The 63,173-nt window shown below is 32.8% G+C and overlaps 3 protein-coding genes and 1 long non-coding RNA gene across 8 annotated transcripts in view; 3 read left to right on the forward strand and 1 right to left on the reverse strand.

Moving 5' to 3' along the window:
• The first annotated feature begins 1,861 nt into the window (after positions 1-1,861).
• LOC128184662 (E3 ubiquitin-protein ligase MIB1-like) lies at positions 1,862-37,212 on the forward strand. 5 transcript variants are annotated; one of them, XM_052854227.1, is made up of 5 exons: positions 1,862-1,931; positions 8,411-8,559; positions 31,599-31,668; positions 33,947-34,139; positions 37,191-37,212. In XM_052854227.1, the coding sequence occupies exons 1-5, from the start codon at positions 1,862-1,864 to the stop codon at positions 37,210-37,212; spliced, it is 504 nt and encodes a 167-aa protein (XP_052710187.1). The 5 variants fall into 5 exon arrangements, 1 of the variants encoding a protein (XP_052710187.1); XR_008243762.1 differs by lacking the exons at positions 1,862-1,931; positions 8,411-8,559; positions 37,191-37,212 and adding exons at positions 10,277-10,366; positions 15,086-15,196; positions 18,187-18,292 and having other exon boundaries at positions 33,947-35,416; XR_008243761.1 differs by lacking the exons at positions 1,862-1,931; positions 8,411-8,559; positions 37,191-37,212 and adding exons at positions 10,294-10,366; positions 15,086-15,196; positions 18,198-18,292 and having other exon boundaries at positions 33,947-35,416.
• An 8,986-nt stretch (positions 37,213-46,198) lies between these two features.
• LOC128183719 (uncharacterized) lies at positions 46,199-46,795 on the reverse strand. Its single transcript, XM_052852837.1, has one exon. It carries the CDS (start codon positions 46,793-46,795, stop codon positions 46,199-46,201), a length of 597 nt encoding a protein of 198 aa, XP_052708797.1.
• Positions 46,796-58,304: 11,509 nt separating this feature from the next.
• Positions 58,305-58,904, forward strand: LOC128185763 (uncharacterized). The gene is made up of 2 exons (XR_008243838.1): positions 58,305-58,419; positions 58,503-58,904. It is a non-coding gene; the product is annotated as an uncharacterized LOC128185763 (long non-coding RNA).
• A 3,604-nt stretch (positions 58,905-62,508) lies between these two features.
• The window catches only part of LOC128185818 (uncharacterized), a 14,144-nt gene continuing 13,479 nt past the window's right edge, over positions 62,509-63,173 (forward strand). The window contains exon 1 of the mRNA XM_052855486.1: positions 62,509-62,559. The gene's annotated coding sequence lies outside the window, so the exon portion shown is untranslated. The remainder of the gene's footprint in view (positions 62,560-63,173) is intronic.

Here is a 63,173-nt window from a genome sequence, read left to right on the forward strand (position 1 = left end):
AAAAATTAATTACAAGTTTTATAATTTACTATATACTTTATACTATAATAAAGGTTGAACATATCTGTGATATTCTCATGATTGAATCAAGAACATCAATGTTTACTCATAGAAATGCTTTTTAATTAACCAACCTGAGCTTAACGCTCGTCAGCTTTTCTGATCACTTTCTGTCCGGCGTCTGTCTGTCTGTCCCTAAACTTTTTACATTTTCGACTTCTTCTCCAGAACGACTGGGGCGTTTTCAACCAAAGTTGGCAAAAAGAAACCTTATGTAAAGGAGATTCAAGTTTGTTAGAATAAAGGGCCACGCCCTCTTTCAAGAGGAGATAATTAAAAAATATTGAAAATTTAATTGTTGGTATTTTCAAAAATCTTTCTCTCAAAAACCATTTGGCCAGAAAAGCTGAAACTTGTGTGGAAGCATCCTCAGGTAGTGTAAATTCAAGTTTGTTCATTCATGGTCTGCGGGGGTAAGGTTGGTCCACAATGGGGGTCGAAGTTTTACATAGAGGTATATATAGTTAATCTATAGAAATCTGCCAATGGGGGGGGGGGTCTAAATTTTACATCGGAGTATATAGAGTTAAACTTTTAAAATTAACTTTTCAAAAATCATTTGGCCAGAAAAGCTGAAACTTATGTGGAAGCATCTTCAGATAGTGTAGATTTAAGTTTGTTCAAATCATGGTCCCTGGGGGTAAGGTGGGGCCACAATGGGGGGGGGGGGTCGAATTTTTACATAGAAATATATTGAGTTAATCTTCTATACTCAAAAACCGTTAGGCCAGAAAAGCTGAAACTTGCGTGGAAGCATCCTCAAATAGTGCAGATTTAAGTTTGCTCAAATCATGTTCCCTGGGGGTAAGGTGGGGCCACAATGGGGGGTCGAATTTTTATATTATATAGAGAGAAATTTTATTTCAAATCTTCAACTCAGAACACGACTGGCCAGAAAAGCTGTAACTTGTGTGAAGTATCATCAAGTAGAGTAGATTCAAGTTTGGTCAAATTATGATCCCCGGGGGTAGGGTAGGGCACAATGGGGACCGGTTAAATATTTACAAAGAAATATATTGAGAAAAAAAATTTCTTAAAAAACATTTCATAAGAAAAAGTGATCATTAGTGAAGGCAACCTTAGATAGTGTAGATTCAAATTCGTCAAAATCATATTTTTCAGGAGTATGATGAAGCCACATGGGGAGGGTGGGTTCCAATTTTACAAAGGTCATAATTTTCAAATGTTATAAGATATGGTTTTACTTATATGCAAGCATTTTGACATATTTTTGATTCTTTAAAATTGTTTAGACTTTGGCCTCAGGACAATTCTTGGGCTTCACAAGTTTGACGTAGGTTTATATCCCGTTTGATTTAGATCTTCTTGAGAACTGTAATGCTTAAAATGTGAAATGAGTATACTGTAACAAAAAACGATCAATAATAAACAGAATATCCAGAGAAAAAATTGATTTTTTTAAATACAGGTCTGGATCTGTTAGACTACATTATCCATATTTTTTGTTATATTTCTCCGGAAAGCTGATTTTATGATGTCCATCTGCTCAGATGAGCAATGTTGCCCATGGGCCTCTTGTTTCAAATTTAAGTGTGTTATATTGGTACATCAACACTTGTTTTTATGGATACAGTCACTTTTAACCATTTAAAACCTTTGAATTTCTATCGATATAAGCCGTTACATGTATATGTATTGGAAGAGAGATATATACCCTATCTATATATTAATACACAGTCATTCATATATATAATTTAAGATATAGAACACTGTGCCAGATAATCATGCGAAGGTGGCATTTTTGCACCCGTTTAAGCTGTGTATATCGAAAAATTCAAATATGCCATATGATAGACCATTGCTTAAAGAGTTAACAACTACCTTTGTTATCATTGTATCTCACCTGTCAGGTGAGATATATATCTTTCAAAAATAAATTCCTACAGGAATTTCAATTCCGATAGGATTTGATAAAATCCGATAAGAAAACTTAATATCCTATATAGGAAAAATACATGTCTGAATCAAATTCCTACAGGAAATATCATTCTCCTATAGGAAATATATTTCCTATAGGATTGTCAATATTTCCTGTAGGAGATTCAATTCTCTTATGGGAATTATCATTTTCCGATGGGATATCAATTGTTAAAGGCAAATTCCTCACCTGTCAGGTGAAATGCACTTAAAACAAAAGTGGTTTTATACTCTCTAGACAATGGTTTATCATTTGGTATATATATGGATTTTTCGAAACTACATCTTAAGCGGGTGCAAAAAAGTCACGTTGGCACTGGCATAATTATCCGGCACAGTGTAATAGATAGGGTTTATATCTCTCTCTTCCCATACATTTAACGGATTATAAATAAAAATTCAGAGACCTTTGCAATCTAAACTCGTGGGTCAGATGATAATTGTGAAAAAATATCAAAGATGTTGAGACTATGCATTTCCTCATTACTCCGGAAACGGTAACCGCTGGATTCTCTGGTACCACATGAACTGTATAATAATGCACTTATATAACTGCGTCCTCTCTCGCCCCGTTGGGTAGAATCTTAAATTTGTTGTAATATTTCATTTTGAATTTAATAAAATGGAAAACAAAATGATATAGAAGAAGTTTAGTTTCATTTATGGGTTTACATGTTTAATGAACAATTGCATGTCTTATGATTGCTTTAGACAAAGTTATTATAATATATTTCTTTAAGTGTTAGTTTATTAAAGTATGTCGAATGCAATAATTTCTAGCTGTAGGACCTGTAAACGAGATTTGTAAATTTTTATATTGACCTGGTGTGATTCGACGGATATACGGGCATGTTGATTTCCTATATTAATTAAACATGCTCATCGTATTGAATGTGTAAACATATTGGTAGCATTTCCAAAGAAGCATCACTTGATTAGTGTTGTTATTTCTTTTTCCTATAATACATCTGTTGTCTAAGTTCTGGACCCCTTCCCCCCCCCCCCCCCCCCCCCCCCCCCCGGCAATTTTCCTATCACAGCATTGTACTTATTTTTGTTCATCTTTGCAAAGCCGATTGACGAAAAGAAAGAAAACATGTTTATTAAAAGTACTACACTATATACTTGAAAAGTAATCAATAGTTTAATTTTCTGCATTTTCTGCGGCTAAGTCCTGTATGAAGGCCAAAAGACATATCATTTTACGCGCATTTTTTACGAACGCGGCAAACGCCAATCAGTCTTTATAAAAATACATTTATATGCTGAAATTTTTTACAAGGGGGTTCTGAGGAATAGTTTTGTTTTCCGAGTAGGGGGCATGAGGCCTTTCTTTTTGGTAATTTTAATTTGTAGAATTTTCAGACCCCCTCCATCTCTTTATGACTTTTTCTTAAAACGCACTTTTAATTGATTATATCAAATTTTCAAATGTCCATCCACTTTCCCAATCAGATGAATAACGAATCACTATAAATGCGATTGGTCACCATCTTCTGTTTCAGTTTAGTTCTGACCTCGTTTATAACTTCAAAGACCGTTTTCGCAAACAGCTGCTGTAAATTAAAAAATAATCATAAATGAAAAAAAAAAATGAATATAGAATTGCATTTATTTTATATTATAAAAATAATAATACAGAAAAAATCCTCAATATATTACGATTTTTAAAAATGCAATACATTTTTGTGTTTATTAAATTTAGTTTTCAATCCAACATCTGTATATACTTTCTATAATTTTCACAATAGTGGATAAATATGCCTCATGTCAAATTCAGCTAATATTTTGGTAGCATATTTGTTACATATTGTTCAGAGAAGTAAATTGAGGGGAGTCCGATGATGGCCATCTCACCTTGAACCTGTACATAGTACTTATGCGATTTTTTCAATGTAGGGCCCAATTCACCAACAACGAGACAAAACTGTTTTGAGTTCATTGACATAATATCTGATAATCCCAACAATGTTACATTTTGTCCCGAGATGGAGAAGGAACATTTAATTTTTAGCAGTCCAGTGCTTTCATTATCAACCACTCTCCCATCACTGAAAGCCCCTATATAGAAAAGAATGTGTTGAACATTAAGTAAGACCTTGTACATCAGTTTTCATTTGAATCTCCTGATCTGTAGATAGTCTTCCTTAGCATCCATCTCTAGTCAACTCCCCATTGGAATGCCAGAGTTAGCTTAGAGTACCTAATTAAAATTATACAAATTAGTTTCTAATATCAACATTCACTAAGTGTTTTTGTTCTATTTTTGAAATAGATAATGTCAGTATTGGGATGCATTGTGCTACTTGGACAGAGAGGAAAATTTAATTATTTTTCTAGATTCGATCCGTATAAAATCTGTTGGATAAGGGATGTGGGTTTGTCTCCCGATCGAAGAACATCACCAAATATGGAACAAGTAATCCGTCCGAGATGAAGCCTTTTCCAGAGGTCACTAAGTCTCGGTGCTCTTGTGTGTTTCTCTATATAGCTCAATAACTGATCTATCATATGGTGGCAGCACTGACAAATTACACAAAAATGTCCTTATCAGGCTACTTGAATTCATGCATTAAATGCGGTTTTTTTAAAATACACACAAATTATATTGTAGTGTTTATATCTTACATGTACCATTGCTTTTAGAGAATACCATTTTTTCCATATTCAGGTGAAGTGGATTGACAGAAGATTCTACCTCCATTTCATTGTCCACAGTAGTTGGTGCTCCTAAGTCAGGAACATTCCATAGATGTGCCATACCTAATTATTTAAAACACTTTTCATGATAATTGTTGTTTTTGCATTTTTCACCAAGGTCAAAATTTAATCATTTTTTAACCTGTTAAGATCACTTTAAAGTTTTATGTCTCATGTTATATATGTTCATCCCAATATGGCCATATGTCTACATAAATTATGAAATTATTGAATTTGATCAGTAATATGATTGCAATTCATATTGATTTTAATAAACATAAACTTGCAATATTTAAATGAAAAGGCTAAGAACATTATAAGTATGCTTATTTAAATACAAGAAAAGTTGTGTCTCAATACCTGTTTGAGGGGAAATGGCATTCAATTCTGCAAGCTCTTGCAAGGACCAGTCAATGTCATTTTCCTATCTTCTGAATGACGAGGATCGAAATTGGCCATTGAAGATCCATGTGGAAGAGGGGAAGTTGCTATAACATTATCCTTCAATATCTTTTCTAAATGAGGCTTTGATAGGTTTAGGTTGCTAAGTTGTGTTGGTTTTTGATTGACTGACCTTGGCATCTTCCATGCACATAATGTTGATGTACAGCTCTGATCATTTCCTTGGGATGGTGTAAAGACACCATTGCATATTGCAAAAAGCAACCCACCAATATGGCTACATGCTTGAGCTAACCTACAATAATACGATAAGATGAGCATGATTGTTGAATTATCTTGAAATGCATACAAATTCAACAACTTGAATTGCTGTATGACAGGATATCAAAGGATTGATGTCGGATATAAAACAAAATTAATAGATGGGGGGGGGGGGGGGGGGTTGAATCAAGTGTCCCAAAAGTTGTTGTCCACAAATGATAGCTATCCAAAATATCTCAAATATTTTAATTTTATTTACTATTTGACAAAAAAGAACTAATGAAAATAATATAGGCCTAGGAGACTGTCAGACGTGCTCGAGTTTGAACATCAGCAGGGGAGTGTCTGTACAAGAAAACTGCCTTTAATTTGCTTTCAAATTTTCATATAAAAGTTTTAAGATATTATTTTATAATTATCACCCATACTAGTATATAATAAAAATCTGTAAAGGAACATCTGCATACTTACATTATTCCTGCAGGCAGCCATGACGATAACATCAGATAGATCTAGAGTTACTCTGATGGATTTGTAAACTTCTAATTAATTCATATTTTTTTAAAGACACGCCAATTTTAAAATCATATTTTTATATACTTTGTTCATCTCTAAAATAACCACTTAATTACTTATTCATAACACCCATTTTAGTCCATCGGCCCGATATCTGTACTGTGTATTCGCGCCAACCGATATCAATTTGATATTGGCCCAACATTGATACAATGCCCATGTACCAACGTTGGTCCAATATTGGAACGATGCCAATGCACCAACAGTGATAAATACAATGTTGGTCCAACGTTGTTCTACCAACAGCGATATGTAGCCAACCTTACAACCATAAGCCAACGTTGGGCAACGAAAGCTTGCTATTTGGGGACGCTCTGCACCCTCCCTTTAAATAGTACAACCTGAAGATTTATTAAATCTGGACATTTCATAATATAGTGATATTCGTTGCCATTTTTACATAGCTAGATTACAAAATTGTTGATTTCTAGGTACATCTGCCTGTCTCAATTGGTAGTTTATAATTGTTTGTTCTTAATCTAAGTAAGGTAGTAAAGTTATTCATATAAGCACCAGAGTTTTTGAAATTTCTAAGTACAAAAATAATATTGGTAAACAAATTATAGATCAATCCTTTACCATAGTCTGTCCCAAGTTATTGCTTCCATCAATTGTTGATGATTTTCAATAAAAATACACATACCTGTGAAAGAAATACAATTGAAATCGATGAAAGGGCATATATCCAAGATATCTTCATTGAACAATTATCCCTTTTCACTCATAAAATTTCACAGGAACGAAAATAAGTTTCTTACGGAGATTTGTAATGGGAAATATTTACATCTTTTCTCCATTCGGAATACACTCGGAAAACATCGCGCAATTTTTTAACATTATCATCCGGGCTTAATAATGGCTGATGCAATGCAAAATCTCCGTAGACTTTCAATTTTTGGATGTGTATTGAAACCTGAAGCGGTAGAGGGGGCGTTTTAAAACAGACAATCTGGAAATTTTTCATATTAGTGGATGAACGTAGTTTGAGCACAAAGGTATTTACTATTATTGAAATGTCAAGCAAAAAGTGGTGGAAGCAAAAACTCGGGACAGAGTATAGATGCGTTACAATCTGAGACCCATTTTTGTTGAAATTGGTCAATTAAAGTTTGCTTAACAACATTTAAAATCCAGTTTTCATTTTCTACATTTTGCATCAACCAGACATAGCTTTGACCACATTCATGTAAAATATTCTGTATACATTCAACCCATTTGAAATTATAATTGTTGTGTTGTGTTAGGCTATGTAAAAAATTATACAATACATATGACAATTTTGATTTTTTACCTTTCAAGACTCTTATCCAAAAACTCAACATTCTAATTTTTACTTTCACATACGATGCGTATCTAGCAAGTTCACCGTAGATCATAAAATTTGGTGTGGACGTCTTAAGACTAAGAACAAATTTACAAAATTTAAGATGCAATTTTTCAATGATACATAAATATTCAAAACCCCACAATTCAGAACCATACAGTAAAATTGGAACAATCATTTTATCGAACATACCAAGTTAACAATCAATCGATAGATTTAATTCTCTTGACTTTTTAATTATTGCATACATAGCTCTGGTAGCTCTCGTCACTACATATTTCCTAGTACTGTAGGAAGAGCCTGTTCTTGAAAATTTAACTCCTAAATATTTAACTTCCTTGACGATTTCTATTTCGTTACCATTGTATTGAAATGATACATTTGAAGTTTGTCTACTTTAACCAAAAATTATAATTTTAGTTTGATCAACATTCACTTGTAATTTTCAAGCCAGTTCAATAATAATTACCCAACAATGCACGTGTTCTCTTTCAATTATTGATTTATGGTAAAAGAATTACCGTGATAATAATAAAAATGGTAGTATATATAAGGACTGCCTTGGTTTTAATTTAAGTGGTCGATGTGTCAACCAAGCGTGTTTAAGATTTATTTTTTATCTGTAGCTCCAAATAAATGTACATATTGCATAAAAAAAACATTTTTTTTTCACAAAGTACATTATAAATTTACTCTATTAAATAATGGAAAACCCCGTGTTTATTTTTAGATATGGGTTCTTTCATTTATATTTAGATCATAAAGAAACCTAAGGTTATTTCAATTCTGAGTCTCGGACAATAATTATCATGAACATGGGGTTTAATACCATCGTATATACTGGTAAGTACATCATTTAATTTAAATGCATATTCTTTACACCAATTATGACCAGTGTAATGTTTTTATTCGTTCCTGAAGATAAACAAGGTTCTTATATTTTGTGTTACGCTATATTTTGACCAGAACTCGTATAATTTAATAAAATAATTTCAAATCTGGTAATCATATAATTTGAGGTTTAAGGAAGGGTTCATAAATAGTATTTTATTTTTTAGATGCAGAGGGTCGCGTAGCATAACTATTCAATGGCTTTATGCTAGAATATCATATATTAAATTACAAATGAATAATGTTTTTGCCTTTTAGGTACCACTCACCGAAGGGAGGAGTTAGAAAAGCGCTACGATCATTTGATGTGCAAAACCTGTATAATACACTATGTAACCTCAGTATTTACTCCTTGTGGACACTTCGTCTGCTGCTCAGAGTGTGCACCTAACCACATTGAATGTCCGGTGTGTCGGAAAAAAATAGAGAAAATCATTCAAGCGAACTTGAAATAACATTCTTGCGATATAAGCGCAATTTTGGAAACTGTTACTTTTCAATAAATTGCTAACATTATAGTTGATATTTGTAATCAATATTGTATGCCATAATACTATGAGTGTTTTTGTTCTCTTTTTGTGTAATTATTGTTTTTATTAGCTAAAATGAAAAATATTGGGTTCTTTATCTATAACGCTTCTGACTAAGATTTTTGATATTCAATGAATAGTTATAAGTTATTTGTACATGTGAGTATGTAGATGAAAGGGAAAAAATGGAAGTGCATCAATTATGAATAATGTATAAAAGAGTCAGTATCATACTTGGATTACAGTAAATGCTTTCTTTTCTATATTTCAAGGAATATAAATCTTTGTACATTAAGCAAAATATGCAATAAACAATTCCTTTTAACCGATTCTTATGATATAAAAATGAAGAAGTGTTAATTTGCTTATTACAATATGTATGAACAAGTGTTTTTACAATATGTATAAACAAGAGAATTTAAATGAAAAAGGTAACTGTACAACATGAGAAAACAAGAATGTAAATATACAACTCAGAAGGAAAGAACCAAGTTCTTGCAGTGTCATGCCTTGTAGTATTAAGTGCACAATAAAATATTTTTAACAGCTTTAAAACAAAATGAATGTAAAAATAATATATATCCGAAGCAGCAGTTTTGGTAATCTAACGTAGTGTTAAATTGATTCTCAAAATGACAGCAGGATTTATCATCAAAACTGGAATATGTTGAAATTAAAACTGGAAAACAGTGAAAGATATTGATATAGTTAACATTTCATTTCTTCGTATATCTTCGGCTGAATTTTACATCCAAAACAAAGAACAAAAACATAAAATAACGCAACTACCTTACATCCTTTTTCCTTCTGTTCCTTAATGTCTAGTACAATATATTTTCCGTTTGTTCGTAGACTCAATCCACTCTATTCAACGTGGTTAACGATGATATTATGAAAGTGCTACGCAAGTATTATTAGTAGTAAATATCTTGAAAATTCATTGCTATAATATATTGTATTATGTCCAAGACACGATGTTGTATTGATATCAATGATATTTACGCTATCGTATGAATATCACTTCACAATCCTTAAACACCAATAATTAAGATACAGAGTTGTCCTACATTGGTTTTAATATCAATGACATCGTATCGATATCGATTTGCGAATGTCAACTTTTAATTTTTGGAAAAAAAAATATTGTTCTTAGGACATTCTACATTTAATGTGTCTTCATTTACGTGTATATAGACAATATCCTATCAATATTGATTTAGAAACATTGCACACATTTACATTTTGTGTCGATATCGACAATATATTAGCACATAACTATACATTCTGTTGATTTCAACTCAGTCCAAAAATTGATCACCATTAAACATACATGAATACAATAATGTATAGCAATGTCTGGAACACCATTTTATACGCTATATTCTTATCATTATTAGTTAAACCTTTCTGGTATTTAGAGAAAGAACCAGGAATTTGTTTAATTGGAGAGGAGAATTAAATTTTATAAGCTATGTATACTCAATACCATTTATTTACATCCGCCTTTACATTACCAAAAATAGAATAAAAACATTTATGAGCAATAATCATAAGGTTTCGCTATTACAAGGATTTATTTAAAGGGAACTATTTATAAACAGTAAATTCCATTTTTATTTTTATGCATGGATGGTGTGCGAAATAAATCTCCGTGTCATTCTTGTACTGGTAATACAAGGAGAAGGTATGTACATTGGGAGAGAAATATTTTTTAAAGTAATATAAAATTAATGCAAACGGAAAATCACATCAATAGTAGATATTAATTGATATTTTATGAATATATTTTTATAAATTTATACATGTAAATTATTTTGTTTATGCATAAATACGTTTCTACTAGAAATTAAAGGTGTTGCCACACCATACATTTAATATATATTTTTCTCATTTAAAAGTCTTTAATGCTCTCAGGTTTTATTTTGTTGTAATGCTTGTTTTTATATTAGGATATGCATATTGCGTGTTATGGTGAGCTGAACCCAACTGTATAGCAGCTTTCTATTTACTTTATAATAAAAAAATATAGAAATTAAACTGAATCGAGATACTTTTATGTTTGACTTTCACGTTTGGAGAATACAAAACTAGAGAAAATATAATACAAAGCAATGTTATATTTATATTAATTAAGCGATGCATATACAGAAGCAGATGTTTAAAAAATAACTTATCAGTCCTTGGAGTACTACATGAGATAGAATCATATATTAAGGCAACAAAATACACTGCAGGTGTGAAAAACAAAATGAATGAATTTAATAACACATGGGAAAGATTTGTTTACATACCCCTCTCTCTCTCTCTCTCTCTCTCTCTCTCTCTCTCTCTCTCTCTCTCTCTCCAGATAAGTTTTTCAATTTATGTCATTTATCTAACACTTTCATGTTTTGTCATTATACATGTTGTTCTTGTAGGAAATAAATAAATTCATAAAAAAATTCTTTTTCTTAAGAACCACTGTACCAAAAATGCCAATATTTACACTAAAGCTTGTATATATAGTGACGATTCTAAATTGTTAAAATTAATACCCCATGGCCAATACTGGGACCCTAGAGGATATTAGAGTTTGACATAGAAATATGTAGAGATGTTTAATAATCGTCTTCTAAAGAACTACAATGCTTCAACTTGTGATATAACTATGCAAGCATCCTCATACAATGTAGATTATCAATTGCGATAATCGTGATGGCTAGACCAATACTGGGGCCCCTAGAGGGGTTTAATTTTTAACATAGAAAAATAGAAAAACTATCCAACTTTTTCAATTTCTAGAACTACACTGCTACAATCTGTGACATTACTTATAATGCAGGTATCCTCAAATAATGCGATTCTTAATAGTTAAAATTGTTACCTCCGGATTAATATTGAGGCCCTAGAGGGGTTCAAGTTTAACATAGAAAGATATAGGAAAGATGTTTAATAATCTTCTTCTAAAGGACTACCATGCTCTAATTTGTGATTTTACTATGCAAGCATCCTCAGATAATGTAGATTATAAATTGGAAAAAATCGTGTCGACCGGACCAATACTAGGGCCCAAAGAGGTGTGCAAGTTTGAACATGGGTAAAATGTTTAAAAAATCTTTTTCTCAAGAACTACAATGCTTTAATTTGTAAAAATAAAAATTACAATGCAAGCATCATAAGATGATGTAGATTCTAAATTGTTAAAATTGTGGCCCTGGACTAATGCCGGGGCTCCATGAGATGTTTAAAGTTTAAAGGGGCATGGTCACGATTTTGGTCAATTTTTATTTTTCTGTTTTTATTATGTACATGCTTTAGGAATGCATTTCTAATAATCAAATGAAATTTGGGTGCCAGTCGACGAGTTTTAAGCAAGATACAGGGCTCACAATTCTTCGTCTTGTTAACAAGGCTCGTGCCCTGTTTTTGTTTACATAGGTTCAATATGCTAGTAAAAATCTTTTTCAAGCTGATTTTTCTTTCTTCTTATTCCTTTTTAGCATAAATAAACTGTTACTAACGAATAACACATTCATTTGAGGTCTCAAACTGGAATTTTCACTTCAACATTCAAAATGTAAACAAAGGCTTTGTATACATAGCGAAGAATTGTAAGCTCTCTAACTCGGTTATAACTCAACAAATGACAATCAAATTTCGGTTGCCTATTAAAAATGCCCTACTGAAGCATTGTAAACATCAAATTCAAAAAAATAATTGTTGACCAAAATCGTGACCATGCCCCTTTAGCGTAGAAGTATATTGGTAAAATGTTTAGAAATGTTTTAAAAACTAATAAAATATGATACAAGGAACTGTATTTCAGGTGAGCGATGTGGCCCATTGGGCTCTTGTTTTACATGTTTTTCATGAAAGAAAATTGATGCTTATACTAATAGAGCTGGTTTCTTCTTTATTTCTTGTTTTATTATCGTAACGCCATTGGACAATATTGATTGTCTCCGGAATTAAGGCTTTGCTCGCCTCGTTTTCAATGAACTTTCACAGCTTGAAATATATCTGTTGACAGTTTAATAACACCGAGCCTAATTTACAGTTAATTGTATTTATGAGGTAACAATTATAACAAAATGACTCGAGACCTGGTCATGAGATGACCTGACCTGACCTGACCCGACCGAGTCCAAAGGCAGAAATCAGGTCAGGTTACCGTGTGAGTCAGGTCGAAGGGCATTATTTCACCAAAGTGTGAGTCCCAAGAATAGTTCAGGGGCGTAAGTCTAAACAATTTTAAAGAATCAGTAATATGCAAAAATGCTTACAAATAAATAAAACCACATTTTATAACATTTGAGTTTTTGTGAATTAAAATGGTTTTTTTAAATGTAAAATTGGATCCCCAAAGTGGCCTACCCTATTCCTCAATATATAAATATCTTACCTCCTGCTAAATTGTAAGGAGACCATTGGTTAACATCATGTGTAGATTACATATATTCCAGACATAGTAAGTTAGTCAGGACGAAATTTGGTTTATATATGGTCAGTTAATTTCATAACTCTTGAAATAACTGACCATGTATAAAGCATAATAGGTTAAAAAAAAATATAACGTTATATAGCTACAAATCATGTAACTTATACTATTATAACATTTCAGATTTTTGAAATAATGAAACATTTTTTCTTTGTAAAATAAGATCCGCAATACTCTACTCCCCAAAAGTTTGATTTCAAAGAAAGAATTTGAATCTACATTATCTGAGGTTGCTTTCAGTAAAAATACAGCTTTTCTAAGCAAATGGTTTTTAAAAAAGGTTTTATAAGATTTTTCTCTATATGAATTCTTAAGTACATATGTAAATTTTTGCCCCCCCCCCAACACTTTGATCCTCATCCTACCCCCAGGGGTCATGGTTTAAACAAAGTCTTCCTGAGGATGCTTCACACACGTTTCAGCTTTGCTGACTGATTAGTTCTGAGAAGATTTTTAAGTACTTCTTCATATATTCCTTTATAAAACTTCGACCCCCCCCCCCCCATTGTGGCCCACCCTACCCCACTGGGGATCATGATTTGAACAAACTTGAATCTATCCTACCTGAGGATGCGTTCACACAAGTTTCAGCTTCCCTGGCTAATTAGTATCTTGAAGAACATTTTTAAAAAAAGATTTCCACTATATAATTCTTTGTAAATGTTCGACACCTCCCCCTCCCATTTTGTCCCCACCCTGACCTGGGGGGGGGGGCATTATTTTCACAACATTGAATCTACAATACATGGTGATGCTTCCTCACAAGTTTCAGCTTTCCTGGCTGATTAGTCACTGATATATAGATTTTTAAATATTTACACCATGTATTCCTACATGTATTTTAAAAATTTGCATACCCCCCCCCCCCCCCATTGTGGCCCACCCTAATGTGGGGGTCGTGATTGTCATAAATTTATATCCAAATTATGTAAGTATGCTTCCACACAAGTTTTAGATTTCCTGGGTGATAAGTTTCTTAGAATAAGATTTTTAAAATTTTACTCTATATGTTCCAATGTAAAAATTCGACCTCCATTGTGGCCCCAACTTAAACCCGGGGGTCGTGGTTTTCACAGTTTTGAATTTACACTACCTGGGGATGTTTTAACTCAAGTTTCAGTTTCCCCAGCTGGTTAGTGTCTTGGAGGAAGATTTTTAAAGGTTAACTCTATATATTCCTATGTTAAATTTCGACCCCCCCCCCCCCCCCCCAAAAAAAGTTTCAGCTTTCCTGGCCTAATGGTTCTTGAGAAAAAATTTGAGAAATTTTCAAAAATTTGCTGGTAAAAAATTCCTTATTATCTCCCCTTGAAGAAAGGCGTGATCCTTAAATTTTACAACTTTGAATTCCCTTTGCCTCAGGATGCTTTGTGTCAAGTGTGGTTGAAATTGGTCCACTGGTTCTGGAGAAGATGTCGAAAATGTGAAAAGTTTACAGACAGACGGATGGACAGACGGACGACAAAATGTGATTAGAAATTCTCACTTGAGCTTTCAGCTCACATGAGCTAAAAACATTATTTTGATAATTATGTGTGTACATGTTTTACTATCAAGGCAAACACATTAGAATACTGTTCATTAATTCCATGCAATTATGAAGATTTACATGAAGCTGTCAATGCAGTGCAAGGCGCAATGCGTGCACAAATAGCTAAATTTGCCAATTGCCTCATATGAACACAGCTGTCATCGGCCGAAGCCGATCATAATAACCGAAAACGGAGTTTTTGGCTCCATCATGCATTGCGGTTAAATTTGGGGGTTTTAATGTAAACAAAGAGTAAGTTATGTCCATTAGTTCTATAAAACTCTCTTAAATCAGTCAAAAATACGCCAAAAATTAAGTATAAAGTTTAAGAAACATTTCTGAAGGTTTATGTGTTATATTTATGGTATATGTTCTTAACTGTTTACTTGTACTAGGTGTTGTATTTACTCTGGGCTCGGTGCCACTTATCAATACAACTCAATTAAAGTGAACACCGATCAGCGCCTTGGGACTGAGGATCTGGGCCTTCTACCGCTGACTTTTTGGTAAGCTTAAGTGTAGATATATATTGACAAATATAACATTGGCGACGAGGGTTAAAATTAGGTCACTGAAATTTACAATATTAACTTAAGTTATGTTTTTTCCGTACTTTTTCATTTTGGCGCTAAATTCAAAAATACAACACAAAGAACTTTTTTTTCGTTCTTTATTAGAATTTTTTTGTTGTTGATTAAATATAGTTTGACGGTTGTTTACACAACAAGTTAAACTAATCATTTCATTTTTCTTTTTCGTCCCTTCATTTGTTTTTCCCTCTTTCATGTTTTCAAAATTCTGTGTTCTTTAACAATGGGCACAATAAATCTTCAAACTGTTTCAGAATTAAAAGTATCTAAATTACCGATAACTCACCATGATGTTGTCGACATCATTAGGTTAGAAAAAATTTCCAACTGTTGAACCTAATGTACTAGGTATATACACAAACATCCCAAAAAGGAAATGGTGAGAGTGGAAGAGAAATGGATTAGTTTCTTTTGGGCCAGGGAACTTATTAGTTTCAGATAGTCAGATAGTCAGATTGAAAGGTGTGAGAAAGCACTGAATGTGAAATTAGAGAGACAAGGGGCAGAACTTCAGCTAGAGAGAGAGAGAGAGAGAGAGAGAGAGAGAGAGAGAGAGAGAGAGAGAGAGAGAGAGAGAGAGAGAGAGAGAGAGAGAGAGAGAGAGAGAGATTGAAAGCAGAGCACGAGTTAGAAGAAGAAACTGTTCGATGCAATTCCATCAGATGGAATTTAAACCCCAAGATTAGGCACATTCAAAGACAAACTTACATCAAAACAACAAATTGATCATGCATATACAAGAAGAAGAAAAATACATAGACACACAAGACATTATAGTTCTTCAGATTCAGATCAATAATCTTCAAGGTCTTCATCAAGACAGAGACTCACATGAACACAGAAGACGCAAACACAAGAGTCGCAGCCCAACATCAAAAATGAGTACATTTAGTGGGACACTTTTATCACACAATTTGAAAGATTGGCTGAGAGACATGAAAGCAGAAATGGAAAAAATCGGACAAATTATTGAGTTGTTTAGAGGGTTTGGCATTAGAATATGTGTGTAAACGTAAGATAGACAAGTATAGAGACATCAAGAAAGAAATGAGCAGAAGATTCAACACCAAAGACAATCCGATTTCTGCCAGAAGGAAACTTCAGTTTATCAGAAAACATGAGGGTGAAATGTTACAAGAGTTTGCCCAGAGGGTTCATTTTATCACAATAGATGGATATAGTGAATCGGGTAAAAAAGCAATAGATCAGACTTCTGCAGAAAGTTTTTTGAGGGATTGTAGAGATAAAGAAGCAGCTAGGTCAGTAATGGAAAAAAATACAAAAAATATTCATGAAGCTTTAGACCTGATTAAAGCCTCTATTGCAAATCAGCAGGCAGTGTATGGTAGTAGCAAGGCATATTATCATAGACAAATTTCTTTTGCCCCATCAGAACAACACGCCGACACTGAAATGGTGTTTCCTTATACTGGGGTTTCTGACACAATTTCTAAATTCCTTGAGGTTCCATTTGGCAGATTACTCTCCTTGGTACAGCGAAAGAAAGAACTGCATCTTTCACCAATGTTGAAATTTGTCTCTTCCAAGAATTTTGCAAAACAGTAGGTTATCAAGATGTCCCAACTGCTTTTACTGTTAACCCTCCGAACCACATTATTTCCTTATTACACTGGAAGTTCATAAGCAATAATCTAAAATTGTTCAGCAAAGATCAGCAATCAAAACTTTTATTAGTAAACTCAATGACCGAAATATCTGGGAAAGAGTTCAGAGAAATTCCCTCCAGCGTATCTATTACAGATGTAATAGTGGACTGTTTTGGCTGATTATTTTCACAAAAGCATTCATGTTTTAGATTTTGTTTTAGCAAACTATGTATTTCCCTTTTCTTGGAAGTTGTGGCGACAACAAGTTAACTTGAATCCTAGAATTTTTGTTACGTTTGGGATTAATCCTCATCTTGTCGACAGAAGTTGGGGTCACTTCTGGAACGAACTGATTCATCTTGTATTCTTTAATTCTTGTGTAGTCATACAGTTTTTTCAGGAGTGTGTTCTACTTTCAAAAAATGTTCAAAAACCTTTAGTAATACACTGTCGTGATTCAGGGAATGGGGAGGCGGCCAATATTGCTTTGAATGTTTTTGAAGATTCTGATGCTCTTCAACTAGAAATTCATCGCCACTGTTTTCAGGAACCATTGAAGAACTGACTCTATGGATTGATAAATTGCCAAATGTCAAGTTTGGCATTACTTCTAAACATTTAACTGCTAATACTTTGAAGAAAATTCCCTTAAACAAACTTCTTTTGGAATCAGATAGTCCAAATTTATCTGCCCATGGGCCTTTGGTTATTTCATCTTTGGCTACACAAGTATCGAAGATTTTGAACATTCCGCCAACCATTCTTATCAAAAATATGCTACAAAAATGCTAGGGAAGTTTACATTGTATAAAGTACAGAATATTTATTTACCTGTATGTTTTATGCCTCTTGATTTTATGCCTCCTAAATACTATGATGTTTACACATCTTAGTATCATTTTTATGCCGTTCATACGATTTTTGAATTTTTATGTATTTACATCTATGGTTTTATTTGTCTATAGATGTCATTGTCATATAAAAAAATGGCCGTGTCTGTTCGAGATGCTTACACATCTTTTTGGCACTGTGCATTACAGTGTACATACATATAATTTATTTATAAAGCTTAATTGTATATAATGTTTTTCTTACTTACTTTTGGTCGAAAGTTGACGATCGATGCAATCCATGTGTACAGACGACAATTGGGTTTTTTTTTAAAATCTTATCCTTTTGTGAAGAATTCATTTTTGATACCTCATACCATAATTTATTCGTATTATACATATTAATTTTTCCTACATGATTGGGGGAATGTGATATTTACGTCGAGCTTGGTGCTACTTATCAATACAGCTCAATTACAGTGAACACTCATCAGCGCCTTCATACCCTTGTCCTGGGGCCGTACAGACGTGTTTCTTGGGACTGAAGACCTGGGCCATCTGCCGCCGACCTTTTGGTAAGCTTAAGTGTAGATATATATTGACAAATATAACACTAGGTAACTTAAGATTGATTTTTAAAATAAAAAAATCACCCATAAGTTTGATCGTGTACATCTATATACCTGTTTAGAATTAGAATTATTTAAACTCTTGGGTATGTTTACTTATCATCGATATGTTTAAGTATAATCTAATTTTAATATTTTTCAGCCTAAACAGTGTTAGTCTATTCAAACATTTGAAAAATTATGTATTTAACATGATTTCTTTATCCTGGTAACGCCGCAAGCGATTAATTGTTTTGATAATAATTATCTGATTAATTTAACGAGTAATTGTATTTAAAGTGACTATTTGTTCAATTTTCGAGGACTTTCAACAATCAATCCAATAAGACTTTTTTAATCATCGATTTTTTAGCAATCGAAACTATTTACGTTTTTGCACTGATCAATTTGTATGTTTGGTGATTATAAATTGTAAAAGAATACGAAAAAAGTAAAATTGTAATGCAATTTACCTTTCAAAACGAAAAATTTTAATGAAAAACACAAAGATATCACTTTTTAAAAACCGTGCAAACATCCAACTTCGGAGATAAATAACTTCCTTCAGTGCAAATTTATCCGGTGTTTTAAGGAAGAAAAACAAGTTGTGGGTTTTCCCATTTATTCGCCCGAACACAGGACTTAATTAAGTAATCAATCGACATGATTATATACAATATAATTTATAACTATTTTATTTTCCCGATCAAAGGTATTTGGTATATAAATAAAACGCACAAAGCTTTAAAGCTGAATTAAACTCATAAATTAAAACATTTGTTTGGTCGCCATGTTATTTTTTATCGCTCCTCAGCTGCCACTGGGGTATATATACCGGTCAAGAAAGTTACGGTCGGTTAACTAAAGAACTATATTAAAATATTCCTGCTAAAAAAATAAACTAATTACTAAACTATGATTAAGTGCAGTGGTTTGGTTTATGTATATATCCGGGATGTAAATTATATGAGGTATGATTTATTTAAGGAACCGTGTCTGGTTCCAATACGCAGACGATATCCGGTGCAGAAATTTATGTAAACAATGTCGAAGAAAAAGCGTAACTAGCCATATTCGGGGTATAGTATCCAGGGTGTAAATTTTATGGGGTATGATTTATTTAAGGAGCCGTATTTGGTTCTCATACGCAGACGATATCCGGTGCAGAAACTAATATAAACAAGTTTAGCTTTCTTAAAAAAGCTTACCGTCTTTAGAGCAAACTCTTAACAGCAATAAGATATCAAAGACAATTTAATTATTTTTTTTATATAAATGTCGCCTTCTTCTCCATGCAATAGCGTGCCGAACCTTTTTTTAAAATATGTGCCTTTTCAGCGTGCGTGCTTAAAATTAAAAATTATTTAAAGCGTGTTATTTATTTGAAATCGACTGTAGTAGGTAAAAAGAGATCTTAGGAAGGGTTATATCACTGTAGTAAAATCAAAGTTAATATGACTGTTTTCAGTATCATTCATTTTTACTTATATTAGTTTCACCGTATCTAATATACAAACTTGTTTACTGATATTAGCCATACCGTATCGAATTTCATTGGTATTTATATAATCAAAACAAAAAGGAAAGAACAATTTTTTTCAAGACATGTTACAGAATATTGCTTTCAACTACAGTAAAACTCGTACGAACACGGATATTGCGAATTCACGGATATAGCAAAGTCATCTTGGATCCCCAGCTATGTAAATTTAATGAATTTCTTATACGGTTATAACGAATTACGTATATAACGAAGTAATTTCTTAGGTCCCAGTGACTTCGTTATAACCGAGTTTTGCTGTAGTTAACAGAAAAATGAAAGCCTGAATTTCACTAAGAGCCATTTTTATTGTTCATTCGTTTTCTCACTTGTTAAGATTTGAAATCTACGAAAATTGTTAAGTCGTACGTAAAATCGATCATCAGAAAATTATCTCCCTTCTGCCGAACAGTATATCAACCAATGAAATAAATGTAAATTTTCACATCATGTATTTTCTACCAATCACAAAGGAGAGGCAATGCACAGCCCGGAGACTGTAAATTATTTTTAACTCTTTATACCCTCTTCCAAGGAAAACGGTAACAATGTCGAAGAAAAGGCATAACGAGGCATAATCAGGGCATAAGAATTTTTGAGTTTAGTACCATCACTGTAGCTAAAGACACATTTGTAGCAGAATGGAGGGGATTTGTTTAATATATATCTGACTAGTTTGTGTTCTGTAATTGTTTTTGGTATTAAATGTTACAATATTTTAAGTACTCAATTTTGGTTTTTTATAAAAGTTGTCATAAGATGTAAAATTGTAGCTAAATAGCACACGTTTGTTGTATTTCTTTGTAGTCTGATGGCAAAAAGTTAGCACATAGTGTTACATGATTATTTATTCCTTAGAATTATTTGCTAGATCTTGTACGGTATCTGTGGCAATCTGTACAAATTGATAACACTACATCCAACACAGTATATAGATGATACTAAATCGAATAGAGTAAAAACACATCATTGTTTCAATCGGTTTCTACAAAAAAAAACCTTTCTAAAACTCATGCGTCATTGAATTGTTTGATCTGACATAGTGAGTGGTTTGCGCATGTGCAATGTTATAACATACACAGGGTAAAATTCTACAATTATTGATATTTTTGAGTTCCTAAAAGTCTTTTCGTCCACTGTAACGTGTTTGGGTGAAATACTTGAACGCGGTGAAGCATGAATAGTGCTATTGGCTTTATTTAGGGGTGTGTAGTGATGAGCAGAACAGTAGAAATCGACAACTTATATGGCGGAAGTTGGAGATATAGGCAAAATAATCGTATTTATAAATTCATATCGGCTTTTACAGTTACTGTTGTATTTAAATATATTAAAGATATTAAATAAAAGATTATTTCATTCACACAACTTAATTTTCTGGTTATGATTTGTTGATTGGTGAATGACAGACGTTAATTAATACCTGTAACAGTTTCTGCTAAATTTTCGGCCGACAAATTATGATTGTCCGACGCTGGTATCAAAAGACGCAGAGCAGTTACATAATTTTCTAGGAACACTGCTATCTTCAAAAGTTTGGTTTGAATATTAACAAGTTGCTGTCCTTTAAAAAATGACTACAATACGTGGACCATTTGCATGTGTTTCCAACGAAAACGTGAAAGCCTTAAGATTATTAGAGATTCCACCCACTATAGCCCCCTGCTTTTAACCACTCAATTTGTACGTTGTATTACGTATTATGTAGAGCCCTGACATTTTATCTCAGAATATAAAGGGTTCATACTTCTAAGATAATTATGATATATCTATTAATGAAGTTTGCATGTATAGAATGAGGCATTCGGCGAATTCTACTACTGTAAACCAACTTTTATTCGCTTGCGAAAAATTTTCGCGAGGGCCTCGTTGTCGCAAATATTTCTCGCAGCGAAGCATTCGTTGTCGTATGGTTGTTATAGTAACACTGGTATGGAGAAGGCTTGGTCGTTAACATTAGTCGTAGCAAACCAATTTATCAGAAGTATATAGCGAAATAAAGTCGTCGCAAATAATAGTAGGTTTACAGTATTTGCACACACAATACGATTTTTACTACTTTTTTAACTATGGAGTGACAACTTTGTGTAAGGTAATTTCATATTTTGATGCATTTTTTTTTAGATTTAAACTTTTATACAATGACATAATTATGCAATTATACTTAAATGCTTAGAAAATTTAATCGGGAAGTACTCTAGCCTCGCCTACTATAAAAGTAAAGTTAAGTTACATGTGTATTCTGAAAACAATAAAACATTGCAAATATGCTATTTGATGCTGCATTGCATGTTGTAGTTTCGGCATAACATTATCTTATTTTATAATACTGACAGTTCAAATCACAAGCCGATCATTTCTTTGAAAGGAATACTTTGTTTCTGTGCTGTTTACCAACAACTTTATTTTACAATTACAGCGCCTTTGAACTTATACATGTGTGCATATGGCATGTAATCCCGATCCCGATTCAGATAAACGTGTGATTGCCTGGTTTCCTGAGCTACCCATTACGCACAGGAACCAGTCTAGCTCATGCGCAGGCTGAATTTTCCCCATAGCATCCGGTTTAACCTTGCTTATATATTTTCTGCGTGGACCCTGAATAAGTCGACAAAATCGTCGCTAGATCATCGAATGTTGAATCATAGTTTGATTTTTACGACTGGCTTATTACGTACACAATATTGCAATTGCTGAATATTTATTAAACTAAATCTAATTCGGTGATGATGAGATAATAGTCAAATTTGCTGAACGGAATTTAGTGAGCGCTAAAGAATGTTTCTTGTAATTGTATCATTTATCGAAATAAAAACAAAGAATAATACACAAACATATGTTATGTAATTAAAATAGTGTATTTTACACCTGATAATCAATCAGCCTCACATTCATTTCTTAAGTGACAAATGCCAGGAATATGTCAATGTCGACAGACCGACGACATACAAAAAGTTTGTCTGCAAATGGTCGGACGATGACCAATGGTTGCTCGACGGACTATTCAACGACTGTTTACAACCGGCCAATGGCTAAAATTATTACTTGGCTTGACGGAACGTCAACTCTGCCTGTTTTTGTTCAGTATTATTCTGTAACATCATGTTAACAAACATCAATGTATATTCAAAGTAATCTTTGGTAAATACTAATGATATGGATAAAAACTAGCACACAAAATGACCAAGCAACGATTATTTTTTACATCATCAAGGTTTATGATATAAACTGTTGTGATGATTTGAATTAACATTTACGGAATGAGTCTTGTCATCATTATTGTAAAGAAATATTTATAAAACTAACATTACAATATTACCAATCGCAAGCGATGACAAAATATAAATTTAATTTGACCACCTTACTTTCGAATCAATGTCATTTGTAGGTCATTATCTTACCATCACCATAGAAGACACATAAAGATCTACTGCTCAATTAAGTGACAACTACCATATCTTGAACATAAAACCACAAAAAGTTATCGTATTATTCTACCACACTGACATATTCCATTAAACTCAAATTAAAATTTCTTTGCCGACTTTCTCTTATATACATGTATTGTTTATATCTCATGCTTCTGATATAATTTTTTACACATTTGAATACTCAATGTAACGGCAGTTACTAACAAAGTAACTTAGTAACTTTTTATTTTAACACAAAACGAGAGAAAGTACATATTTTTGATAATTTTTTCTTTCATCTTTTATAGATTATATCTATACAAAAGCAAGAATATTGTTTTTTAATATAATGACTAGCTTTTTTTTAATATAATGACCAGCATGTTCTATATATATATATATATATATATATATATATATATATATATATATATATATATATATATATATATATATATATATATATATATATATATATATATATATATATATATATATATATATATATAAAGCACTGAATAGAATCAACAACACTAGGCATCTTTAAGGTGTCGGATCTAATATATAGATACTAAGCCAGTAAACTGAATATATAGAGCACTAAAAATGGCTAACGACACGAACAATAGAAATTGTCAAATTTAGCGATCGGCGACAGTATCAACACCTTTAAGAATGTGATCAAATGATGTGTATAATGTAGCTGTTCTTTTTCATAGTTTCTTAAGTAGTTAAGTAGTAGCTTTAGATTTTGTTTTCTTTGTTTTTTACTCATGTAATTTATTTCTTGGTCCTGAAGAAGGGACGGGTTGTCCCGAAAATTTGACAATTTCTATTGTTATACTTTCATGTTAAATACTGAAATCTGATTGGTTAAGACGCAGTTAATAATATTTACTATTACCCTCAGCGTTAGCAACGCACTTGGCAACGGGTAACATTAAAAAATGTTACATGCGCGAAAATTATGCGCGTACGGTTCGCTGTAGAATTCACGTTATTCCTATATAAAAGCAGTAAAATTTTCTTAAAAATTTTAAAAAAGACATTCAGTATAACAAAATAAAAAGTGCCTGTTTGGGAGGATAACAGTTGAAATTGACACCCCTCGAAAACCATTGTCAACCTCCGCTTCGCGTCGGTTGACAATGGTTTTCTCGGGGTGTCAATTTCAACTGTTACCCTCCCAAACAGGCACTATTTATATATTGTTCGTGTCGTTAGCCATTTTTAGTGCTTTATATATATATATATATATATATATATATATATATATATATATATATATATATATATATATATATATATATATATATATATATATCATGTTTTTTCTAATATTTCAGATACATAAAGAAGGAAATCACGGTGTGAGAAGTATGGCAAATCCAATGGCAAGTTTAATTAAATTACGTTTTTAGTACATGTAACAAATGTACAAGACTGTTTTGTAACAAAATAATATGATTGATGATTTGAGAAAAAGAGATGTGGAAGACCATTTTAAAGTACATAACGATTTTTAAATTCAATTTAAAGAATGATAAAGTAGTAAAGTAGAAATAATAATCATAAAAATTACGCAAGGCTCATATTCGAAGGTAAAAAAATTAATAAAAATATCAATTATTATACGCGTTACTTTCGCGAATATTTTATTGCTTACAAGAACCGTTAAGATGTTATTTTCATAAAATTTTTACGATGACATTCATTCATGTACTTGGATACGTGAATTAAAATTATAGATTTTTTTTAATTTTTTGATATGACTCAAAATGATAAAAATTTACATAAGTATTCATATCTTGTAAAAATATTCATACCAAAAATGAGGAAGTAAAACATCCTATCAGAAAATTGTTTATTAGCTTCTTTTTAGAATAAATAAATTATCAGTACAGGAAAGTCTTTAATTCATTGCTTCTGATTTTTAATGACATTTAAATTCTTCCTGAATTATCTATGGCATAAATGTAGAAAACAAACACAAAATCGAAATACGGTGGAATTTTGTACGAATATGAGGGTTTATCCGAAAAAGATGTCATGAAAACTCGGCATAAAGCGAAAGTTTGTACTATGAATTATTGTGTAAACCATGACGTTAATGGAAAAAATATATAATCGAGGTGAAACTGGATGCGATCAGGAAAGCTCAGCTTGCGCATGAGCTAGCCTAGTTTCTGTGCAGGATCATGGGTAGGCCAGAGAACTAGATAACAATTTTTATGTATCAAGATCGGAATTCCATGCCAAAAGCATTTAAAAGCCAGTGAGATTATAAAGTTGTCGGTAAACAAAGAATTTCCCTTAAAACATGATCGGCATGAAATATCAGCAATAATTACCAGTATAGGACTGTTTACATGATTGAATAAGTATGCGACTGTATCAAAGTTTAAATCCTAAGGGAAATGCAATATGATACGAAATTATTTTACACGAATCTGTCACTGCATTGTTAACAAATTCGAGCGAGTCGTGAGTTGTGCGCAGATTTATGAAATAAATTTAATAAATTCATTTTTAATCATTTAATAAAACATTTTCAAATCGTAAAATATGAAGTGTCATTCATCATGTAAATGTAAATAAAGTAACTGAAGTGGCACCTTCGAATACACAACAATAAAAGTAACAATATTTAAAACTGATGTGCCTTCAATTGTTGCAGAGCTATTGAACTGAATTTAATAGTCTAGATTAAACATGAATTGGAATTTGAAATCTGAACCGGCTGAATTGAAAACGAGAGTAAAATACATGCGATGACAATTGATATTATCTACTGTGCAGCAAAATTCATTAAAAATGGTTTTAAAGTGAGCTGGATCGCTGGAATATGCAACTGGACATAGCCATGATGCAAAGAGACGCGATGGCGGAAGAAAATTGTTGAAATGTCGATTAAGAATAGTATGTATGTGCGACTTTTGCAAATGTTGTGGTAACTAGATAGCCAGTGGGGTACTTATGTCTGCCGCTTGGAACAGGAGTTGATGCACTACCCATAGCTTTGCTTTACGACGCTTGATTCAGATGTCCGATCATGTACGCGTGTTGATTTTAAACTTGTTGTTAGCAAATTAAAACACCAGTATAACCGTGAAAGTGTATATGCCTATATGTTCGTTATAATTATTCCTGGAATTGGAACAGCCAGCCTCGCCGTAAATGTTGATCGTTGATCTCAAGCATATAAAAGTTTAACTGCAAAAAACGATCAGAAGCGCCATTATCTCGTCAACTAATAAATGTTTAAGGATGGTAAAATTCGTCAAATGCCTAATATTGTTTATGTAATATTCTCTCGTATACATGTAATTCACAACTATGCTAGAAGTATAAACAATTTAAATGCTAAGGTAAAAGGGTAACACTGTGACAGCTATGCGTGATAAATCGTACAATTTTGGAAGTTTAAGGCAATATCTAGACTTGCTTCTTTAAATCATCATAACTCTTTAAGTCTTTTTTTCTGAGCCTTCATGATACATGTAGCATGCAATGGTGCGATAACACGTACTTCCTGATTGTGTATCAAAGAGGCATGCACTCATAGATGAACGATGTACCGCTCCCAATCTTACACCCTTCGAATGAATTCGATCTATATGCAACATTAAACAATCTTATTTATTGAATACACTGAGGAATAAAACGTTCTTTCAACTTGTAAATATCAATATCTATAGAGGATGTCATTACTGCACAAGTAACGATAAAAGTATGTCATCTTTTATCATTTGGCTGATTTATAAATGGGCTGGGAAATCACGTGACGAAAACGAATCCAGACTTTTGAGAGCACAATATTCCATTATGAGGAGCGATGTGTATCAGAAACACTTGGCTAGCAAAGATGCCAGCAGCCTAGAGCCAAGGCAAGTTTAGTAGATGACGTCATTATGCTAATTCAACATGACGGGCTAACAGACACCCATAGATACTAATGATGAGTATTTTGTAGACAATCTGAGGGTTTCTAAAGCCCTCATCTGAACCCAGAAACATAAGAATGGAGGACTATTAGTATTTTAACAAGACCGTAGACTCTCCGTAGAACGTAACTTGCTATTTCCTGTATCCAAACAAGTTAAAATGACGCTGGTTTTGAGTAAAATATACCTAAGTCGTGTGTCTTAGTATAAAAGCCAAAAAAATCTTGTTGATTTCAAAGAGCCAGCAATAACATAGACACGCATGTCTACGTCACATTGTTGTTTAGCACAAATACCGAAGTCCAACCTCTGAATAATATGGTCAATTTATACTTTATAAGTTTTACAAGCTTTTAACGGTCTTTGCATACATGATTGATTGATAGGCGTATATAGTATTAATGATTTCCTGATATAATTGGTAATACATTGTCAACATCAAAGTTTTGCATTGTAATTACTTTTTTGAGTAAAATAAAACATAAAAGAATTTATTTTTGTAAATGTTTCAGAGGGAATCAGTCTACAGTCATAGAGGAGAAGTTTTTTGTTTAGTTTTCCACTGTATTATATGTTCAGATGGTTATAACTAGTAACCAAAGTAACCAAAAGCTACCATTTGTTTCAATTTGACAAAAAATCGTTCACGGTTCTATCTATAAAAATTGCTACAAATGGCAGTATTTGGTGACTATTGACTAAAAAAGTTCACTGATGGCACCCTAATGCTGCAAGCGGTAGATCTCAATTTCACCAACGGTACAACTCTGAACGCACCTAGTTTTCAGCATCTAAACCACCCGTTCATTTTCACACAATTTAATGTATACAGTAAATTTTAATTCCCTCTTTGGTGTTTCTGTCGATCAAAACAAAATGCATTACATGATTTTCGCATGTCAAGCTTTTTTTATTTTTATGGTTTTTTTTAAAGCAATAATCTGTTTATCTCTCTTTAAAATATTGTATAAATTGAAACTTTATTTTTCAAATTCGCAATTGTCGATTTCTCTTTTAAGGGGCCAAACTTAATGTTGATTAATGACGCGACGATGTCATATATATATATATATATATATATATATATATATATATATATATATATATATATATATATATATATATAAATTGCGTTTTAAACATTATATCGTTATAATTTTGATAACATGTTTAAGTTTAATCAAAATTATGATAATGCAAAAAAGGACACCTCATTTTTCACTTGTACAGCTCTTATAAGATACATGATGCATATTGTGTGGCATTGATTTTAAAATAACTCTTGTAGATTAATTTTTTGTGATTTAATAGAAAGTACTTGCTATTTAAGCAATTCATGACGTTTTTAATTTCAAAGACTAAAATATTTCTCTCTTTTTGGATGCATGTGTAGATGCTTAGATATCTTGTGGGAAATGTTTCCTCAATTTGATTTGAACTAAACATTTTCCAGTTTTTGTTATTCTGTTTTGAATGTCTAGAAAGGTTAATATGGGTATTTTTAATGCTTTATAAAAATTTGAAAATCAATTACCGAGCTAAAAGCGAGATAGAAAATTTGAAATCCTTTGTTTTGTAAACAAAGCTCGAGTCTTTATTGTTTACATGTATTGCATTGTAAAAAAAAATTCAATTAGATGTTGCTTTTTATTGTTGAAAATATTATTTATGAAAATATTGACTTAGTTTACCTTGTGCCCCATGAGTCATTTTGTCAAATGAATGGTAATTTTTTTATTTTAAATTGTTTGTAAACAGATAGAAGACACAAGCTTTGTTTACAATACAATTGATTCTTATCTCTTTATCGCGCTTGTATGGTCTTCTAACATTAAATAACACATTATCGGTATTAACACGTAAACCATTCTGTACGTACCACTTTGCTCTTAAATAGTGTCCAGGCCCCTTTTACCGGTCCTTATAATTTGTGTTGTATAGCCAATTTTAACAAAGAATATCAAAGGATAGTCTTCAAAATCCTGGGGTTTTGTAAGGGATATATAGGAAAGCATATTCTACGGGTATTGTAGGGTAGGTTTACATGGTATTAGTGTAGTTTAACGTTGTTTTAGTTTTGAGAAATATACAATTATTTTATTTAACGAACACCCAGCCAATAGGAGCTATATTTACTAGAATTTTATTTTGCTGCAGAAGCATGCTATGATAAGTTTGCATGTGACTTAAACTTTAATGGTAAATAAAGTTTTAAAAATCCATTATCATTTTGTCAGAAGAAAGATTTCTCTGAAAAGGAACATATAGCAAATTAATTTTTGTACAGGACGACAAAAATTGATTTGTGATTACAATTGGCCTACAAATATTTACAGAATGGCCTTCCCTTACTCAGAGTAAAATTACAAATGAATATGATCGGCCGGGATTGAAATGTTATTGATACCACGAGGTAAACACTAATATGTTTTATGGTGCGACCGTTGGGGCGAGCACAACATGTGATCAAACAATGAATTATGATAAATCAATAAAAATAAAATTAACAACGTAAATGAATTTGATTGTAAAATAAAATAAAACATACCTATTTTTCAGTAAATTTTCATTATTCATAGTTTATTACATTTGTTATAATTATTTTCATTTATTTATAAGTAGAACAATAGTTTAATTTCAGATACAATGTTGTTCAATAATAAAGATTTTGACATAACTGTTCATTGCACTGTATTTCCTTTTTTAGAGTGATTGTAACGTCAGTTCATTCCCTTTTTTTCCAGTGGACATTTCTTAAACTTACATATAAAAATTGACTCATCATAGAGCTCCCCCCCCCCCCCATGTAAAAAAAAAACAACATAATATTTAATTTTTTTTCAATTTACACATAGAAATTGACTTATCATAGATTTGCTACCTCCATTTTTAAAAAAAAATAATTTTTTTATTTACGCTTAAAAAATATTTGCTTATCATATTAAAAGAACATGGAGTCCCTCCCCCCCCCCCAATATCCCCTTGGGATTTGTAGCATGTAATAAATGGAAGTGAAAAAAAAGAAACCATTGAACTGCTAAAGAGATGAAGGATTAAAATTTTTATGATTTTTTTTCTTTTTGCTTCTAAAGAGTTTTTAATTAAATGAAGCTGTCATCCGCCCACTCATACCCTTAAAAAAGGCGATTCTACGTGTACGTTCAAGAAAATTACTGTAATTATAGTGAATGAAATAAATGTAAGCATTCATCCAAATGAGTGCAACTTACAACTGTTTCTTGTATCTGAAGAAATGTCCTCATTCTTTAGCTTTGCAAAATTTGGAGAGGATTTTGGTAATTTCGGCAGATTTACAATTACTTCAGTTAGAGCAATTTCCTCCAAGCACGATTGGTCCTAAAATTATCAATGTGGTAAGCCTCTTTCTCAAGGCAACCCACCTTCCAAATCGAACTTTATTCCCGCAGTTCCTCTCCGTTGGAACTCTGCTAGGGAAGAGAACGCTGCGACTGCGATGCGCTCGTTTATATACCCTCTGTGGGTCACGTGACAATCTTCGCTGGTTGCTAAGCGACAATACAAAGTCGTCATGTGCCGTACGCATAATTCAACATTACATAACGTAAAATCGTTAGATAATTTTGCTCCAATAAAGACTTTTTAATGGCTTTCCTCCCAAAAACACAGCTTACAGAAATTTAAAACCATGATTTTATTATTACATTTTAGAAGAAAAACACCTTTTTTACAAAACAATTTCAAAATGAAAATTGCGGCTCACATTTTTTTAATGTAATTAATATTATTGTCATGCTTTAAGTGAGGAGAAAAAAATCGACTTGCTGGAAACGGTCTAACGACCGCAAAATATTTTTTTTTAAAAGCATCTTGTTTAAGAAGGCCAATTTTAGGCTATATTAATCTTCTTTAGATGAAGACCTCTACAAAGATGAAGAGAAATATTCAATCTTTTTTTATAAAATTCATTTATTTGGATTTTTCTTTACTGATTAACAGTTTATGGCCGAATTTATCATGTGTAAAATTTTAAGGCAGATCTGATTGTTAATTTGTTAACTACCTAGCCTCTTTAAGCACATAAGTCTAAGCACATCCAATATAAACAGATCTCTTCACTTTACTCTATTGCAATAATTGCACATTGTTGAAAGTTATCACGGTTCAGAATATCAATTGTTTCAAAAGGGTTCTATATACAATTATTGTCGGGAAAAGACGATACACCTCTTTATTAATTTTTTACACACATAGATGGAAAGAAGATTTTTCTCTTTTTGATTTGGGGCTCACTTTTCAGTTATAATGAAAGGCAACAAAAAAATCAACAACGAAGGGTGTTGCCAATTATTTTTTTAATAACACATTGCAATTTAAGAAAATCTTGTTTTATTCAGGCAAAGGAATTAGTAAAGATGAAGGAGACGTTGAAGAAACCAGACGAACTTAATAAAACACCTAATGCAGGTATTATAAAAGATAGCTATGTCCATCAAGGTAGTCTTAAATCCATTCTTCAAATTACCCTGTGATATTTTCACACAAAAAACAGAACTCGATACATGTATGAAACAAAACAAATCAGATTTCCTATGTATTGCTGTTTGGAATGTATTAAAGTAAAATGAAAGTAATATAATTGTTTTGAATCAATGCTGTAAAGATAATGAAATTCAGAAAGTGAAAAACAGTCTTTGTTCGCTTAGGACAAATGTTTAACAGGCCAGGACAAGAAATCATATTGACGCAAGCGTCAAATGGGCCGCAAAAAATATAATTGTTGTATGAATCATTGGTTGTTTACATAAAAACCCACCACAAAGAAGAAAATAAGAGTTGGTTGTACTAATTTTTATGGTAAATTTTAATATACTTTCAGCAACTTGTTTTGAAGTTGAACATTTTACTATTATCTTAAAGAATCGATTTCGTTATTGTAAGCATTTCTAACGGAAATTGTATGATCATTGCAATAGTATGAAGTAATGGAGAGCACATTGCTTTGTACATTACTCTAATAAAAGTTCAACTAATCATTTTTCATTCGGAGATTATGTACTTCAAACTATTTTGGTTTTTTTGTTGTTGCATTGTACTGAATGAAAACTGAATGCATTAGTTTAATATATGATTTCAAGGGACCTCATAATAATTATAAAATAAAAATTGATTAGTTCAATTTTCCAGTCAATTCAAATTTTCATTTCTGTCATATTCTTGCGTAAATAATTGATATAATGTCATTTCATGATATTTTCTACCACATTTTACATGGAAATATAATAATACACATGCAAAGTCATTTTATTTGACACGGCTGATAGAAATTCAGATTTCCACCAGATTTTCTACCACATTTTACATGGAAATATAATTATAAACACGCAAAGTCATTTATTTTGACACGGCAGATAGAAATTCAAATATATCATTTAAATATAATTTAATGACATTCAGGTCTTTAGTATTTCAGGTCTTTAGTATGTCCCGCATACCGATCCTGGTGCATTGTTTTGAAAAGAAGGAAGAACTCCGAAATATTCCGAATAGATTATAGTCTCGATAAAAACGCGCCAAATACGACAATCTACTAAGTATGACCTACTTTCCATTTACGAGTAAAACAAAAAATATGTGATATTTTCTAAAAGGCATAACAATATTTCTACATGCAAATTAACTTTAATTCATAAAAATAAGCATAGTATTAATTCTATTAAAAAAAAGTACTATCCCGCAGAAACGCAGTAACAATATTTAGATGTGTATCAAATAACGGACCGCCTTCCGGCGGCCCGTAATAAGGATCTAGCCACGCATAGTCACTAGTTTTTTTTTCATATTTCAAAAATGGATACAACTCGGCTTATAACGCAAAAAGATACTAAAATTGGATGCTGTGGGTTACTGTTGCCATGGTAACCGAGGCTAAATATTAAATCCTACTTTTAAGCCATAAACATGTATCTACTTTCTGCCAATTAATAAAAGATATCAAAGACATTACACAAACTTTTTTATATTGTCAATTTTTATTCAATAGAAGAAAATAAATGGAGAAACTAACAATTTAATACTTGAAATTGGTTTGGTGCGGTTTTTGTAGGGTGACAATCAAATCTTCACAGCTATATTCATAATATCGACGCAATAAACATTTTATTTATAAAATATGAGATAACTATAACTATAGAAACCAGAGCAAGAAAAAGTGATAACTTGGATATTAAAGACGATTATTATGGGACGTTATATCTGATTTTTAAGATCTTTATCAAGATATTTTTGTTTTAAAAAAAGCTTTGTTATGCAACATATAATTAAATACTGTTTGTATGAAATGAGAGTAGCATTAAAAACATATACAGAAATTAATTCTTACTTTTTGAAAGATCCAAAAATTTAGATTTTTTCTCGAGAATATGTGAGGTAAGGACATTCTTGTTTTTTCTCAACAATAGTTCTCGACTATATATATGATTTAAGCGATTGACTAAACAGTTTTTTCCTTTCTGCCATGCGAGTCAAAAGCTTAGATTTTCTGGTCACTTTCTGTCTAGCGACCTTACGTCCAAAAGCACACGGTTTCTATTATGACTTCCTCGGAATTACTTAACCGATCCGTGGAAAGTTATCTATTCGCTTGAGTCCATAGTTTTTAATATACTTTATGAATGATGAAACAATAACAGTTTTAAAAACGTCAAAATACACGGGAATTTTTTTGTCTCTATTTTTTTCGTAGATGACGAAGACGTTGACGAACAAATATCAGGAATACAAACCAGGTATCGCTGTAAACGTTGTGAAGGAAAGTTTGGCACATGGATCAGCTCTGCTTGCGGGCACTTGATGTGTGAAAAATGCATTCGTCATCCAAAGTGTGTGTGTGATGAGGATATAAAAGATCGATTCCCTGTCAAGTATGCAGATGAATCGTAAAAGATAAAAACTTGCACCTTGACCAATCACATACATTAACCTTTACGCTTTTGGGTTAATGCAAAACTTAAAAAATTGCATGTGATTTGGTTTGATATCATATTATGTTAATTAATATTTTTATCATCTTATTTTTATATCCACTGAGTATTTAACCCACTATTTCTTATGAAAACTGTGTAATTCATAGCTCTATAGAAACTACTAGATATAAGGATTGCGATCACTACAGACAAATATACCTAACCCATTCATTCTGGTACTTTTGTAATCATTTTAAGCACGCGCACATTTTGTATACAATAACAAAACACAATACAATTTAAGTATTTTTGTAACGTTTATTCTAATTTTGTAAGGATAATGATAAGAAAGAAAATATAATCAAGATCAAACTAGATTATTTACAACGATATACTAGTACTAGTACCTGTCAAAAAAAACTACTTTTTTAAGTCAAATAGCATTTTACAAAAATGTCTGACATTAGTAATTTACATTTTGGTGCACATTTATATTTTCCCGGGGTAGGGAGGGGGCAAAGTCATAAGTCAAAGTCACAAAGATAATATTTTATCTGAACTTACAAAACTGATGTTGTACTGTAGCATGTAAAGTTTAATATGTTTTATAACCAACCAAACATATGCATTTCGAAGTAAGTACAGTGTTCAGTTTTATTGAATTCTGGGGAAAACTCCTGGAATTTAATTGTTCGGATAGGAGCCTTATGCGACTTGATATTTACATCCCGCAGACATATACAATTCAGCACTTGTGGCAATTGGTCCGATTTTTTAATCGATAAAATGACCAAAAGCAGATAAAGCAAAACCCTGGTGTAATACTATAAATATGTTTATATTTATAGTTACAACTATTACACACAAAGATGTGTATTTATTTGCTGTTAACATTTCTCGGGATAGAATATTTGCCTGTCGTAGTGGTGATGAATGGTGCCAAAAATTGAATAGCTTTGAGATGTATATCTCATATATCCATTTATTTGAATAGATAGGCTATTTTAACGGGAAACTAGCAACTGAGACCAAAAAGTTTGTCTTAATTGCAAAATAAATTGAATCCAAAATAACCCTGAAGGCGTTTATATGTATCCGATACTTTTATCTCACAAAGTATTTTAGAATAAACGCGTTTTGTATCTGTATTCCTCAGTGAAAACAACTGTTTTTGTTACATGTTATGTTTCCATGTTTCTAATTTGCTCATAAAAACTTATTTTATCCTTTGATATTAAAGTCATCCATTTAAAAAATCCAATGGCTCGTTGTTTTGTGTTAAAATGTTAATCTAATAGAAAAGTAACACACAGGTTCCATAAAGCTATCTACTTTTAAATGTCGTTCGAAATATGCATCAACTGACGTGCATTGCATGCAATACGATACATGTACAGATATATATATATATATATATATATATATATATATATATATATATATATATATATATATATATATATATATATATATATATATATATATATATATATATATATATATATGTGTGTGTACAAAGAAGGCCTTTTTTAAAAAAAAATCATTATGATCAATATTTGGAGTAAACTTGAATGCAGTGTCTATGAAAAGAAATTAATATTACATAGCATCATGCTCTTAACTTCCCTTACGACTACGACGTCAGGGTAAAAATTCTGAACATTGCAGCAGCCTAATCCTTAAGTAAGAAATGAACTTACTTTAGAGGGCTGGATCGCCGGGATCATCGTTTGTCTATATTTAACCTTTTAGACACATAGTTGTGTTTAAAGATAGGCAATTTTGAAATTTGTAAGCTTAAGATTTTTTTTTTCACTGAATAAACGTTGATAGTTCAAAATATCATATCTAAAAAGGTTAAGGCCGATTTGATAATTTAATTGATCCCGGTTCATGTAAGCTTTTTTGAACACCTGTTGTCCGCCGTTCATCCGTCTGTAAATTTTTTTTTTTACTTTTTTTTTCAAAATTACAAATCTCAAAATAATTATGAATCAATCTTTTGAATAGAAATCAGCAATATGCTTGACAAGTTTAACAGAGATGAAATGTGGTAATTTCCGGGACATTATGGAATACCATCTAAGAGAGTAAATATTATCAAGACCCTATACATGAATTAAGAATTCTTGGTGAAAGTGATGCATTAAACATACATATATATATATATATATATATATATAGATATATTTTACTGATCCCTTTTATGTAAAGACTGGAGTAAAACAAGGCTGCTTACCCTCGTTCATCCTCTTCCTAATAGTAATAAACTGGTTTACGAAGCAGGTATTTGACCAGCAAAGGGTAATCCAGTCGCAGTGGTCAGAAGATAAGAAGACCAAGACTTTGCTGACGACCTCGCCATATAAGACATCAAAGTACGACAAACCTATTATAGGGCATGGTCACAATTTTGATCAAAAATTATTTCTCCGATTTTAATGTTTACAATGCTTCAGTAAGGCATTTTTAAAAGGAAACCAAAATTTGAGTGTCATTTGATGAGTCATAAGCGAGTTACAGAGCTAACAATTCTTCGCTATGTTAACAAAGCGTTTGTATACATTTTGAATGTTGAAGTGAAAATTTCAGTTTTAGACCTAAAATGAATGTGTTAATCGTTAGGAACTGTTTATTTATGCTTAAAATGAATAATAAGATAGACAAACCAGCTTTAAAAAGATTTTTTACTGGTATATTGAACCTATGTAAACAAAAACAGGGCACGAGCCATGACGAAGAGTTGTAAGCCCTATATCTTGCTTAAAACTCAACGACTGGCTCATTTGATCATTTGAAATGCATTCCTAAAGCATTGCAAATAATAAAAACAGACTAATAAAATTGGACCAAAATCGTGACCATGCCCCTTTAATGAAAATGGGAAGTTAATACAGCTAAACCTTGACAGCAAGAAAACCAAACAAGAAATGAAGATTAAAGCTAGGAAAAGAGGGCCAATTATAATTCAAAGGAAAAAACTAAAGAAGTGATGTATTTCAAATTCTTATGGTCTATTATAAGTAAGACTGCTGGCTCAGACTAAGACATCAAAGCCAGAATAAGCAAGTCCTCTCAAGACTGCAATGATTAATTCAATAAAGGGTTCCACTTTCCTAGGTGAAAGCATCAAGATAGGAATATCAAATACCAAATTAAAATCAGTGCTAATTAAATGAAAAGAAAATGGGGATACATAAAGCAGAATAACAACAAAAATTCAAGGTATTTACCAATAAATGCCTACATGTAAGGCGTATTTGTTAAGAATGTTGGCTTGTAAATATAATAAATGAGTTCTTATTGGAGCGTACAATGTAGAAAGCAACAACCCTACAGATAAAAAAAGCGTAACAATAGATTGACCACACATGATGAAGAAAACCACTAAACAGTATCATCAGAGAGGCTGGGACTGGAACCCACAAGGTCATAGAAAACAAGGACAACCCCTGCATAGCTGGACTAAAACAAGACTGAGAAAGCTGAAAAGTATTGGAGAGACCTGCAATGAGTAAACATTCAAACCATGACATTTGTGAATACTAGATCGAGCCCCAAGAAGGGTTCAAAGCTCGACATAGATACATTGAGGGAAAAGGTTGGAAATCCCTTTTCTAAAGAACATGCATACATACAACGGACAATTCTTATCAATGAAAAGAAATATATAATAACAAATAATGTTCCAAAACGAAAAGTCTAAAGGAAAAATACAAAACAGAGGCAGAGCAAACACTGTCCTCTACAATTTTAATCAGTCATGTATTCGTTGTCAAATAAGAAGTGTTAGTCAGTAAAAGACAGTAGGATCGGGTGTCATGGAGGAGTGAGCATCCTCTTTTGATCGGTCAATAATTATATAAAAAGTGGAAATATTTTTGGATAGTCTTCTGTTTATAAGAAACAGGATATCAATGGGAAAATCATAGAAAGTCAGTTTTTTCACTAAACGTAGCACTGCGTTTCTTGACATTTAGACTGCGTTTAACTGAAATTCAATATCAGACTAAAGCTATTAAGCACATTATTAAGGAAAACCCTCTCTAGATATAATAAATGTAAGTAGTTAAAGTCGTAAATAGAATAGTGCGTTTAATATTTGATCCCTCTTTTGTTAAAGGAATAAGAAATCATTCTCTGAGTTTCATAAAGTGACAATTTTGGTCGGGGCATGATCATTTCCAACAAAGCCTGAACTATTACAACCATTTGTATTGCAAACTGACCTGTCTTGCACATACATGTTATTCGCATGCTATATGTGAAGGGTAACGTCTAACTGCAACAAAGTAGCTCTATCCGATTTTTTTTATGTCTGGTGTTTACTGTAGAGGGTTAAAATTCCATAGGATCTATGTAATGGTGCAAAATTATTTTATAAATGCAGTCAACTTTGGTTTGAAAAGAACGTTTATATCTTAGACTTTCTTTAGATATTTTTTTTTAATTCGGTTTGAACAAACTAACCGTATATAAACCAAAACCAGATAAAACACACCCCGCATGTTTACCAGTCGTCTTTTTCAGCAGCCATTACAGATCTTATGATTTTATAAGATTTACACTTGAAGTTTTGATGGGCTTGATACCATCAATGTCAGCTAGTGTAAATAAGCGATCTTACCTCATTCTATATCACTATAACATCATTTAAGGAAATGGTATATAATGGTAAATTCATATTTACCGCGTTATTTATGTTTAAAATGGGGGTGATTCCTATATTCAGTTCAAGATCTGCTCCTGAATTCTCATTGGCTGTCCCAAAATAAAACCGATCAAGCTTTAAGGTCAGTAAACATGGCGGACAAATTCACACACATAAAAATAATCGTTACATGGACTATACTTGATATCTTTGGATTATGTATGCCATACACTACTACAACGTTTGAGTTCAGGTAGGAAATACAAATGTTATTGTCATTTATGTACGATTTGAGCCGAAATCATTGCTGGAGCGAATCACTCCCGCACTTGCACTATTTCTATATATTTATTAAGACGCATTCTCTATAAATGCATATTTATTACGACAGACATCGAATAACTTAAATAAATTCCTTTTTAGTATGTCAATACCATTATACCAATTTTTGACTGTGTAGTTTCTGGATGAGTTTTAACTGACTTGTAAACTGACATTTGATGGCTTTTGATGCGTGAAACCTTCCGTATGATGAAATTTTGTTTATTTCTTTGTATTTCCGTTGTCAAAATTAGAAAGTAAAACATCTTTTTGAGTCACCATGTCACTTAAATTAAAGGTATATATGCCGTTTTAGCGGCATATTTGCGATGTTGAAAATAAGACCGATTTTTGTCAGCATGACTAGATATATCAACAAGAGGCCCATGGGGCCACATCGCTCACCTGAGCAACAATGGGCGTTCAAAAGATATTGTGCCATATGGTCCCTCGGTAGAAAAACAAAAAATAAATATTGTAAATTATTATGCCTTCTGTCAGTTTGTCACTATATATTCAATACTCATCTATTTTCGCATAGTATCAAAGGATTTATATAGGGTAAGCATACTATGCCGAAATAGAGCACGGCGAATATTTTCCACGAAAATCTTTCAAGCGCCGACAGCGGGATTCGAACTCACGACGCTAAAATCATTGATTCTAGCATGAAGCCCAACGCGTTACCGCTACGCTAAATTAGCCGTTATTATGAATATCGGTATTTAGGTATATAAAAACTACATATATACGACTGACATCAAGCAATTAAAATTATTCATTTTTCCAAAAAAAACTTCATTATTGACGGTAATTTTAAAGTTAAAGTTTCCTATAAACTTTTGAACAAATTGATTGAACATTTTTCAAAGAAATTCTACATGAGAATCACAAAAACGCTTTTTTAAATGACGCTTGATAAAGAATGTTCAAGAAAAAAAATTCACTGAGATTTCGTCTGCTAAACATTTCGAGTTTTCTCGGTAAGGCAAAACGTCTCTCTATTTCTTAAAAAGAACATAAACCTTTGTTGACTTTTTATTGTACAACAACTTGTTGATTAAATAAACAATCAAATCAATTGATTACCGTACACGTAATTTGAAAACAACAACAAACGCTTGCTTTTCCGGTGATTATTTTAAGGGACTTGTCAACACTCGAACGTCAGAGCTACTTATAGCAAAGCACGTCAGTATATTTAACAGTCGGCATAATAATAACAATAGTGTTGTGTTGTGCATGTACTATGCCTAAATAGTAGTCAGGGTTTGATACATAGTGCACTCGCCTCCGGCTCGTGCACCATGTATCAAACCCTGACTACTATTTAGGCATAGTACATGCACAACACAACACTATTATATAAGTATTCGAATTTTACACTTTTTTTTGTATACATGTTATTTTTGACATAGTACCTTCATGAAATACTATTTTTTACCAGAATAAGAAATTTCTACGCAAGATATAAAACTAAACATTTGGTAGAGGTATACTGTTAAGTTGTTAACTTCCAAATCCCTATATTTATTGTACTAAAAAAAAATAATAGTTATTGTTTTTTATTTTAAAAACCCTACATGTATAGATGTGAAGAAGAAAATTGTACCTCAATGTGCTCAATTCCTCAAATTAAAAACATTCAAAAATGTTATTTGTCTTCTCCATTATAATTAAATGACTGTTATTTACTTCGCGTACAAACCAGGATAATTTTCCGCTGTGATATTCTTAGGAATAGCGATAATTACTTTATCCCCGCAACAGAAATGTGTCAGAAATATGGAAACTGTTTTAAAGATGTCGTTTTTATTTACTCGTGTCTGAAAAACTATAAAAATTGATGTAGATTTCACATTATTTATTGTATAAAGAGAGGGCCCCAGAGAGTAGATATATACAGATTACTGTGGAATCATTACATTTTGTGGGGGCCAATTTTCGTGGATGACTTAAATTTTACAGGTTTGTGGGGACGTAATTTCGTGTATTCATATATATCTACAAAAGGGAATATGACTTTATTACCCTAATTCATCAATTCATGAAGGATGTTATTTCGTGGATGAGAGGTACCCACGAAGTCCACCAAAAATAAGCCACCACGAAATCTAATGATTTCACAGTATCATTCTTTTATTTTGTTTGTACAAGTATTTAACATACTCTAATTTATAGAGATTTTCTAATGTTCAACCAAAATTTCAGCGTCAGTTGTAGAATTATAAGCAAGATACAGAGCTCACAGTTCGCCTAGGTTTGATTCATATTTTGTTCACATGAGTTTATTACATTCAGCTTATGATTTTTAACTTGGTATTTCCTATTCAGCATTTAAAATGGAAAAAAAGAATGGCCTAAGATTTTATATTCTTTTATTCACCCAAGACCAGTTCACTGGTATTTGAGGTTCAAAATCAGTTTATACAAATGTACACAAACACAGTGAACGATCACATGAACAGTAGGAGTAATAATGACGAAAAAATGTTAAGTTTACAATACAATAAGATGTTAAAGTTGGTTTCTGAACGAACAGACTTTGAAAATTTTCTTAATAAATATTGACAAATTTTTTACTTTTTTAATCTTTAGTATTTAAGATCTGTGTACAAACATAGAATTGTGAGCAAATCTCTGTATCTTGCTTATAATTTGAAGCTTAACACTCAAATATGGTTAGTAAATAGAAATTCAAAACAATTAAACACAAGAAACATTTACTATAACAAATAAAGAACACAATTTATTTTTTCGAAATGAATCATATATATACATGTATATACCTACATATTTCCGTCAGCAATGTCAAACTTTATTTAAACTGAATAAACTCGAGAAAATGCCGAGCATCGCAACAAAACCTATTGCATTAAACTACCATTACGCAAAAGATAATGCCGATCGAATTACCGATAGAATGAATTGTATTTCATTATTTTTTGATACATCAGATTTTGCTTAATTTGCGCAGGTAAACAGTTAACTGTTTGATTTACCAAAGTCTCTGTTTGATTTGATACGTAAAAATCACGAAATAATACAGACGATAGTTCCCAGGTTACAAGCAGAAATAATGAAGACGAAACGAAAATCGGAACAAGCTAACATCAACGTCATGTGTGAAAACTGTCAATGCATTGAAATATTTAGCCTCAATTTACTTCACAAAATCGGCAACAATATATTTTGCATGTTTCAAAAAATTCCCTTCATACGCGAACTGTTGCACAACAAGCAAATTCATCATAGTCATATCGACCCTTTTTTCGTATAATGTCATGGCTGCTTTAAACAAAGAACCTCGTTTTAGAAGTATGGAATACGAGTCTAGGTAAAATGGGTATGCAAACCCGGGCCGGGGCAAAATAAAAGCCAAGGCAGATCGATAATCGTCAATTCCAAATACGCATTATTTTGCAGCAATATTTCCAGCGAATACAAATATACTATAGTCCATCAAATATCCTGAAATTTTAATGAGATTGGCAGATTAATAACTGCCAATCTTTGTTTTGCCCAGACCAAGTCTTGCCTACTCATTTTACCGGATGCCGGATTACCGGATGCCGAGCCCGAAGCTATTAAACTGATTGAAACACGCATTTCCTTTATTATTATTTTCGTAATAACTCAGATTTGAAACAGAATTAGCACTTAATTTTTGCAATTTATATTTTCCTTCCCATAAGGATAATTTATGCTAAACTACGTTGAATTGGAATCAGTAGTTCTTGAGAAGAAGATTTTTAAAAATGCACCCCCCTTTTTCTACAGTTTCAAGGTTTTCTCCGCTTTGAATACAGATCGGACTTTTATTTTTGCAATTTATATTCGCCCTCACATAAGGATGCTTTGTGCCAAATTTGGTTGAAATTGGATAAGCGGTTTTAGAGAAGAAGTTCAAAATGTAAAAAGTTTACAGACGGACAGACAGACAGACGGACAGACGGACAGACGGACGACGGACAAAATGTGATCAGAATAGCTCACTTGAGCTTTCAGCTCAGGTGAGCTAAAAAGTTTACAGAATTTTTTTATAAGCATTAGCGAGTTACCAGCCATAATTTATAAATGATTTACTGCAATTTAACTAAAGGCATATTTATGAACGATTGACGTTTGGTTTGGTTTTGCGCATGTACGCGTAGTTTAAGAAATATTTTATTCAAAAATATACATATAAGTATTTAAATGAATCTGGATTGAACAGCAGGCAATACAAGCCTATATTAGTTCTGTCCATCTGAGATCAAGGTATAAATATGTATAATACTAACAGTATATACTGGCCAAAGATTTACATGGACATTTACTAACTTCTTAATAAGAATATAGTAATAAAGGATTTAGATAAATAACAATATAATGATAGACAAAAGAGAAAATAGAACTATATATATATAAATATATATATATATATATATATATATATATATATATATATATATATATATATATATATATATATATATATATATATAGTACTAGTTATAGTATAATAGGCTCAGTAATTAGTATATGTTAAGTACATTTAGCACAGTGTTACTCATTGTTAATTTACATTTAATATCTTTTACTGTTTTTTATAAATTGATAAACTTGGTCAAAAAATGATATATTTTCCGCTAGAGATAAGCAATCATAACCGTGTAGTAAAATATTAATATCTTTTGGTATGTCATGATCACTCATGTATCTAAACAGAGAGTTTCTCTGAGTATTATAAAAATGACCATGAAAGAAAAAATGAAATGAATCTTCATAGGAGTACCCACATCTTAAACATTTTGATGATTCAACTAAATTGTGATTATACAAGTCTGCATTAAGGTTACTTGAAAAATTTCTTAACTGGCAATGAAGTATATTTAAATTTCTTTGTCCATGGTTGTAAAATTTAGATTTCATTTTATCTACAGGGTTATTGTTTTGCAAGCCTTGCTTAAATTTGGCTATACTTGTTGCAGATTTTAAACTGTTCGGCAAAGTGTTCCATAATTTAACTGTTGACGGTAAAAAACTATTTTAATATGCAACAATTTTGGTAATTGGAATGTAAAACAAGTTATTATTTCGTAATGAATAATTGTGTGAGACTGGGAGACACTGTTCAACCATATCATACAAATATTTGGGTGTATAATTATTAAGTATTTTATACATGAGTGTAACTTTGTGTTTTTTCCATCTATCGCTTAACGTTTCCCACCCTAATTCATTTTATTACTTAATTAAAGGGATTTTGTTGTATTATTACAAATTAAATATTTGTGTCTATTTTGAACTGCCGGTCAATAAACTGCGATTTATTAGGCCGCCGGTCAATAGACTTCGATCTATTGGACCGCCGGTCAATAGACTGCGATCTATTGGACCGGCAACGTATTTCAGAGCACGGGTATGTTAATGTTACATCCTTTCGATAGTTCTCAGGGAATGTTTATTTCTTTACATAGACGCTGTTTTTAGTACTTGGTGAAACCAAATTCAATGTTATCAAAATGGAGTATCAAATAATCAACAATTTTAAAGCTTTATATAAGGTAAAAGACTATTTAAAATCTAATGGGTTGAAGACTCCCCCTTCTTTGTGTAAACTAATATTAAATTGAGATGTTGTAATGCATGCAACACGTTTTGTGCATGTAAAAGATGAAAAAAAAAATCTGAGTATATTGCATAATGGCACGAAAACCATCTGCAATATGCAAATTGTAAACCCCGAAAACTAAAAAAGGAATTAGGTTATAAAACAATTATTTAATGCTTGAGCAGTCAATAGACCAGAATATTTTTCCCGAGGTGCAGGGAACAGCTCAGTATGATCTATTGCCCGAGGCCAACATTAAATAATTGTATAATATAAGTTTTGTCTTGAGAAAGTGCGTCTCAGTCCTGTAATGATGCACCCAGCCTCTATTTGTACACTTTCTAAAAAATTGCTCTGTTCTTGTGTACAATTATCCCATACTACATTACCATATTCTAAAATAGGACGAATAAAGGAAATGTAAATTTTAGTTAAAGACTCCCTGTTTAATTTATATTTAAGAGTACGAAGAACATTTAAACGTTGACATGCTTTATCAAAAATGTTTGTAATATGTTCAGACCAACTAGCATTTGATTGAAGAATTAGTCCGAGATGACAGTGATTTTGCTTACAGTCTATATAGTTTTATTGTATGACCAAAGGAGATATCTGGATGTGATTTATCTGACCGAGTGAAGTTAACATTTACAGTTTTGTTAGGGTTAAACTCCACCAGCCATTGTGTAGACCATTTTTTAATTTTTTCTAGATCATTTGTTAAAGATATTGCAGGTCCTATTGTATCAAAGTCTACAATTACAAAAAGAGAGGTATTGTAGCGCCGTCGAGCGGTAAACGGCTCTATACTATGAAATCCACAGGTAATTAACTCATATTTTAACTAATTCCTTGAGATAATAATGCTCCAACCTCTAAAGCATACTCTTGAGTTTAATAGAAACACAAAGTAGAATTATTAACAGTTCATTCACATTACGATAAAAATCCAAAGTTTCACAAATAAAATATCAAAACATCACTGGCTGAACTGCACATGTATCTCCCGCAATAGAAAAAAAGTAAGTCCCCCCCGTAATTTGTACCCGTTCTATATATACATAATATGCATTGCTCGCGAGGAGCAATCTTTCTAAACGGGGTCAACTACGTAATGACATTGCTCGCGGAGAGCAATGATAAATAACTTACGTAATAATTAAAACAGAAGAATAATATAATTTTAAAATACCGTTACACCTCCCCCTACTTAGGTTTTGACTCCGTTCAAAATGAATAATAATAATTAAATCTGCAATTAAACAATATCTAACTTAGGATAATTATACAAAATATTACTCTTTACACATTAAGCAGGGTATCGGTAACTCATAAATATGTAAAATGCAGCCAGATAATTCAACTCACAACAAACATAAATAAATAAAACATTAAACAAAATTGTACATCGCAGTTCATATATACAGTTCATGATATATACAAGTCAGTTTAACCAATGTTCTATTACACAGACATGTCCCCTCTGACATTTCTTACATTGCCGTGCTCGAAATGTTTGGAAATTTCGCGTAATATTTCACTGACCACATCTCTGAAATCGATGTCCTCTGGATTTAAGTCTTTGGAATATACGATTTTAGAGTCTCTAATTTCTTCTTCAGTACCGTCCGGTTTGCGTATCACCGTTTTGTTTAATGTTAGGCATATTGTCGATCGTTCTCGGATTGTGACGTTGTTGTTTTCATCAGTTTTTTTACTTTCATCACTTACGTCACTGTAATCGTCGCTAGGACTGTCGCTAATCACATCAGTTTCGTTACGCACTCGTTTGTCCCCGTCTTCTTCATTATGCACTTGCTGCTCATCAATGTTGCCTTCACCTAAGATTTCTTCGACGAACGCCTCGTCCACACTACTCAGGTCCGCGAACTCGCAAGAACTAATGGAGAGATGCTCGAGGTCATCTTCAGCAGTGTTCGTTTTGTCCAAGGTTTCTTCTTCATCTGATGAGATGTTCTCGTAGAAGTCACTAAGTACGTACACTGGCTTCTTTGCTTGCATAAATATCTCCCGGTCGACAAGCTTCCTTTTAGAACTCATTGCTTCACTTAACTGTTCACCATGTAGTCCATGTACTGATTTTAAATGTCTCTTTAAATTGAATTTCCTTACAAAAAGTCTTTGGCAAAAACTACAGTTTAAGCTGTTTACACTGTCACTGTGTTGCTCCCTACGATGCTGATGAAAATTACTAGATGATGTAAAAGTTTTTCCACAATCCTCGCACAACATTTGATAACGACTATTCTCTGTACCGAATGGGCTTCCTTACAGGTCGTCCCCTACGGGTCATTTTCAAACTTGGTTCTGATTGGTCAAAATCTGAGTCTTCTGCTTTTAAGCTTGGTTCTGATTGGTCAACATCTGAGTCGTCTGTTGTCGGGGGTGGAGCTAGCGGTAACTTCAAACGCCGCCGGCCAGAGTCCGGCGCGTGCCGTCGTTGACCATCTGGTGTCTCGCCAGTTGTATATTCGGATCCAGTAGCTGGTCTTGTTAGTTCCGCTGTCTCGCCAGTTGTATATTGGGGCTGCTGTCTTTCTCCTCGGTACGGTTTGATGTTGTCGGCGTGAAATATAACCGGTTTTGATTGTCTTGAATGCTGAATTTGAAAAAGCACATCACTTAGTCTTTTAATTATTATCCACGGTCCAGTCCATTTCCTTGATAGTTTTAATTTTTCTCCTTTACCGACTTTTGGCTGACTTCTTCGTACGAAATCCCCAACTTCATAGTTAGTCTCCCGTACATTTCGATCAAAATAATTTTTCTGTCTTTGAGATGCTTCTTTTGTAATTTCCCTTGCTTGTTCATGAATTGTGGAAAGTTTTTCTTCTAAATCACGCACATAAACTGCTTTGTTTGCCTCTTTCTCAGAAGTTGTAAAGTTCTCATTTTCAGTTAGAACATTTATTGGTAGTTTAGCCTCTTTCCCAAAAACTAGTCTATATGGCGAAATCCGTGTAGTTTCATGCGGAGTGGTGTTATACGCAAGAACAATTCCGTCCACAAAACGATCCCAGTCGGTTTGGTTTGCATTAATGTATTTAGATAGCATGTCCTTTATTGTTCGATTCATCCTCTCTACCATTCCGTCTGACTGGGGATGATATGGTGTAGTTCGAGTTTTGTCAATTTGAAATAGTCGACACATTTCCTGGAATAGCCTACTTTCGAATTGTTTTCCTTGGTCCGAATGAATAGATCCAGGACATCCGTATCGCTTTATCCATCCTTTAAACAGAACGTTAGCTACCGTTTCAGCTTCAATGTTCATAAGCGGAAATATCTCGGCAAATTTTGTAAAATAATCCATCACGACAAGAATGTAAGAATATCCATTTTCTGACTTCGGGAATGGTCCTGCTAAATCCAGTGCTATTCTTTGAAATGTTTCACCACTTAGGAAAGTTTTCATACGTGATCTCTTTTTCCGTGGCGGATTTTTCCTTTCTTCACACACATCACACGCAAATACATAGTCGTGAACAGTTTGACGCATCCTAGGCCAATAATAATCGGAATTTCTAACTTTTTCCAAAGTCTTTTTGATGCCCATATGACCTCCAACTCTCGAGTCGTGAAGGTGCCATAACACAATTTGACGCAGATTCCGTGGTAGGCATATCTTAAGTTCTTCACTATTGTTTGAAATCCAGCGAATACACAAAACACCTTTATCAATACACAATAAATCCCATCTCGAATACCAAAATTTGCACTCAAAGTTTTCACCAGACACAGTAGATAATGGTGGTTTTTCATTCTTTTCCATCCAACGTAAAATAACACGCATTCCAGGGTCATTTTGTTGTTTCTCACGAATATTTGCTCGGTTTAGGGGTTCGTCCGGCTGTTTTCGAATCTTCGCTCTCATTGGTCTGTTTGTCCGATTCTTCTTAAGATGGGAAAAAATTGCACATTCCGATACTTTTTCTGAATCTATGCTGTCGTTAAACAATGCACTTAAATTAAACACGTGATTGTCAACTTCTGTTGAATTATATGTACTGGTATTTCTTAGTTCAGAAACGTGTGTATATTTCTGATTTTCAGTTCCTTCATTTTTCTCACGTTTACACTGTCTGCAGTTCACCTCACAAGAAACACGTGACAATGCATCTGCATTTCCATGTCGTTTTCCGGCTCTGTGTTCAATCTTAAATATGTACGGTCCAAGTCTCTGAAGCCACCGCGCAATTTGTCCATCCGGTTCTCGGAATTTATGGAGCCATACTAATGATCCATGGTCTGTTCTTAGCAAAAACTCTCGTCCAAGTAGGTAGTGTTTAAAATGTTGAACGAAATACACAACAGCCAGCATTTCTTTCCGAGTTACACAATAATTTCTTTCAGAATTATTCAACACACGGCTTCCGTAAGAAATCACAACTTCTCTTCCATTTTGAATTTGCGATAGCACAGCGCCTATAGCGTCATTACTAGCATCAGTATCTAGTATGAAGTCACCAGCAGTCACATCGGGATATCCAAGAATAGGTGCAGATATTAATTTCTGTTTCAAAGTTTCAAATGCTGCATCACATTCATGCGTCCAATTCCATTCTTGATTTTTCCCAGTAAGGATATGTAGGCATTTTGCTATTTTAGCAAAGTCTTTTATGAATCTCCGGTAGTAGGCTGCTAGTCCCAGAAAACTTCTAAGCTTTGTCACATTATCCGGCGTTCTCCAATTCTTAACAGCTTCAATTTTTGAAGGATCCGTTTTAATACCCTCCTTTGAAACGATGTGTCCAAGAAAACTTACTTCTCGCCGGAAAAAGTTGCATTTCTTTGCTTTAAGTTTCAGGTTTACACTCTGTAATCTATCTAATACTAAACTAAGATTCTCTAAGTGTTCATCAAAAGTACGGCTGTACACAATAATGTCATCCAAATATAGCACTGTTATATTCCATTGTAATCCGTTCAACGCATGTTCTATCACTCTTTGAAATGTCGCTGGTGCGTTACATAATCCGAACGGCATTACTGTATAATGGTAAAGTCCACCACGTGGTGTAGCAAACGCTGTTTTCTCTTTATCCTTCTCACTCATAGGAATTTGATGGTATGCCATATTGAGATCTAATGACGAAAACCATGTTGATCCAGAGAGGGCATCGAGATCATCTGCCACCCGAGGTATCGGATATGCATCTTTGATGGTATTTGCATTTAATTTCCGATAATCAACACAAAGCCTCCAGCTTTTGTCCTTTTTCTGCACCAACACGATAGGAGCTGACCAGGGACTGTTGGATTTCTCAATTAATCCTTGTTCCTCTAACTTCTTGATCTCCTTGTCCATTATCTCCCTCTTAAAAATAGGAACTCGGCGGACTGCTTCCTTAAAAGGTATCTCCTCCTTCAGCTTAATACGATGCTCACCAATCGTTGCACGCTCCACTAGTTTGTTTGGATCCGCAAATGCATCCACACGAGCTAAGAGAAAGTCTTTAAACTTTGCCGCTTGCTCTTCAGTTAAATTTTCACATGCTTCCTTATAAATTTGCTCAAGATGCTCTGGTATATCGGCGCCTCCTGACATTACGCTATATACTTCCGGAATCTCCACAGTTGATACATTTTCCACAGGATCAAACACTGCTATCTCAGTACGTTTCTGTACATACACGTCACGATCACATGGATTAAATACACGCACATATATATGATTTTCACCACATGTAGATTTCACTACTTCTCGTGCAACCGCTAATCCATGGTTAAGTACAAATGATTTTAGAGGTAACAAAATCCCATCACTAGTATCTACATTACTGTTAAATGTAGCTTTTAAAACACTCTCATGATGCGCTGGTACGACATTATCCTCCACGCTAACAATAGAATATCCCCGCAATACTCCATCAGCATCTGCTTTAAGGTGGCACACATTAAAACAATAATCCCATTGACAGTGAAATTTGCTAATAAAATCTTGGCCAAGTAAATTTGATTTTACGTCTGCCACAAACACACGAAATATTACTTGAAATTCTGGAAAGGATAACAACATTTTTGCAGTTCCAATGACTTTAAGTTTTCTTCCGTCGGCTGTAGTAAACTGCTTTTTAGCGCGCTCCAGCACAGGTCTATGTTCTGGAAGAATGCTCCTATAAACATCTTCTGTTATGAACGTGTTCATTGCACCCGTGTCAAATCTCCACTCTAACGATGTGCCTTCCACTAAGCCATCTAACCTCATTCCCGGCTTTCCTCTGATTTCAATAATTTGACATTTTTCATCGTTAGAATCATAATTCAAGTGCAAATTTTCAACATCTGTTTGCGTTGACACTGCAGATATTTCTTCACTGCTATCATCACGATGTTGTAATTCTCCTGTACTAGGCCGCTTCACTAAATGCTGTGCCGACACATGGCCTACTGCCTCGACACCCTTACATTTAAAGATTTCTCATTGGTGATTTTCCGCTTTGGACAGTCTTTGTACAAATGCATAACAGAATTACATCCGTAGCACTTTTTCGCTATCCTTCTCTTTTCTTCTGACTCCGCGCGGTATGGTTTCTTAGTAACTGGAACTTCGGCATTCCTGGGGAATTCACTAACTCCGTAAACTGGTCTAATAGGGTTGTTTTCCTTGCTTCTTAAATTCCTATTCTCCGTCATTCGAATGCACTCCTCCTGCATCGCCGCAGTCACCGCTTCCTGTAAGCTCTTTGGTCTAGTGCGCTTTACAGCCAACCGGAAATCGTTATCAGCATTACAGTTGTCCATAAAAGTTTTAAGGCTAGCTTCTTCCACATAGTCGCGATTTCCGGGATGAGCTCTTCTATATAAGTCAGCAATAGCTTGGGCAAAGTCCCTGAACGATTCTGTAGGCAGCTTCCTTCGCATTTTTGCCTCAACTATGTAACTCTCTTTCATCGCAGTATGTCCGAATCTAGTGTCCATCTGCAGTTTTAGCTGGTTATAGTCCTGTAAAATACTGTCCGGTAATCCGTATGCGAACGCTTCCGCTTGTCCACGGAAAGTAGTGATGAGAACTCTGCGCCTAATATCAATAGACCAGTTATTTAATGTCGCAACATTCTCAAAATATCGCACAAATTCACTCCACACTTCTGTTCCTTCTCCTTTAAACGTGCGCTTGACGTGAAGGTTTAATCCTGATCCTGGCAATCCAACCTCCTCATTATAACTCGCGGTATCCTGATCTGAAGTTCTTCCAGTTAAAGTATTTCGCATCATATTAGGTATCCGGGCAGTCCTTCTCTTTGTAGACTGATACAATTTCCACAAAATTGCACACACAATTATGCCCAAAAATATTATCGATATATTTCCTAGCGCTTCATGAGTCAAACGTAACAACAGTTTTTGCGGAGAATAACGAAACACGCTTAACACAGTCAATACTAATGCAGATATTCCACATGTCCAATACATAAGTCCTGAATACCATGAACTCTCATGCTCCACCTCAGTGCAGTTCTCTCTGTTTGCAAATATCTCCTGAACAGGGGGCGAATTGGTGACAACAGGAGTCGGTAATTCATTTTCAAAATCCTGTATCAGATTCCGTCTTACAGAAGTTCTTGATCTTGGCGTAGTTTGTGGTACATTAGTAGGCGTACTATTCGTGAAATCCATCTTAGCTGGAGAATATATAGTGCGGTCACCACCTTGAAATATCTTTAGAAAAAGAGCACAATGCACTAAAAACACAAATGTCACAAACGGATCCAGTTTGATAATTAATAGTTTACGATTTCCTCCGGAAATGCTTTCACTCTGCATTTGCAGCACGGGCACCGGTAGAAGAAAATATCTTTATTTCCTCGCTTGGCGCAGTTGAAATTGTCCTTACGGTTAAACATTAAATAACAACTTGGACACTCTTTGTGAGCAAATAGGTCCATTTGTCCCACAACCACACGATGTCCATTTTCATCAAAATCAATCACATTAACAAACCGCTGTCTCTGCACAGAATTTCCCGGATTTAATTCCATTGTCACAAAATGTTAATATCCAGCATAGAATAGTTCACAAAAGTTCATAATTAATATCCGTAACCCGTAAAAAGTATAATGATCCCACCGCTGCCACCAGTTGTAGCGCCGTCGAGCGGTAAACGGCTCTATACTATGAAATCCACAGGTAATTAACTCATATTTTAACTAATTCCTTGAGATAATAATGCTCCAACCTCTAAAGCATACGCTTGAGTTTAATAGAAACACAAAGTAGAATTATTAACAGTTTATTCACATTACGATAAAAATCCAAAGTTTCACAAATAAAATATCAAAACATCACTGGCTGAACTGCACATGTATCTCCCGCAATAGAAAAAAAGTAAGTCCCCCCCGTAATTTGTACCCGTTCTATATATACATAATATGCATTGCTCGCGAGGAGCAATCTTTCTAAACGGGGTCAATTACGTAATGACATTGCTCGCGGAGAGCAATGATAAATAACTTACGTAATAATTAAAACAGAAGAATAATATAATTTTAAAATACCGTTACAGTATCATCTGCAAATAACCGAATTTGATTTTCAAGATTAAGAGTAATATCATTAATATATACCAAAAAAAGAAATGGACCAAGTACAGAGCCCTGGGGAACACCAGCATTTATACATTGTTTAGTAGAGGAATATCCTTCTAATAATACTTTTTGTTCGCGGTCAGTAAGATAATTTTCAATCCAATCTAATATGTTCCCATAGATACCATTTTGTTTTAGCTTACATAATAGTCCCTTTTGCCAGACCTTATCAGATGCTTTTGAAATATCACAAAATATAAATCTAACATCTTTTCCTTGGTCTAGATTGCTAATAATAGTATTGTATATTTCCAAAAGTTGATTCACTGTAGAATATCTAGGTTGAAAACCAAATTGGTTTTTAGATAAAAGATTATGCTCTAACATGTAGTTGTAGAGATATTTAAAAAGGATTTTTTCCATAATTTTGCATAAAATACTGGTTAAAGCGATTGGTCTATAGTTTCCTGGCTCTTCAGGGTTGCCTTTGTTTTTGTAAACTGGTGTGATATTAGAAATCTTCCACACATGAGGGAGTTGTTTATTACTTAATGATAAATTGAACAATTTTGTAAGGCCCGTCTTATAATGGAAGGGATAATATTTTTAAGAATATGTGGAGAAATATCATCAGGTCCTGGAGGTTTAGAAGGATTTATATTTCTTAGTTGATCTTCTACACCTGCATGTACGCGTGAATAGTTATTCAGAAAAGCAATATGAAGAACTAGGTAACACGGCATATTTAGTGGTTGTGCTGTAAACCAAAAAAATTTCATATTTTGTCATCTTCATTTTATGAGGATGGATGCGTATCGGTGTCGATGACAATCGATGAGAGCTCTTTTGCAAATGACCATAATTTTCATACCTTTAAAAACATTTGATTATAAAGCAGAACGTCAAAATTACCCCTTGTTGCGCCCCACGACTGAAAACTTGTATATACAAAATGTAGATTTAAAGTATTCAGGTGTTATAGCTATACCTGTTATATCATATTCAGACCATGGATATCTACGATACACATGCACTTCTTTTTCTTAATGAGTAAATTTCTTATAAAAGAAAGAAAACACACACCGTTGTATGACTCATATGTCTAGCAATAAGCCGGTGTAATGAAGAATAATGACCCCCGTAGAATAATGACCGGGGGTCATTTTTCTACGAAGAATAATGACCCCCCTAGCTGAAGAATAATTGGATTTTTCTGAAGAAAAAAGACCCAGGGGTTATTTTTCTTCATGTTAAACATGAAGAAAAATGACCCCCATAGAAAAATGACCCCCCCCCCCCCCCGTAAATATGAATAGAAATTGGTTACCCCGTATCCAAGAAATGACTTTGAAGTTACTTAATTTTTCACTCTGTTCAACTGATTTTGAAGTTATAAACACCGAACTTGTAAATATATCGCTGTATATAGTTTTTCATATCCGTAGCAAGGACACGCAAAACATTCTGACATTGCCACAAATTGCATGATTGTTAACAGTTACGTTACTTCTCTCGTCGACATACGGCGGGAAATGACGCAAATTAAGAAAAATTCATACACAATGAGGATATGTGTGATAATGAACGAACGATAATCATGAAAGAATAATTGTTGTAATGATATAAGCAATATTCATTGGTGAATGCATTGTCAATCGAAGAATGATACATCTATATATCTTTATGAAAAAAGACTAAGGGGCAGGTAACGTAGGAATATGAATACTTCTTATTTACATTTCTTGGGGAAAGTGATTTTTAAAAAAAATCATTCTGCGTTAGTTTTGTTTTCTTCTACGTAATACTTGAACATCAATATTCTAAACATTTGTTGTAATGTTGTTTTGTGATCATGAATAGACTTTTTTCTTTTGGAGCAAATTTGTGAAGAGTATCTGACTATAGTAAATCTAAATAGATAATAAACACTGATCGATTATAATAAGAAATCAAAGTACTGAAGAACTGGCGGGAATTGATTTTGTCGATGTTTATTTATTTTAAAATCAATGATATGTTATTTTGCATGACAAGAACATGTATATGTAGTAATTAATTTGAATTACGCATATTTTTATAATATGAATTTTTGAACTTTTTCGACTAGAATGTCGAGAAACCTCCATATGAATCATGTTAAATAATATTTAAAGGTAAAATTAATTCAATCAAACTATGTATCAGTGGTAGAAATATTTCTCGAAAATTGTATGGATCCAAGCAATATTGAACTCTAGTTTCGTTCAACCAAACGCTCGGCTGACACCGTTAATCTCCGACAAGGGTTTACGGAGACAGCCGAGCGTCGAGTTGAACGAGACTATATTGAACTATGGCGTAGGAATACATACGACTACAAAAAATATTTAAATTGTTCGTACCATTTTAAATCTGACTATTTTAAAGGTATTTGTAAATAAGTTTCCTTGAAAAACAATGCTTTAGCATATATTACATCGAATTCATCAATTATTTTCAAGAACTAAGTCTTGTCAGGAGCAATGATTTGTGCTGAGGTCCAAACACTGTTTCACTTTCGGTTTGTCCGAGTGACTGCATAGGAGAGTTGATTAAAAATCAACTCCCAAAAATTGTTTTTAAAAGCGTTGATAAGAGGTTTACATACGTTGCAGTTATGAGACCACATCTTTCAAAAAATAATGATTCAATGCTTAATAATACAATATAATATCATATGTTTCAATGTTATGATGTATTATTGCAATATGATATTGTTTCATATAATACTATATTGTATTATGTTTTATGATATTCTATTATTTGATCAAAAACAATTATAATGTATAACACAATACAATGTCATATCATACGTTACAATATCATATCTCACATTTTTTTACGGTATTTTATGGTTTTATATGATATATATTGTAAGTATGATTAGATGCACTTTTAATTGTATATTATTGTATTGATTAACATATGGACATATGATTATCATACAGTTTTTTAACAGATGATATACGATTTTGTGTCAAAACAGAATCCATGAATATCCAAGATCATAAAGGATGGTTTTCAAATAATATGATAAAGGTGGTCTCATAAAGGTGATGCCTCATAAAGGTGATGCCTCGTCTCGGTTAGCTTTGTAATCTGTGATTACCTATGTTTTATAATTGCGGAACTCTCCATCGTTTAAAGGGTTCCAAGGCATATTTTGGGATTTTTTAAAAATAAAATTAATAAAATTAAATTATCCAGGGGGATAGGGTCCGGACTCCCTCTCTTTTACTGCGTAAAATTATTAATATTGAATTTTCCGGTGGTGCGGGCCCCCTCTCCCCCTCTAGATCCATGCATGAGCAAGGAGTGTCGCAAAATGAAATTAGAATGTTATTGTGTTTTGTCCACGGTAATCAGACGGCTGGTAAGGGACAGGAGTCTGGAAGTGCATATGTATACATTATGGCGGACATTACATTTTATGTGGAGTATATAATGATTAGGCATAGCCAGCACTGGTAAACACATATGTTACATGTACACATTAAAATATTTATAAACATTTATAGTAAGCGCGATGGCCTAGCACATGCGTACCAATAATAGCATGGATTAATCGGAAAAACTTGGCGAGTACGTTGCCTGTATTAAATTCTATGTAATCGACCGAGACTTACTGAATGCAATAAAAAAAGGCGAGGGCGAAAGTGCGAAGATGCGAAGGCCAGAGTGCAAAGTTGGGAAGAAGCGATAGTAGTATCGCTCCTTCGCCTTCGCACCTTCGCACTTTATGCATCACATCTTCGCGCTTCGTCGTCGCATCTTCGCACTTTTGCTCCTTCGCCTTCGCACTATCGCCCTTGCAACTTAGGTCGAAGTGGCCCTATCGGAACACCATAGATATATGTATATGTAATATTTAAGATGACAACCATACCCCGATGCAATACCTCAATACCTTGTTATAACGGAAGGATTTTGATTTTCTAAGACATACCCCTTCTTTCACTTGAAGTTTATTTGAATATGAATTATAATTCTGTTACTTTCTGTAAACTACAGCAGTAAAAATTACAATAGTGTAAAGACTATTTCACAAATAATAAAATAATATACTGAAAAACTTTAATCTACAAGGGGGTCATTATTCTACAGGGGTCACTTTTCTTCATGTGGAGTGTGCTCATTTTTATAAAAATGACACTTATTCTTCAGAATAATGACCGGGGGGTTCATTTTTCTGCGTAGAATAATGACCGGGGGGTCATTATTCTACGTAGAAAAATGACCCCCGGTCATTATTCTACGGGGGTCATTATTCTTCATTACACCGGCAAGGTTATAGTTAAACATGAATGTTAACCTATTTCTAACACATGTCCACCGCATAAAGAGGTCTTACAAAATTTCTGTCCACCTGTTTCTTTCTTTCTTTTCTCTCTGAACGCGTTATCCAAAGGCTTGGGGATAGAAAACACACAACTCGTTCGATGAAAATGATATACCATATCGCAATATCATGAGAAATTCTATATACATGTATTTCCAACCTAATCTTTGCCAAATTTAGAATTCCACATTACATAAGTTGAATTTAACACGTATTCAACGTCAATAAGCCTGACAAATGTTATCTGTGGAGAACACTGACCACTTACATGAAATATTTGATATATACTGATAATGCTTTACTTTATTATTAATCAAGTGCCTGACCCGAAGTAACAGAATAAATAGGTTTACACAATGTCTACAATAAATGCCAAATAATCTAAAATCTAACTTGCATCTTAATTGCACTTATACATGTATAAGTAATTAGGTTATACACTTTAAACTAATATACATATTATTAAATTACAACCTACGAGAGAGTAAGAGTAAATGTCTCAATAATTTCCGAACAATCCTCGTATAATGGAAATAATTTTTAAAAATCTGCATTATATGATATATTTATATTAACAATAAATTGCAATGGATTAAAAGATAATTATTACAGAAATCTAATTATGATACAAATAAAGGGGATGTTAAATGTTTATAGGTTAAATGTTTTGTTTGTATTTATAGAATACAGGGAAATAGGATTGCTATTAATAGAATTCGGGGAAACCTGGGTTTATTTTCAATTTCGAAATCGAAGAAATATGACGGACATAACGCAAGGTAAGATTATTTCTATCTATAATATAGAACTAGTATATTTTCGGAACACAAACATATACTACATGTTATATCTCTTTTGACAGAAATCGATTTGCTAAGTGAAGAAAATGAGAAACTTCGATATCAAGTGTTCTGCAAGACCTCGGGTTGCACGGAAGTCGTATCTGCGGTGTATGCTCCATGTGGACACCTCATCAACTGCTCAAAGTGTGCAAATGCTCATAAGTATTGTCCATGTTGCCATACGGAAGTAAAGAAAGTGATTCAAGTAAACTTGAAATGACTTGGTATAATATGGTATGTCCAGCTGAGTCGAAAAGACTATGTATAATATGAACACTCAATTATAGTATTGTGTGAAACATTTTACATATAGTTGCATTTTAAGGGAAATAAAAATCAGAGAACCATATTTGTACATCTTGAGATACAAGGATAAAAATTGACCGATTTTAAATTATATATTAAACCTATTTGAAATCTGATTTTAGCATGTTTTTAATATAGTTTTATTACACTCGCAATCGATTTCCTTGCAATTATCTTAATGAACTATTAGCTTTTCTGACCATTTCTATAAACCAGTTTTGAAATTCAGAAAAAAAATTGTAAGTAGCAAATATAATTAAACATACTAGTAGTGATATTCATTTGATAATTTCTAAATCATTTGGCGTTGATATTATCATATACAATTTAGTTTCAAAACAGGGTCCGGGTCAGCAAATAGGAGCTTATAAAACCACGTCAGGTACATATTAAATTTCGCGATTGGTGATGACGAGTATTTCAAAAACAGAACAAATTGACCGTAAATTGATAAAAAATGAAGCATATATACCGGTATATATACCTTTAATTACAATTGTAATGCTGAAATAAATTTATGTTTTACTTAATGCTGAAATATTCTTAGAAAAATGCCTTACGAGGGTAATACTTTTCACTTGTAACAACGTGACTTCTAGTTTCATCTGAATATTTTCATCGAACAAACAGCTAGTTTTATCGAACTTTGAGAATGGTTCCAATGTTTTTATCATATTTGATCATATTCATATATACTGAAAACATTTTCCTTCTTTTTCTAAAGAAACCGATTGTGATTCATTACTCAATAAAAACTGATAGGGCTAGAATCTATTAGATTAAGTACAGACTAAACAGTTTACCGATTAATCGAAACCTGCAGTAACCTAAAATAAAATCACGGATTGCACGAAATAATCATGATGGAGTCAGACTCAAATACCCTTATAAAACGACTTGGCTATTTCTTTAATCTTTGAGTGAATAGAATGATTTGCTAACATAGATCTACTGATGCTATGTTGATAAAACAAAGCGGAATAAAGGCGTCATAGAATAAAGTTTAATGGCAGCTCCAATAGCGGCGGGAAATTTAGATAAGCGATCGATTTTCTTGATTTATTTAATTGTTCCGAGGGTTCTTAATGAAAATAAATACGATTTACAATTATAGTAGATGATAATTAATTGATTTGTTGTACAACATAGTTTTAGTTTCCTTCCCCTGTAATTTATTAAAAGAAAGATGCAAATGCTTTCTTTGAATGTTCGTGCGGGGTATGAAGGTATGAATCACAATTTATTGTTTGAATTAACACGTTCAAAGATATTTCCGTCTCAAAAACTACATTTTTTACTCGGACTAAAGAAATGCCGAATATTTCTACCTCCATTTTTACAGTTTAGGAATTTTTTCAATGGAAAACGTATTATGATGATTATTATGATGATGATATATGGTATCGCGGTATTTCTGTTAACGTATAATAGCACGCGCTGAAATTGACATTTGACGTCGGGATAATTTTAGACATACTGTAAACAGATGCATGTTGAACATCACTGAGGTATATAATGGAGTCAACTCATAGTAACATTAGTTTCGGGAAATATTTCCGTATTGATATATTTTTCGACAAAATGAGTCAACTACCGCGATATCATAGGACGGCTCATATAATAGTACATGTATATATACGTCCCTGTTGAAAATGACCTCAAATAAATTTTTATTCCAAGTCGAGTTCTTCGCTAACTAAAAAGAATGTTGTAATTGTAATCGGGAAGTTTAAAATACATTCTCTTAAGTCGAAATTACCATGTCAAAATAACGACGGCACATATTTTCTACAACACTTGGCATTGTTGACTACGCGGAGATTCCACCAACACTGGGTGTTGCTAAAACGCGGAACGGAAAACGGAACGGAAAGCGGAACGGAACGGAAAACGGAAAATCTTATCTAATGTTATTTACTTTATAGATTTGTTAAACATGCTAAAATCGATATCCTTTGTGTAATTTTCAATTTTTTTGAAAGATTATCAATCTTAGATTATTTATTTAAGAATAATTATTTCCCCAAAATCAACAGTACATGCATTGACCACTATACTCTGTCCTAAAATATCCTCGATTCACATTTTGCTGAATAACTCGATATTTATTTATACATGTACCTCAGGGTTCAAGCGATGTTCTTTCAGAAGCATGAAAAATTTTCATGATTTCTTCTTTAAAACATCCTCTCCAGCTCATTAGGTTCAATACACGGCTAAAAATAAAGAAATCTACAGGGTTTTGCATTTCAACAGACCCGGATGATAACGTTGAAAAATTGTGCGAGGTCCTCTGAGTGACCTACGAATGGAGAAAAGATGTCAACATTTCCATTATAAATCTCCGTAAGAATTCTGTTTTCGATCCTGTGAATTTTTCCGATTAAAAAAATGATAATGTGTTAATGAAGTTTTCTTGGATATTTCCCGTTTCATCTGTATCAATTGCATCTTTCAAAGGTATGTGTATTTTGTTTTTAAAAATCGTCCAAATGTGTTGCATAACTATTAATATTTTGGGATCGACAGACCATAGTCCCAATTTATAATCGGAAAATCAAACCAGGTAACGTCTAGATCTCTATATTCGTATCCTATGTATATAGCTGCAGGAATGAACAACTGTCAAGTAATGCAAACGTATTCAAAATTGCACTGCTTAAAATACTAATTTCACTAAATACCGGGTATTATTAACGGTACAAAATGTAGAAAACGAACGCCGATATTAGAGGAAAAATAAAACATTACATAAAATCCACAACGTTATTGGTCCAATTAAAAGATGACATTTTTTGGTAAAATGATATTTACAATAGCGGGACATGTTTGCAAATAGAAGATACAACAAGACTTCGTAAAGATGATCATGGATTTCGTCAGTGGTACTTGTTTGTTTTTATCTCAACGATACTGTATCGACTTTATGATTTAAGATCATATAGAACACCAAAAATTCAATGTTGATGTTAGTATAATTATATACATCGTATTTGAAATATTCATAAAACACATAAAACGCTTTCACTAACTGCGTTACCCTGTTATGCCAGATTGAATGCAATGCTATATTTGATAGACATTCATACATGTAAGAATATCAATAAGACAGCCACATGTTGATAATCATTCATAAGATCTGAATAAATGATACAAAGTAAATCATTCTTGGCCAGTCTATACCCTTTTAAAGCGATAAACGTGATATGATATTTTCCGCTTTCCGTTCCGTTTTCCGTTCTGAGTTTTAGCGACACCCACCAACACTAACCTAGTAGATTTCAATGAAATGATAAATAAAATTCAACTAAATTGTATTTTTCGATTTTTTTTAAACAGTATTTATTCCAATACATAGTTATTATGATTTAATGAATTGTATTCCGATAAAAATTTTAAAAAAATTACAAGTTTTGATGATTGGGTACAACGGCAATTATATCGTTATCAAAGTCTTTTTCATCGTTCATTACCCAAAACAATTTATCCTCATGTTTGAAACCTGCATGCATTTTATAGAATTAATTGTTTTTATGAAATATTTAAATTCTCCAAATCTATTCTCAACATGTCAACACCTCTTTCTACCGAAGAAATGGTTTTTAGCGCCTGCAAATCGAAACTAAATATATCTATATATAAACGTTGAAAACATTACGAGGATTTAAAAATAAGAATTGAATTCGATGATTTGTTGCTATATTAATCTTGGTTTTCCCCTATCTGCGTATTTTGATTCTGCTATAGAGCAGAAAGCGTAAGCGAGCAGTCGTAAGTACAAATTCTCATAAATCTAGATATGTACAACAGTTTTTGTTCATAACTTCAAATAGAATTAAAATTCATCAAATTGGACTAGATGAATTGGATATAAACATGCAACTCCTTATTCATGCAATAGTTTTTTTCCCCTGAAACTTCTCCATTTTCGAGATATGTTTTTGCTGTTGTTTTTTTTACTACGTTTTTGTTTCGTTTTTTGGTTGTTTTTTTGGGGTGTTTTTTGTGTGTTATATTTGTTGTTTTTTTGGTTTGTTTGTTTTTGTTTTTTTATTGTTATTTGTTTCTTTTTGGGAGTTGCTTTCAATCAAATCTCCTATGCAGTTACTCAGGCAAACCGAAAGTAAAACAGTGTTTGGACCTAAGCACAAATCAACACCGCTGACAACATTTAGTTCTAATCAATAAATTCGATGTAATGAGTTCTTAAGCATTGTTCTTCAAGGAAACTCATTTATAGATACCTTGTAAATAGTCAGATTTTAAATGGTACGAACAATTTAGATATCTTTTTAAGTCGTACATTTTATGTATTACTACGCCAGAGTTCAATATAGTCACGTTCAACCAGACGCTCGGCTGTCTCCGTAAATCTCCGACAAGCA

Source organism: Crassostrea angulata, chromosome 5 (genome assembly GCF_025612915.1).
Source record: "Crassostrea angulata isolate pt1a10 chromosome 5, ASM2561291v2, whole genome shotgun sequence".
In the NCBI taxonomy this organism is placed as follows: domain Eukaryota; kingdom Metazoa; phylum Mollusca; class Bivalvia; order Ostreida; family Ostreidae; genus Magallana; species Magallana angulata.

What these genes read in the sequence shown, in the direction of transcription:
- LOC128184662 (XM_052854227.1), top strand. Translation starts at nt 1,862, where the DNA reads ATGCCATATGATAGACCATTGCTTAAAGAGTTAACAACTACCTTTGTT. An exon ending in CTAACCACATTGAATGTCCG is followed by an intron (nt 8,560 to 31,598) that starts GTGTGTCGGAAA and finishes TGTTTTATTCAG; the next exon opens with GCAAAGGAATTAGTAAAGAT. An exon ending in GTCAAGTATGCAGATGAATC is followed by an intron (nt 34,140 to 37,190) that starts GTAAAAGATAAA and finishes GTCTATTATAAG; the next exon opens with TAAGACTGCTGGCTCAGACT.
- LOC128183719 (XM_052852837.1), bottom strand. Translation starts at nt 46,795, where the DNA reads ATGAGTTCTAAAAGGAAGCTTGTCGACCGGGAGATATTTATGCAAGCA.